Source organism: Rhipicephalus sanguineus, chromosome 1 (assembly GCF_013339695.2).
Source record: "Rhipicephalus sanguineus isolate Rsan-2018 chromosome 1, BIME_Rsan_1.4, whole genome shotgun sequence".
Taxonomy (NCBI): domain Eukaryota; kingdom Metazoa; phylum Arthropoda; class Arachnida; order Ixodida; family Ixodidae; genus Rhipicephalus; species Rhipicephalus sanguineus.
The window spans coordinates 200206484-200278572 of NC_051176.1; the positions used below are offsets into that span (position 1 = coordinate 200206484).

The window sequence follows — 72089 nt, forward strand, 5'->3', positions numbered from 1 at the left end:
AGAACGCGGTATGGTAACGTTCGCAAAGCATGTATTTGCTTTACAGATCCCACTAGGTGTTAGTAGCTGTATGATCGCGAACGCGGATTCCAGATCACATTGTGAAGTTTCCAACGTACTTATGTCGTAATCGGTGATGAAATTTGAACTGACATATGCACCCAGGGAGGCCGCACACACAAACGGAAATATAAGCACTGACGCAGCGAAAGAAAGAAAGAAAGAAAGAAAGAAAGAAAGAAAGAAAGAAAGAAAGAAAGAAAGAAAGAAAGAAAGAAAGAAAGAAAGAAAGAAAGAAAGAAAGAAAGAAAGAAAGAAAGAAAGAAAGAAAGAAAGAAAGAAAGACTGTTCGATTACGATAAGAACTAAGTGCCTGAAAAAGCCAATTTACCGCCAGAGGATTCATGGTCTGTAGCATAGTTCTGGAAGTACGCCGAAAGAACTGTGAAACGTAACAATGTATTTTCTATCCAACAATCACGTCTTCGACAATAGGGTTATGAGATTATAGGTATAGGCTTTCTTTTTTTTTCAGCTCGATATTCGCCTTTGGCATGAGTGAGCGTCAGCGCACGCGATAATGTTAAGCGATAGTTAAGCGATAATGTTAAACAAACAAAATGGTACAAAAATTTTATCAAGCACCGAGCACATGTGACAGCTCTAAACACGTGACGCGTGTGACATAACAGTGCCAGTTACATGCCGCTGTTATTTTTCTCGCAGTTTATTTGCTGTTAGACAGTCAAATGTGGATAAACGAAACGAATTTGGCACTTCAGGTGCTTTTTATATGGATGACGGCCCAGCTAGATTACGGTACTTGATTTGCGCGGGTGTGAGTGCGTATGTGTGTGTTCATGCCTACACGAATCTGTGTGCAGCGACGGGCTCCCTGATGCGTTCCAAGCATCTAGGCGTGTGGAGACCTGCTCAGGGTGCACGTGCGCCGGTATGCATTTCACAATTTAGTCGCCAAACAGAGAGAATCTGTAGGACGTTGTGTAGGAGGGAACGCGATAGCGTTTGTGACGAAAGTGTTGGAGCGTTGAAAATGCGAAGCGCCAAGCTCTTCGTCGGCCTCTGTACTGTTCCTTACTACTGTATTGCCACCCACCAGCTCATTCTTATTCGGTTTCCCTTCGAAGCGAGTCTAACAAGCGACCATAGTGTTTTGAGCCACGCGACATGCTGTTGACAGCGTGTGATTAAACTTCCTGTTCTTTTTTTCTACTTTCTTTAACGAACGCATTATTCATGCGGTTCTAAAATTTATTGTTTTGTCGACGAGATGCCTTCATAAAAAAGAAAGACAGAAAAGAACGGCCTCAGACTGCCCCCAATTTAGTTTTTCTGTTCAACGCCGCCATTCACGACCGGCTCCCACAGGCGACTCGATGGCGGCGACAGTGGTGCCGGTGAGAGGCCAGAGAAATCGGCTGCCATTGGTCATCAACGCCCTCGGATGGACCTCGTTTTTCAGGCGCGTCGTGGCTGGCCGGAAAGAAAACCTCGCAAAGGTTGACTTAATGAAGCACGCGCGGAGGACGGCATGGGAGCACCGTTCTCCGAGTGACCTTCAGGAGACCCCTGAACCTGGTTGCCACATCATGACCCGGGGATTACGGTAATAGACGAACAGCATCACCCCTTGCGGGCCTCGCGGCGGCGAAAGTACCGCACCTCCGCGCTGCCCGCGGCCCAAATAGCTGCAGGATCGCGAGCGCCCTGACGCACCCTATCACTCGAACGTCCCGCGCGGCTTCGGTGGACGCGTATCGCCGCTACCCCGCTTCCTTTGACCTGGCTCCTTCCGTACGCTGACCAGTGAGACAGCCCATTGTCGTGCGTCGTCGCCGCAGCAGTAGCTGCAGTTTTGCCTTCGTTATTTAACTATCCATAAATGACTGATCCCTCGAGCGACATGACGAAATGAGCCAAGTTACCCATCTGATGGAGTGAGCGAAAGGTTCGTCTGCTTCAGATACAAACGGCGCAACAAGCTTGAGGATAGCATGCATGCGCCTTATTGGAGTTAGAGACACCGACGTAAAAAACTATCTTTGGCGTATTCTCTCCCGCTGCGAGGATCGCAATAGGCCATATCGATGCAAACTTGGGCATTTTATTTCATTTCTCTTCCATTTCATAATGTAATATATTTCATAATGTAAGTGATCGCCGGTACCGGCCACCATTTGTGAAGCATCTATTTATCTGACGTTGGTAACGCTGTATTTTACAAAAGAGCGTTTTATATCAGCTTCTCCGAGAAAGGCAATCGGCTGGTTTAGAACCTTCTTCCTAGTCACTTTGGACCCTTCGGTAAGAATAACCTTAAGCAGAGACGGCACAGGAAAGTCGCATTAATTTCTTTAGGGAAGATGACGCGGCGTTCTTCTTCTTTTTATCGAAGAGAGACTTTTATTAGTCTTCTCATTTCTTAGTAGAATGAAAGACAAATTCACGTGTGACTCGTGCAGCCTTAAAGAGACATTGAACTCATATTGCTTTTTTTTGTCATCGTCACAATGCCAAACTAAGCATTCATTCACTTGTGTTAATAAGCCTAGATTGTACACAACGTTCAGAGGCAAGGATTATTGGAGAGCGGCTCCTTGCGTCGTAGGTTTAGAAAGAAACTAGTAAGGGTGAGCAACCAAAGAATCGCAGTCTTTATGCAAGTTTATGAAATCACCTGGCTTCAGTGAAAGATTGTAGGCGTGACAGGCGTGTTCGAATTGCTTAAGCCTCCCTTCTTCATTTTTTATCTCTTAAACTCCTTCCTCTTGGTTAGGTAGCGAATCGTACGGGCGTCATGATTGACCTGCCAACCTTTCCTCTTTCACTCTCTCCTTCATCCTGGCCAGGAAAACTGCGTCCAACAATCTCACACGACGACCATTCCTCTGGAGAGTGTGAAGCGGCCTCTTCCTTTCCTCTTCAAGCTGCAGGCACACGTAGAAGTGTTCCACATTATTCCTCTCACCATAGGAGGCAAAAGAGCGCCCCGTGTCAAATAATCATGTTCGCGCAGGCAAGGCCACCATACAACCCGATGCAAGAGGACAGCCTATTTGCGACTAATTAATTTATGCATATTGTACAGCTACAACTAAAACAACACGACTTCAAGACAAGCAGCCACACAATCATGAGGTTTCTTACGGGTGTATCCATGAACATGACAACCATAAATCTGTGCACGATGGGCCCAGAAGCTAAACTAAATCAAGGGTACTGACCCAAACAGGGGCAAATTCGTTGTTCGTGAACTGCCTCTCCACGACCAGAGATACTCGCCAAGCTTGGCTCTTCGGCGACAACACATGGCTATACATCAATGGCCAGAACTTCTCACTGCATGACAGAAAGGACTGTTACTGACGGTACTTGAACCGTAAATACTACAAATGAAAAAGAGAGCGAGAGAAAAAAAGATGCAGGCAAGGGAAAGCGCCATGATCGTGTGCTCTGTATGAAGCACCCTGCACAAAAACAAGTTACCGTTTCGTCTATTGGAAGCCTTACACTCGGAGAGTGTTTAGCGCGATTTGATATCTGGAATAAATAACAAAAAAGAAAGGAAGATAGTGATCTTGTGCGTAGAACCAGCCGCTCTAGAAGGGCATCGCCAGCGGAGAACTTGCATTGTGGCGCAGAAACTGAATCAACAAGGCTAGCAGGCACAGACAGGTTCACTATATACAGTGATGTGCTGGTTTGTAGCGACTTGATATGAGCTCTTCCCACGTCAACAGAATGGGGTACATTACGTTCACATTGTAGTACTTCAAACCATACGCATTTAGTGCCGGGAGGAGGGCAAAGAAAAGAAATGCCATTACAGGCCACACTTTGAAGTTAACATACACACGCAACGCGTGTGGACAACGTTAATGAATCTCAGACGGGGATATAATAAAACTTCCGTCATAACGTTGACTGCGAGAAAAAAGTACAAGAGAGTCTTTTCAGAGCTGTACTGCGTCCTCACGGCCGTAACTTTCCTTGAAGGACGTTTAAAAAATATCCATGCACCTTTCTTCCGCTTCAACGCATATAGCAAAAACTCCACCCTAGCTGCAATATGTTTGATGGCAGCCTGCTTTTTGCAGGAATGTTGCAGGAAGTGTCTTGACAGCGGGTCAGGTGTCTTTGGCATCGGGGCTTTCGTATCGTGCTTGGTCATAGAAATAGAAGGCAAGTTCGCAAGCAAATGGCGCCGACGACAAGCAGGAAGGGAATAGGCAAAAGCAGGTCAGATGCTATAACCGACTCGCCGCAGCGTTAATTAACTGCTGAAGGCATGCAATTTTCGGCAGTCCATTATATAATCTGAGTGATTAGAACTGCGCTGTGGGCACGTGATCCTCGTGTACATTCTGATTACGCTAGGGACAGCAGCGTGTATATTTTCATAATATTGATGCCAGGAGCAGTGAGGAATAGCGTGAGGAAGTCTACGCAGGACAAAATTTGACTAATAGGCGTAACAGTTTGTCTCGGTTGCATCCCCTTCTTCTACAAAAAGGAAATAATAAAACAGAGGATACAGCGAACCGTCACAACTCCGGAAAACTTTCATATCGCGGTCCTGCGTAGTGCTTATCTTCCGGGAAAATTAGCTGCTGTTTACATCTAAGGTGGCGTCACTTATCTAATCGCCGTTTCTCAGGGGTAGATCCAAAGTCACTCAAAAGTAACCATTTGAGGCTTCTACTTACTGGTTTGGGACTTGTGACGCAGCAATGTGGGCTTAACTTCGTTACCAATATTTCTCAATAAATTTTCAATGCACAACTTCAGTCCTCTTGGGCAAGCAGAGTGTTTGAGGTCGCTGGTAATGGTAAATTACGTTCCATACAATGTGAACGGCTTGTTCAGCCTCTGTCGAGCTACTAGAGTAACTTAGTTCCACTGATGCTTCGACCGTGCAGTTGTAACTACACAGCGGGACGATATTTCAAACTGAAAGTTGCTTTTGTCTCCTATATATACCTTGTTTCAGGCCGCTACACCGTTGAAGTTTTCTTTTACTATAAGCAAACTGAGCGAGTCAACCGGACATGAAAATCGGGAATACTGCTAACGCAATACAATAGAAGCTGTTAATGGCTTATCCACTTAAAGAATTAAGAAAATGAAGAAAACTGTATCGGTAGTATATTGCTGAGCCGTGACAATGTGAGTTGTTTACGCGAAGTATGATAAGTCAACAATATCTAGTACATCACCACACCACAAAATAAGCAAATTATATTCTCACCACCGCATGAAAAGAGCTAAAGATGCAGCCCTGCTCCAAAGGATTCTTAGTGGTATGTACAATGTTTTTTGTTTGTCTGTTTTTTTCTTAGCGAGATATCTGTCTCAAGCGCCGTCTGATGGATCATCCTTGAGAAAGCCACTTTCGCAGGCGCAGCATCTGTGAAGCTTGCAGAGCTACACGCTAATTACTTCATCCGATGGCAGCACGACCTCATTTCCAGCACACTAATTCTGCTTAGACCGTGACAGTTCCATATCATGAGCTGGATCCTAAATCACGAACTGGAACTTCGTGATTAATTGATATGCAATACTTCGAACGTCCTCCTGCCATATCCAAAGTAAAAAGACCAAGAACATTTTGCTGCATGACTCTGTATAATTGCGCGTGACTAATGGCGTTTCAGTGCTCGGGGCTTCTATCTTTGCCTATAGTCGTCTAACGGCATGCCGTCGATCAAGCTCCTTCCTGGCGTTCATAAAGAAAAAGCTCGGACGCGACGTATGTCTTCGCTCATCGGTAGTCATTTTTGTCTCGAAATAGTTAACGAATGATTTCTCATGCAGAACCAAAGCGTTTAAATTTTATCAAGAGCTGCGCTCTTGCCACAATATCTCATGACGACCTTTGGTGCCAGAACGCACGTAGAACAACTAAAGTAGTATATTGAAACTTGGTCAGTACAAAATTCATCCAATCGTGTTATCTTGTGGCCTTGTCTGGAGTACAATAAAAATATGAGGGCGCCGTAAGTTTCTCGAGTACCATGCGTCTATTCTGCCGCTAAATATAGCTGCCGCTGCAGCGCAGGGACACCACTTTTGAGCGAATACAGCGAAGTAGAGAAGTTTAATTAATTTTTAATCATCAGTGAAAAAATGCCCACTCTTAGGCAATATGTAGGTTTATTGCGATGTATTATTTGGCCAGTCTCACCGTACTTGCGTCACTTTAAGTAAAGCACGCTGCAACACCACCACATAACATTGCAGATGTTAACATGCTGCTCCGTTGCTTCATTACTCTCATTCACACGGTATCCAAAATATATAAAACCAGCAATCATATATTTAAGCCTTTAAGTTGTCCGGATGTCTAATTGTTAATGTTATTACAGGCATTTGGGTGAAATTTACAAGCCTGATTTCTTCTTTTATTTTTTACCAAGCTCGGCGTCAACTTTGTAGTCCACGTGGTGAAATTATTCCGCATTTGATTAAATATTGTTTTTCTCGAATATTCTTGTTCGTTGAGAAAACTTCGCTATTCGCAAGTCGACTTCATACTCAATAAAAAACAGGAAACAGGAAAAGTAAAAAAAATGAGATTCTTGAATTACCTCTCATTTGGGAAGCGTCACATCGACTGTTAGTTATCGGCAGCATCCAGCTATTTGAACTCCTATTGTGAACGCAGAGTGCGAAACGTACAGTTTACGTCAAGGCGGGTTGACCATAATTCCACTGCCTGACGCTTCATAGTGCACACTCGGAAAGGCGAGAGATTTCAAGGTAAGAAAGACTTGCGCGATTTCAATATACTTAGACAAAAAAAAGGGGGGGGGGGGAGGGGGGTCTCAACGGAAGTACAACCTCTATTTAAGTTACGCAAATATAAAAAAATAAAGTCAACTAAACAGAGAATGACGAAGCCGTTGAGAAGTATGATGAAGCACCGTCGTGTGTTTCTAATCCAGTAGCCTTGCCGGCAAAGAGCAACCAGTTCAGCCGCGAGTGGGGATTCATCGGTAACTTACGGCGGGGAAAAAAAAGATGATGAAATCACAAGCAAAAACACACACACATCCGCGCCGTGTACAAACGCGCCAAAAAACACGAGCTCATCGTTAATATCGTGTTCGAACGGCTTATTTCTCGAGGACCAAGTGCGGCCACCAACGCGAAGGCAAGGTCGTTTACGTGATTGATAACACCATACGCGAAAAGAGCTTGGCTGTCTGCGCTGTCGACTCGTGTAGGTTTCCCGAAAGGACCACATGCGGAACGCGGTAAACCCGAGGCAGTATGTTTTGCATCTGCGCTCTCTCTAATCTAACTGCATCTACATAAAATGTTAATGAAAGAGGAGAGCGGAGAAGGGATACCTTGGTGATACGAGCTTACAACGCGGGTGCGTGAATGTTGTCGAACGCACTCTCTCGGCAGTTACTTACAGAACAAGAAAAGTAAACAGGATTTGACAGCTTCGGCCGTAATTCCGCAAATGCACAATATGCGCAGCAATATGCAAGTTATGCATATATGCGCGGAGCGTGTATACGCATGGTCCCCATGTGACAGCAATGTTTTGCTAGCGCGCCCGTGCGAACCTGATAAGTAGGATTCGTGAGCATTAAAATTTATGAACCACTAGGTGCCGAGACGACCGTTTGTGGTATACAATACACGTGCATTTTGCACGTCCCCCATGACATGCATATTTTAGACATCTTCAGTTGTGTTGACGTTTACAACAAAAAAGTGAAGTCTAATGTCCCGAAAGTAGAGCTGTGGGTTTTTAGGGGCGCTATAGTGGAATTTGTCGTCGTTGTAACTGAAACAAAGGAGCCTTAGTCAGATACAGGTTGTCCCATGTAACTTGAGCCAAGACTTTAAAAATGAAGGCGCGTCGCAAGCGAATTGAACTATACGCATGCAGCAACAATTCCAAAATACGGTTCACTGACCAAAGCAGTGCATGCAAGGATGCGATGGCAGTTTGGAAATTACATAGAGAACCATACACGCGCTTAAAATTTTGAATTTCGCTGGCTTGTTTCTCCTAACTTTTTAAAAGTTACCTTGAAGATGGTTATCAGTTTCTACAACTGAATAACACTACTTCTACAAAGATAAAATTAAACCAAGGAGTCCCCCAAGGGTCTGTTCTGGGGCCATTATTGTTCCTTGCCTAAAAAATTGATATTGTCGATATACCTCATTCTCCTGAACTTATTATGTATGCTGACGATACGAATGCTTTCTTTTCATCAGACAATTTACTATCACTTGAGGTCAGTTTAAATAATTATCTAAGCCATCTTTCAAATTGGTTAAGGCAAAATGAACTGCGCTTGAATGTGAAAAAAAAAAAAACCTATATCATATTCCGACCTATAAACAAAGCTATCAGTAACATAACTGTAAAATTTGAAGGAAATTGCATCACAAACGTTAAGGAACAAAAGTTTCTTGGTGTGTGGTTTCAGGAGGAAATAAACTGGAAAACACATGTGAGTCATCTGATTACCGCATTAGCGCGAATAGTTGGTTGTTTTTTCTGAACAATGCACTTAATCCCATTGAGGTTAAAAATAAGTATGTACTGTGCACTCTTCCATTCTCAAGTAACTTATGGGATGTTAGTCTGGGGAACGACATCGCAAAAGAATTACCATAAGCTAATAACTACACAAAAGAAAATATTGCGCTGTTTCGAAAAATTCAGGGGAAACCTACAAGACTTGCGCACTGCTCCACTATTCATTACACATTCCATACTCAGAATGGATCAATTATATCATCTTAAATTGCTTCAGTTAATTCAAAAGGACAAAAGGATAAGCTATATGAAGAAAGTTGCACCGAAAGACCACACTACCGTTTGCGAGAACAAAAGAAACGAGCTCCTAGAGCAAGAACCACGTATGGAAAACAAAGTGTTGCGTACCAGGTACCTCATGTTTTAAACACCCTTGCAGATCAATTGAACTTTAGGGCTAGTAGAGCGGCCTTTAAGAAACAAATAAAGAACTTATTAATAACCACCGGTATACATTATCAAAACCACTTAGCGGAGTTTCATACCTCGGCTAATGCTTAAATTGCTCATGAATTTGTATTTCGATTACACTAATGTACAGTGTCATTCGGTGCATCCGCATGCATTTTGCGTCTCTCAGTTTTGAAGTTTTTGATCGATTTCGTTTAGTTGTGTATTTCTACGAGAGCGACCTCTAATTCTTGAAATGTGCTATGTAAACTTCTTATTTTGTTTGTGTGTGAATTTTATGTGTACACCTGCAAGTTGCTTGTTGTCCATTTCTCTGAAACCTATGTATTGAATATATATATATATATATATATATATATATATATATATATATATATATATATATATATATATATATATATATATATATATATACTACTACTACTACTACTACTACTACTACTACTACTACCACTACTACTGCTACTACTACTACTACAAATTCTCCATTTATCGTAATGATTCCACGATTTGTGGAATCTATCACTCGTTCGTCTTGAACCTGAATGCCATGTTTCTTTTTTCTTGTAACTATTATTGTTCTCTGGCATCGACGGCAACGAACAAGCCGATAATTCTGCAAGGAATGCTCAAGAAAGTGACGTTAAGGATGCCATTCCGCTATCAAGAACCAATGCAGCATCCGATATTCGCTCGCTCGCACGTGATGTAACACATTCCATGTGGAATACGTCCGGTTTTCTGTATGACCGCCTTCACCGTCTGGATCATCACTTCAACTTCAAATTCCATGCGGATTATCCCGATCCGAAACGACCGTCCTCTGCCGCCTGTCTGTGGCTTGGAGTGTCATTCATGAGCAGCTTTGCTTACCGAATCGGAAGTGCGGACAGTGAGGCCTGTTATGACTGTGGCAGCGAGGAAACTATTGCACACGTCTTTTGCGGTTGTCCTCACTACAGCTCGTTAGCACGCCTCGATGAACAGCCGCTTTCCGAGCAATCAATGTTAGAGTGCCGGAACTTTCGAGCTTCCAACTATAAAACGACGAAGGCGCTGCTGAAATTTCTGCAGTCAACCGGCCTCGCTGAAGGACTATGACACTCCCATTCTTGAGTGTGTATGCGTTTTTTAAAATATTTTTTAACCCTTTCGTTTTTCTCCTTCCTTACCTTTCGGTCCCCTCTCACCCCTTCCCCAGCGCAGGGTAGCAAATAGGATAATTTTCTTCTCGTAAACTTCCCTGCCTTTCGCTTAACCTTCCTCTCTTTCTCTCTCTCTTGTTCTGCAGCACCATATATATATTTTTATAGTGTCCATGTTGCCTGTAGTTCTTGTATTTGCCTGTAGTTCGTTTGCTTGTAGTTTGTTCATTAACGCCCACGTGAGCGCCGATTCATATTACTACATTATTCATTCATACTATTTATCTTACGCCCCAAGAAGTATAGCCGTTTCCAGGTGTCACAAGGTGATGAAGGAACTCTCGTGCTTCTTGAGGGCGTCTGGCCTGTGCGAACGCCTTTGTCTAAATGCTACAGTGCCGCACGCGTACTAGAATTCAGTGCACATTTCCTTCCTTCACGCAGTCTCTATCATCTCTCTACTCTCCTTAGGCCACCATCTTTGCGTTTAACGCCGCCTTCGCTTATAGCTCTGAGTGGGCGATGAAATGTGAGACGGGCCATTTCATTAGCCTGCTTATCTAGACGGTGAAATAATGAAGAGGGAGAACGAGGCCTTTAGGTGAGCGTTTCCCGGCTCCTTCTCTGGAGGCTGTCTTGATTAATGATGCTGCAGAGATACTCTTGTTACATGCGCGGTCGCCAACGCTGAAGGAACTTGCTTGTAGTACCTCTTCGAAACCACTGTTGGAAAGTTTAGGTGTATGGTAAACCTCGTAAATTATGCCTGTCCGCATGGAATAAGGCTCACTGCTTCTGTGCGTGCAACCGTAAGCCCGTAAGCTATAGATATATATATTTACTGTGCTGTATCCCCTCACACACACACACACGCGCACACACACACACACACACACACACACACGCACACACACGCACACACACGCACACACACACACACACACACACACACACACACACACACACACACACACACACACACACACACGCACGCACGCATGCACACGCACGCACGCACGCATACACACACGCACGCACGCACACACACGCACACACACGCACGCACGCACGCACACATACACCTTAGCAGCAGCGTCAGTATCGGCAAAAGTTTTCGCTCCCAGTTTTTTAGATTCGAGCGTTAAACTGGGGTCGCATGTCAACGGGTACTGATACGCTGAAGCAAAATCGTGAGTTGTGCTAGTTGATGGATGTTCATCGTGAAATAATTAACAGCGCAACAGGGTTAGAGCCCCGCCACGGTGGTCTAGTGGTTATGGCGCTCGACTGCTGACCCAAAGGTCGCGGGATCCAATCCCGACCACGGCGGCTGCATTTTCGATGGAGGCGAAAATGTCTGAGGCCCGTGTACTTAGATTTAGGTGCACGTTAAAGAACCCCAGCTGGTTCAGAACGGAAAAAATTAACTCAGAACGGAAAAAACTCTACCACACGTGCTTAACACAAACAATCATAGACAACGAACATACCTGCAAGGCCTCTTGGGCTGTTCGCGGGGTTTATTTTGGTCCTACTATTGTAAAAATTTAAACAAGGTTATTACAGAACGAGCGAATGCTTTTTGCAGTTAAGGACGACTTGATCGTTACAGACCGTTGCGATAAAGTAGCCCGTAGCTATTCTTTCGACAAGATATCCCAGTCACAAGAACTATTGCAACGATAAAATATCATTCCCATGTTCCTTAAACATATCGTTACGAAACGTGTGCGCGCGTATGTTTGCGTGCGTCCGTGCAATACACACACTCACACATGGCAACAAAAACCGGAGTAACGTTTACTTCGACTTTATATACCAACAATAAAACCTTAGACTTAGCTCCTGCTGTTCATATAATTTTTTTTGTAGAAAAACTGCTCAGAAAATGTTCTCAAATTTTCAGTAATGACGTGACAATTTCCGGTCCTACATTTTTAGCTTCAATAACTGGTATTTAGTAATATTTAATGTAATAGAAGGTCGAGGCAATGGTAAAACGACAGGAAAGATGTAAACTGAGGAAATCATGAAGCGAACGGGGAGAGGAGATTATGGATAATAGATTTATTGTACAAGTAACAACCAAACGGCATCTGTGATAGCCTTCTGTGTTCGTTCTGTACATTTAACGGTGTGAAAGGACGCGACACAGAAAATGCGTGCTTTTGCGCTGGCAGCATCAGTGCTGCAATGTGGACACTACAGTTACGTACCACCGTCAAATACATGGTATAAGAAGCACTGAAAAGAATCAAGCGCGCACACATGACGCCTCACTCGAAAGCAAAGCGGAGAATCGGAACACCGAAATATATATATCATCTGTCTACGCACCGCCGAGTGGCCGCACGACGTTTTTCAAGAGCGCCTGCATGATTGTGGGGCCTGGAGTGCAACTTGGCCAGCATAGCGACGGAAAGAGAAAGTGACACTCTCCCGACCCGTCACTTACCGAGCGTGAGGGGAGGGGGGTGTTGCCCGCAGCTTTCGCTCGCTCTCTTTAAAGAGATCCCCGTAGGGAAGGACGGACTGGCAACGCCCAGTGTTTCATCCGAGACATCTGTGACCTAGATTCTACCGCGAATGCCTGAGCAGATGATATGGCGTCGATCGCGCTATCGAGCCGTCCATCGGCCAAACCAAAATCCGGATAAAACAGTCGGCGTTGTAGCTGCCGCAACCGCTCAATAAGTCAGCCGCGTTGACCCTGCAGTGACCCGTCACGGCGCACCTTGGGGCTGCCGGACTTCCGATAATCTTACGGCTGCCACTTTATAATATGTCAACAGGGGCAGACTGTCGATGAATTTTCGCTGACTGGTTGTCGGGGAATAAGACGTTCTGCAGCATCTTCTATATCTCGAGAAGCAACGTGAGGGAGATATAGAAGTAATAAAAAAAATGTTAAATAAGTTCGCCCACCGCGCGCCAACCTACGCGCCTCAGCGATAAAAAAGAATGATTTTTTTTCCCTCATCATTGGCCTGGGAGAAGCTGAGACGAAAAAGGAAAGCGGATGGAGAGTCGGCAGGAGTGCAAACAGTATTAATCACTAGCAGTGAGCGAGGCCGCCCAGCCGCATCGTTTGTCACGATCGGGCCTGCAGTGCTTGCTCCCTTTGTGTCTGGATGCTTTATTTGCCAGGCAGCGGATCGAGTCGGCGTACAGTCGAGCGGGGAGGCAGCGTGCAAGGTCGCCACATCCGGAATGTCACGATGGCCCACACGGCTCGGACGCCTACGGAGAAGGGATGCTGACGAATCCTGCCGGGCAGCCGCCGTGCGGTGTCTGCCGCATTTCTCGTAGAGGTCGGATCGCGCTCACTGAAACTGTTTCGCATCCACGTCGCGGACCGCTCTCGGGCCGAATCACTTGTGCTGCTGCTAACGCGCGCCAGGCACGATCTCGCGCCGCTTATGCGGGTACCTCCTCCTCCGAGATGAAAATTAACTGCTGCATGCGGTCTCGGTCGCCGCCTCATTCATGCGTACAAGGCGTTGCGCTGACGCCCGTGAACTGCGTGCAATGCATGCCACGAACAAGTGCATACTACGCATGCGGTGGCGGATGAGGTCGGTTTCCTATTCCCTGCGGCTGGAAAAGACAAATATTAAATGTTTATTCATTCATCAGCCGCAGTACTGCATTGCGCATCTTGTGTATCGCAGTATCGCATCATGGATTAAAATAAGGAAGAGCACTTTCTCAACTTTGTCGTGTTGCTATCCTTAAAAAAATGCGGATCAACAGCTAGCCAGGGGTCCTCTCTAGGGCGTCACTGGATGGCTCCTCAGGACCTTAATAATGTTCCTTGTCTGTCTGTTTGTCGGTCTTGCTAGAGCTTTCACCATGGAATTAACAAAGGACTTCTTATTTCCATTCCAAAGGACTACGAAGAAAGAAAGAAAGAAAGAAAGAAAGAAAGAAAGAAAGAAAGAAAGAAAGAAAGAAAGAAAGAAAGAAAGAAAGAAAGAAAGAAAGAAAGAAAGAAAGAAAGAAAGAAAGAAAGAAAGAAAGAAAGAAAGAAAGAAAGAAAGAAAGAAAGAAAGAAACCGATTATACTTAGCGATGGGGTTTGAATTTCTTCTCGTAAACTGCACATACATCCAAGTACAGTGCTCATAGACTGGAATGCATCAATTTAGAGCTCAGTAATGCGTTTACTTTCGGCTCCACCATCCTCAGCTTGTGTCCTATCGGCGTAATTTCGATTTGAACACTTGCATAAGATCCAACATTACCTTTAGCCCTTTGAGACGTTATGTACACAATTGTGTACACCACTTGCTTTTGCTATTTGTATCGACCAGGGAGTATAAGAGCGAGATACATTGGGCTTTGGATGAATTGAACCTCCTGCATAAAATAACTTTGTCTTCATTTAACTTCATTTTGCAGTGTACTGTTGCATATGATCACTTCGCTGAAGGCACTACCATATTCGAAGAGTCGTTCGACATGCCGCTTCCCGCGACCCACTTCAAAAGTGTAATTTTTCTTTGCTCAATATGAACATAACCGAAAACGAATTTGCACTGTATTTCTAGCCTGAGATTTCATTCTGTTTATGCAAAAACAGAGCATGAAAGGCCTAAAAAAATAAATATTTATTTGCAAAGTAATGAGGAATTATGACTGTAACACACATAAGTTAACTTTATACGGCATTATTTTTGTTGTTATGTGATATCGAGCGCCTTGAAATAAGATTGCATCGATTTGACGCATTTACAGACAGTTCTTCATAGGTGGCGTCTGATACGGTTAGCGTCCAGATTTGTAGCTGCAGGACGCGGTTATCTCGAGCAATAACGCTCGCCAGTCGTTATGCTAAAAAGTTCTGACGTCACGGTTTCAATACGTGAGCACTACTTGCCATACAGCACAACCATTATTATTATTATTATTATTATTATTATTATTATTATTATTATTATTATTATCATCATCATCATCATCATCATCATCATCATCATCATCATCATTATAATCGTGGTTGTACCGCATGGCATGTACGTACACTGCTGACGGATTGAAACGCTTGCTGTCGTCTTCGGCTCCTTTTCCCTTTTCGCCTGGTATCCGCTCCGTTGCACTAACTGACCACAGGTTGTCTGTCCGACTCATTACGTTGCCCGCCCAGGACCACCTCTTTCGCTTAATATCAACCAGAACATCAGCTACGCCTGTTTGTCCACTGTCTTCCGATCTCTTAATGTAACGCCTACTGTTTAGCGCTCCACTGCTTCGCTGCGTTGTCCTTACCTTTTTCTCGAGTTTCGTTGTTATGCCCCAAGTCTAAGCCCTGTATGTTAGAACTGGAAGTATGCAGTGATTGTACACTTTTCGTTTTAGCGATAGCGGGAGTTTGTCTGCTGTGATTTAATCATGCCTGCCGTATGCGCTCTAGCCCATCTTTATCCTTCGGTAAATTTCCTTTTCACGAGTAGCCTCCCCGGTTAGTAGCTGACGTAGGTCTGCATACTCTTGAACAGCCTCTAAGGGTTGGTCGCCAACCACAAATTTTCTATTGCCAAACCATTAATCATTACCTTTGTCTAAAGCATATTAATTTTTAGCCCTACTTTGATCATTTCTCGGTTTAAGTCATCATTTTTCGCATTTTGCGCAATTCGTCGCCATCTTTTCCGAAGAGCTCTATGGCATCTGCAAATATTAGATTGATGAGATACTGATAGATATTTAGGGGCATTCCAGGCGAATTTCTGGCGTCGCCGTCGCCGTGTTGTTTCGTACAAAGCTGATGTTCGACAAGGTCCTATCGTGCTTCGTGCGACAAACTCTGTGAGTGCGAGGGAAAGCGTGCAAAGAAGGCTTGATGCGGGTTGTGTTTCCGTGCACATGTACTCCGTTTCATACATCAGGTGCAACGCTATGGAAGCCAGCGAGACCTCCCGCAGTAGATGCGTTCACACCAACAAATAGTTCAATGACTTTAGCACCCGTAATGTGATTTCTTTTTTTCGTTTTTAGACTGAGTAACAAATAAAGATGCTTAGAAATAAACCCCGTAATTTATACGGCTGTTAATAGGTTGGTCTGGATCGCTTAGCGTCTCTTTATTTTCGTATCGTGGCCTTGGCGATTAGTTCCTGTAGAGCGCTAACCGGAGCCAGCCGTAGCAGCCTCATTACCGGCCGTAGCAGCCTCATTCCAACGTGGAAAAAATGTTAAAATTAAGCCAGCACTCTACACGCTAACTTGCTATGATTATTGTGATGTCTCTAACGTTACTAGCGTCTCGGGTTACTTTCATACCTCAAGTTTTGAGCATCCAATCAGGGAAGTTATTAGCAGCACAGTGCCATAACCGCTTAACCACTGCGAAGGATCAAAAGTTGAGATCCTTCCTAGATGTATCCAAGACTTTAATACCAAAATATTTTCATGTGACTACGCGCATGGGCTTTATTACAAGCATAACAGTGAAAAGGTCACAAAGAGTACAAACTTATTGGAGTTCTCGCAAAATACACCTGGAATCAGACTGTCAGAAGGTCGCATCATGGCTAACATTGTAGAGAAAAGATGCACATTTCATTCTGTCGCTGTGGCCGGACATGGGTGCCTGGACACCCTATCCTGATATTTTATGAATGGTTACCATTCGGTACATCACAAACTTCTAACGTGCTAAGGTTCCAGTGAGTGATTCGAGAGAACGAGAGAGGGAAAGGGGGACCTTTATTACTGAACGATTTCACTCTGAGTCAACAAGGTCAGAATGCAGCTGGGACCTCGGTCTTGTTGCCGAGTTCAGTTGTCTGGGCCCATTAGCGCGTGTGTTATGTGCACCACCAGGTGCGGCAACAGCCTAAGGCATAGCTGTTTGGGTGGAGCGATAGAGCTCAACCAGCTGTAGGGATGGGGACGCGAGGTGTTTGTGCGAGCTAAAAAGTGTGCGAAGCACAGTGCACTGCAGCATTTCCATTAACTGTATATGGAGAGGGTTGAAGCATTTGCCTCATATTTGACACGCAGGTTTGCCAATTCTGTTCTAAGCCCCGCCACAGTGGTCTAGTTGTTATGGCGCTCGACCGCTGACCCGGAGGTCGCGGGATCGAATCCTGGCCGCGACGGCTACATTTTCGATGGAGGCGAGAATGTTTGAGACCCGTGAACTTAGCTTTAGGTGCACGTTAAAGAACCCCAGGTGGTCGAAATTTCCGGAGCCCTACACTACGGCGTCCCTAATAATCATATCATAGTTTTGGGACGTTAAACCAGATATTATTAAGTGTGTTCTAAGTAAGATATTGGATAGTATTTTTGGGTATCGTGAAGTGTATCCGTTTGTTCGCCACCTTTTCTGATTTTTACCTCCACCTTCTATCTCTTTTTCTTTTCTCTCTCTTGCAAACAGGGTATCAGACTGAAGAAGCCCGCCGTTATTCAACATCAGTTTCACTACGTCAACATTCATGGATGAATGTTGAATGGATGGATGGATGGTGCTGTGTCATGTGCTATCTTTCTTTCTCTCTCTCTCTCTTTCCTCTCCATCTTTAAATCTCCCCCACCCTGTCCCCATGTGTAGGGTAGCAAACAGGTTGTCCTATACTGGTTAACCTCCCTGCCTTTCCTTCTCTACTATTTCTCTCTCTTCATGGATGAATACACGTAGGTGTTTATTCACGAAGCTGTTGATTTCGCTAGAAGTGCGTACGTTTCTCGTCCCCATGATTTTACGTTTGGCAGCGACTAAATACGATCAAACAATCGTCAATGGGGCACGTTATTACGTGCACTATGCGTTGTTTATGAATGCATGCTGAATTTTAAAAAATTATTAGTTTAACAGTGCGCAGTCGCTGATGTTGTTCGATGGTCTAACACCGTGGTCTAGGCTGCTTGGTGGACGGCGTGTGCTGTAGCACTGGCTTACCTTTTCTTGCTCCTTCCACGGCTTCTGTGGTGTTTGCACACGCGTTTAGGCAATGGTGCCGAAACTCACAACAGCTCCAGAAAAAACGAATTTATTGAGGTGTAATTGTCTTCACATATACAAAAAAATCAACGTGACAACATTGGTATACTGAAGGAACCTCTATTCCTTATCGGTGGCTCTTGTTAACACAGCGTATCTGGAATCTTTTTTTTTTAATTCTAAAGAATATCGACATTACTAGGGCGGCCGAGAACAAGTAATTCACTTCTAATAATAATATCTGGGGTTTAACGTCCCAAAACAAGTAATTTACTAATGGTATAAAATAATTCATTATTACGTGATCCAGAACAATGAATTAATTTCGTAACCGGGGTTTTAATCAAGTACGAAGTGCGTCGAGAAATATGCACGACACTTCTGGCATGCGGTTCGTGACAGCTTCTGTACACTTTCACGAATTTTTTCACTTTGAGTCTCTCAAGTTAATGATATACTGCTGCTCCTGACAGTTGCGAGAGCGGCACACTGACCAAGAGACCACAAGCTGAAGCAAAGCACCACAGTCATCCCTGGCACACGTCGTGATTTAAGCGATGCCGTAAGGAAGATGGAAAAACGACCAAGACAAGGCGTCTGTCTGGCTATACTGTCACTTCAACAGGACAGGAAAGAAATGTGGAGCGAAGAGACAAGAGGAGGGCCAATATCTTTGCGGACACTCCGGGCCGACGATACACTCGGAAACATGAAGCTATGTTAGCGTGAGGGGAACGTACGATGAAAGTGAGAGAGAGGACGTCGAAGCTGCTGCCCCTACTCCTCCTTGAGTGTCGTGCTCGGCGCTGGCGCCGTTGTGGTCGGCGGTGCTGTGACCGTTACTTCCTGGACTTCGGACGCAGCCGCACCGCGCCCCAGACCCCTGGCAGGTGTCCTACCCTGGGGCCCAGCAGGAGGCGCTCTAAGGGGACCGCTCTGACCTGGAGCAAGAGGCGCCCTGAGGGTACCGCTCGGACCAGTAGCAGGAGGCCCCCTGAGGGGACCGCTCGGACCAGGAGTAGGAGGCGCCCTGAGGGGACCGCTCGGACCAGGAGCAGGACCGGCCGGTCCTTGGGCGGGACCGGCCGTCAGGGCAGCAGCCGCCGCATGCGCCTGGAGCGTCGGCACCAGCGGCACTGCGCGCTGGATGTCGTTGTCGCTCAAGAACTCTGCGGTGGGGTCACCGATGTTGGCGTTCAGGTAGTAGAAGTCCTTGGCGTTCTGACAGGGTACCGAGTCCTCCTCGTATGCGCAGGTCAGGCTCAGTTGGTTGAACACGGTCTGGTTGCCACACAGGAAGCTGAAGTGCTGCATCTCATGACCAACGGCACCCTCCGGGCCCAGAACGTCGTGGCAGACGTGAAACACCTTGCAGTCGTTGTCCATGTCCGCGTAGTAGCCATCGCCGGGGCACTTGAACGTCGTCTTGACGCTGCCTACCAGGATCTCCGCGCCATCGGGCAGCAAGTACGCCTCACGGCGACGCTGCACACGTCCAGAACTCGATGAAAAAACGCTTGCTCTGCCAGTACCTTCTCAAACGACGTGCGAAAGACAATCACAGCAAACGACCACAGTGCAGTTTAAATTTTATATAAAAGAAAGATTCGAGTGGCGTTGAATGTTTTGACATCTAATGTGATGTTAAAGGGGCCCTGCAACACTTTTTCAAGTAGCCGTGGGATGGCTTCACTAAAGGAGCAGTTTTCATCACGAATCGGCCATCGCAAAAATTTTTAAAATCCGTCCAGTACGAGCGGAGTTACAAAGATTTGTCGGATGCTGCAGTTGCTTTCTCTCTCCTCTCATCCTGACGAAAACGCTGGAAGCTAAGCAGGGAGGAGTGGCACGAGGAAAGAAGGTACGTCACGCGCACCTCGTGACATTGAGCACTTTTTCTTCTCTTTTTTTGTTTTGTTTTGTTTTTAGAACGCGCGGCGTACTTTCAGTGCGATCGCGTGCGCGCGCGGGCAAGTGAAGGCCTCCCACGGCGGCCGCAATAACTACCAAGCACGCCATGTTCAAATCAGCCAATGGCGTGGAAGTTTTGTCAGTGACGCAGTGATTTTGAGTCTATAGCATCACTTGTCGAGAGAAAAGGAAGCGATTTTTAGCTGCCTTTGAGAATTTATTGTAAATCCCAGGCCGCGTGCCGCGCTATAATGTTTGGCTCGCGTGTTCTCGGGAGCCTCGATCACCGATCGGCAGCGTTTTCTGACCATGATGAAAAAGTGTTGCAGGGCCCCTTTAACACCAGAATGTATAAATAATGAAGACATGTCTGGAACGTACTCATTCGTTGTAGTAGTTGGATAAATATTTAGAGCAATGCTACTCCAAATGCTAAAACCAAGCTCCTTTTGATACTCTACTCTCTTGAAATTCTCACTAAAAGCTTATTTAGGTCTTATTAGAGCAAGAATTTCATGGCAAGCACTGCTACTGTTTGTATGCGGCACTCTTTTATATTCGCGCGAATACCGTTAAGCCGTTGATGTAAGTGTCAACAACACTAAGTCTATATTTTCGCTTATTTTATTGCTTTGCTTTTTTCTGCTGGTATTTTGCTCCTACTTGGTCCTGTTTTCCCTCAACTATCTTTCTTTTCTCTAGACAAAAACATACATAGCCTCTATAAGGCAATGCCGCAATCCCCTAAACAGATAATAATAATAATAATAATAATAATAATAATAATAATAATAATAATAATAATAATAATAATAATAATAATAATAATAATAATAATAATAATAATAATAATAATAATAAATGTTGAGGTTTTACGTCACAAAACCACGAAATGATTATGAGGTACGCCGTAGTAGAGGGCTCCGGAAATTTTGACCATCTGGTATTCTTTAACATGTGCCTAAATCTAAGCACACTGGCCTCTAGCATTTCGCCTCCATCGAAATGAGGCCGCCGCGGCCGGGAACCCCCAAAACAGATTAGAAGCCGTCCTCTGCAGTTCATATTATGTAAACCAAGCTTCCACTTTCTTTCTCTAAAATTCAGCTGTTCGCTCTACGGATGAGCTAATATTTTCGGTAGGCTTTAATATGCAGATTTTGCTTTTTTTCTTTCCTTTTTTTTAAAGTTCGGCCAAATGAGTTATAAGGAACACAAGAATAATAAGGTAGGACGCTACGGTTTGCGATACGCTATATGGCATCGAAAAACAGCAAAGACATTGAATATCGATAAAAGCCCAAGAAAAATAAAATATATAAGTACACGTATACCCCACACGTTGAAATGGTAGATAAACTCTCAATACGATGAAAACCTTCACACTTATTAGGAAGAAACCCCGAACAAGCATCTTGAAACTTGAGAACGCCAAACGTTTGAGTACGAACAGCAAATAAAACTTTTGTTGACTCCTCCGCAATCACTGCTTACGGGAGGTTTCATATTGCGCGGTCTAAACATTACGAAGCGCTGTAAAGTTGCTTACCCTCACGCCAGGGTGCGCCGAGGCAACGCCGAGTAGCGCTGCAAAAGATCAACAAAAATAAAAAGTGAGTTGTGTGCTACGGGAAAAAGGGGGTACTGTTTTTTTTTTTTTCCTACTCAGTACAAAATATCAAACACGATTAAATGTATTTCGGCTGTAGCTTCAGCACGCCCATTTCGCAGTGCGTCATGTTTTATTGCATTTGAAGTCAAAACGTGTTACACATAGTGTTTTCGGCATACGACGCTGATGCCGAGCTGTAGTATTCTCAAGAGAGACAAACCAAATGTCCCACATACAATTTTTTTTTTTTTAACTGCTAGTGGCATGTAGCACAAATATGCTTCATCGGCAAGAGGTAACTCTCAGAAGCGCAAGCTATTTGCAGAAGAAATGAAAATGAACGTTCTACTAATAAACGAAGTTTCGCTAAGTTTCACCCAAGCATGCATGCAGACTGTCGTGCAGATTTCCTGCCAGTTTTGTTAGTAGTGAATGCGCTTGCAAACGTTCTAGAGGCAAGTGAGCAATTCGTATCCATAACTCAGGTCGATCAAAGCTTGCCATAGCTTGTCCGATCAAAGAATTGCGCTCAACGGGAGTTGTGCGTTCTTCTGTCCCTTGCCTGATCCCTAGTATACCTTTATCCGCCATCTCCGAAACGTTGCGACTGCGTGAACACATGTGAAATTATCATCAGCGCATCTCAGATCACGTGTATTTTCACTGCGATCTGATAATAAAATGGTTGATCGTCTGGTAGTTTGTATTGCTTTTGTCCCGTTACTTTGGGCCGCAATGAAAGCCGACCGCCACGTTTCAATAATTGAAGTATTTAATCTGAACCCCTGCTTTATTAAAGTTGCATTCATACCTCTCCCCCGATTCTCGCTGCTCTTCCCTCACTGCAACGTGCTATGCATTGCAGTAAAGCGTGAGGGCATGCAAGCGCTTTTTTTTTTTTTTTAAGATGACACAGTTTAGAATGCATGGGAGAATCTCCCTGTGCGGCTGAAATAACTCGGCTCGCGTAAAGACAGAGAGAGAGAGAATGTAAGAAACGCAGGGGCGTTAACCAGATTATAATCAGTTTGTTACCCTAGATGTGTGGAGAGGAATGAGGGGATTAAAGTGAGAGAGAAAGAGAGAGCGCATGCGTCCTCGCAATTTCACAATACAAATGCACAGTCCAGCGTATCTACGGGCGTATCTACAGTACACCATGGAAAACGGAACTGTTAAGAGGCATAAATGTTATACAAAATGAAGCAGTATATCACTTACCAATGACCAGAAGAAATTTCATGATGCCTCTTGCTTTTGTAATGTAGTTTTTGTCTGTAAAGGAAGCAAGGAAATTGAAAGCAATTTTTTTTAGCCCTGGTGAGAGTGAACGCTAATAGGATCGTAATATTGCTTCTAGTCCTTCAGATAGAAGCAACAGAAGCAACAAATAGAAGCAACAGAAGCAAATAGTCCTTCAAATAGAAGCAATTTCTATTTGAATAGAATTCAAATAGAAATTGCTGTATTAGAATATTTCAGTTTTCGCAATATTACTTTTCGAAGTATTTGGCTGCAGAACTTCTGCAGCCATGGTGATGTCGTCATTGGAAGATCCCAGCATCGCTGCTTCCAGACAATTCCAAGGACATGAAGAATTTCTTTAGGGCCTCGTTCAATGGACTGAGGTCAAAAACTTAACAAAAAACTAATGTAGTGGAGTTGGAATAGCGAATCTAAGTGGCGGGACACAGGCGTCGAAGCACTAACCGCAAGAACATTGAGAGAGCCGTGGACAAAGTGGTGTGTATAACTTGAAAGTGGTGTGTCTAACTTTTTTTTTTCATTGTTCTAATTACGCAGACGAGATAGAATTATAAAAATAGTGAGGTCATTGGATGTTTGTACTTCGAAAATGACACCGATAAGCTAGTCGCACTTCATTTATCGCGTCGTGCATTGTTAATTTGTATATATTTCAACTGTTTTCCTCGTGTTCACGCCTTTCGCATCAACTCATATATTTCTATCAGCATTTTCTTGCTCCTTTCTCGAGCCCATGCTGTTTTAGCTTCCAAAGAATTTGTCAAATTCTTATATGTTTTTACTACGCTATGTGGCCCGCGCCCTATCGTCGCGGAAAACAGGATGCCCCTTGGACGACGGCTCTGAAAAGTGCGCCACTCGTCAGTCCGTTTTACTTGTCGGCGGCTTCCTGCTCGCGTTGCGCCGGCACACGGCTGCCCAAGAAGGGCTTCCACGCATGTGCCCGAACCGACACCTGTCGGCCGCAACGTGAATGCTGCGCGGCCGCTCTTCTCCGGTTGCAAACGCGACGCTTTCGAAGGCGCCGCCGGCAAACGGACACGTCTTCGAAATGCTCGCTCATTCTTCATGATCGATCGCGCGTTGAGAACGCCGAGGACGCGCGTAAGACTCCGACTACTTTTGCTCGAGGTAGCCTGATCTGCAGACGGAAGCTGACGTAAGAGGCACGCGCGCACCGCCGGTCGAGTCGAAAAGCCGCCGAGGCTTCCACCTCCGGAGGCAACAATGAAACAAGATGTCATTACGTCACTGCGACCTGCCGGAAATCCCCTTTGCCTAAGGGGGCCGCACCGTACACGACGAGCGAAAATTGCGCCCGTCTCTTGTCAACGCCCCGGAATGCAACCACGCGGAGCTCTGGAGTCCAGCGCGATTTTTTTGTAGTTTTGTTATTTTATTTGTCTTCGGTATTTAACTTGAACAGCTCCTAGCGACAACGCATTGTGTCGCGACCGCAGATTTCATCCGTCTATCCACCTCTCTTATCGCTGAGTTTGGGTGCCGCCTGCACGATAAGGTTAATTGTCTATGAGGTTTTACGCCTTAAAAATAGAACTTTCTTCTCTCTCCTTCTCTCTGTCCGTCTCGGTGATGAATGAGGATTAACATTGACGACATAGTATGATGAAGAAAATTACATTCAGTTGTTTTTTTTTTTTTGTCTGCCTGTCTGTCTGTGTCTGGCCACTACCGGAATGCGGCCGCATAAGTTTGGACTGGAGCCAGCTCAGCACATCCACGCCCCATCTGTAGAGCTACCGCGTCGCATGAAGAACGTGACCCCTGTTGCACTCGAACCATTCTCCCGGCATGTTTGTTAAAGACGATAGTCTTTCTTGGGGAACTTAAACGCAGAAATTTTGGTCTGTCTTTCTGTCTGTCTGTCTGTCTGTCTTTCTGTTTGTCGGCACGTCCCTCGATTCAGCCACTCGGCCAAAGTTGAACCACTTGCCCAAGGGCCAGCCGTCTTGAACTGGTACGGCTGTTCATACTTGTGAACGTTGTCGATCAAAAAGTAAATATCATGCATATCTGAGGTGCAACATCACTAGGTAAGTATTAGGTGGCGTGTTCCTTTAATAGAAAATGCATACATACGTAATTTTAAGGACCCTAGTTTCTTAAGCTGCGCTGAAAATGCATAAGAATGGAAGCTTGAGCGAGTTGGTATGCGTTCATCTTTGTTGAAACAGCGCTCACTAGACGACGACGAAGTAAAAGAAGGCACAGGGCAGGCAGCGCCTGTCCTGTGCCTTCTTTTACTTCGTCGTCGTCTAGTTAGCGCTGTTTCAACAAAGCTGAAAATGCGACTGCGCTGAAATTTGCCTTCCTCCGTGCCCTTCGCACGAGCTCATTGTTGTGTTTCGGTTTCGGTTCTGTATTTTTTTTGTACGTTGTGGTGCACACTTTCGAAGCCTCATTAAGCGTATTTGCCTTCAAGACTGCACAGGGTGTCTTCCTTTTTTCATCCTTGGAGTTGTATTGCAAGGGAACACCACACCGAACATCATTATGCCTAGCATATTTTTTAAAAGAAAACTGAAAGAACAATTATTGTCGCGAATCATTTTCAGCTTCAACAAAACTGTCACGGGCCATGCTAGCTTTGCAACCACGGTATCGCGCTGCTGAGTGTCTTTCGACGGGGGCGAAATGCAAATGTGTTCGTGTACTTAGATTTGTGTGCACTGTAAAGAGCCCCACGTGGTCAAAATTAATGCGGAGTTCCTCCGTGGCGTGCCCGGTAATTATATATTTGTTTGTTTTGGCACGTAAAATCCCAGAATTTATGTTAAACCAGAAGTTAAGTTGAACATATGTTACTTTTCTTTTTTTCGTTGCTCTCTTACGTCACCATAAGCTGTGAAGCCTTGTAAGCGCTATCCAAGTTAGGCGCTCTACATTTGGCTTGCTGTCTCCGTCCGTTCGGCCTGTTACGTCCTCATTGTGTTGTAAGGCCATCTCCATCTTCAGCACTTCTCTCATCATATGACGAATCAAAGCAAAAAATACTAAACTGACAAACAAAGACGACACCGCAGAAGTAGAAAACAATTTTTTTTTTTTTGTAAACGCCACTACATGGGCACTTTATGGAAGTGCTGCTGTCGCAATAAATGGCTTCAGAGCAGGCGAAAATTCTGAAATATGCCTATTTCTGTCTCTCTAAAAAATGTCTTTCGGACACATCTGCATAAGTGTTGTTACATTATCTGAAAATTCTGCATAGTATTCCGCAGGAACCACGATGCCGCCAGTGATCGGCAAGCGTCAAAATGAACGGCAAGGCCTGTATATTTATCATGTCTCGTATATTCTACGGCTAAGTACTCTACATATCGGTGCAGTCCTCCTTCACGGGCATGCAAGGAAAGGCAGGGAGGTTAACCAGACGCACACCCGGCTTGCTACCCTGCACTGGGGAAGTGGATGATGCGGCGAAAAGAGAGACAGAAGAAAAGGGAAAGACGGACAGAATCACGCGCGCACCTGGGGGAGCGCATCAAGTCTACAAGCGGTTCCCCTGACTTGTTGACTTTAAGTACTTCAGTAACGTTTTCGTTGCCTTCTGTGCCTTCGAGACACACGTCCACGGTCCTAGAATCTTAGCTGTATTCGCAAAGGCGCATTCGTTTCGCATCATATTGATGGTTACACCTGTACATGCGACTCCTACGGAACCGAAGGGACAATTGAACACGTCCTGTGCAGCTGCGCTCGCTGTGACAATCAGCGATGCCCGCGCCCTGGATGCTTCTGAACCGAGTGAACTCAAACAATCCTCAGAAACCGGAAAATTCTTAGGCCATAACAAGCGGATTGTGTGTTATCGTGCAGGTAGCACTGTCTTTCTTTTTCCCTTTTTTTTTTTTGCGTTGGACTATCTTTAAATCGTTGCCCCTTAAGGAGAGCAAGTAGTAATTTGAAGCTGGGCTTGCATTAGGGTGCACTTAAAATAGCTTGAAAGACGAGTATGAAAAGAACACAAGCTAAAGTATATACGAGCGCTGCATTCGCATTGTCCATCCGGACTTCCCATTGTATTCTCGTCATAACGTCGTTGCCATCCGGTCAACCACTCATCGTAAGCTTTACCTTTACAATATAGGTCAACGAAAGCGGCGACCTCGTACTTCATTCAAGCGCATGCCACTGAGACAACGTGGTCTTCGGGGACATGGACACTGCGCGATATACCAACCATGCAGCTTTGACACCCTGTTGACAATTCTACCGCACTCATAGATACTAGGAAGTGGGAATAAATTGAAACTTTTTTTATTTGCCACAAGTACATTTCTCATACATCTGCTTAAATTTCCTAGCAACGAAACGAGTGCCATTTCTCGCTACAAATGAACATGAGCAAATCTTAATACCGAACGTACGTTTGTCTTCTTGATCGCGCTTTGTGGGCATTTATACTTTCTCGTTCTCTTTTTTTTCTTCTTTTTTTTCTTCACACTCCTAACCTTTCTAGTTTCGTAAACGGCCGCACCGATCATTCTCCATATTAACCACCAAATCACCGGCCAATCAGTGGGTCCATTAGGAACGTAAATGCGCCGAACAGCGTTTCCGACGCACCCTCGCCACGTCCCGCCCACTGAAAAGTGTGTCACCAGTCCCTACTCGACGGTACACACAACACTGCTAGCGCTCGGTAATTCGCGATCAGTGTACATACGCTCCCTACTCGTACTGCGCTTCATTAGCGTTCACTTTTTAAGGCCCCGCGCGGCCCTGGATTGAACGTAGCTGAACAAGTGCTACAGGCGAAACAAATGATCGCGCCGCGAAAGAGCCTGTTTCCCTGCTCCTTGCGCGAAGGCAAACGAGGCAGGCCCGGCTGTGGAAGCAAGGGGGAGAGAGAGAGAGCGCGGCAACTTTCTCGAGGGCGCCGTTCAATTAGGCCCAGCTTTAACCTCTGCCGCGTTGACCCCACGGTCCCCGACTCGGGGTCGCCCGCTGCCCGTAGTCTCCTCCACCTGTTTCTCTCGCCCCTCGGCTTTGCAACTGACGAGGCATGGATGCCGCCCGGCGCTGGGGCACCCGAATCGAGGACGTGACATGATTGGTCAGCGTCGCCGACATCCGGACGACGCGTGGTGCTGCGGGCCCCACTTTTGTTCTTTCTTTCGGGATTTCTTTTTTTATTTCTCTAATCGTTATACGAAGCGCCAGGCTGAGGGGACAACGAAACGGGGGACGCCTCAACCACGACGCCGCTGTCGGTTGAAGTCGCTCCGATCGTTGACAGGTATGTGCACTTGCATCGCGCAACGCGTGTGCGTTTCGGATGGCCGCGTGGCAGCTCTTCTAATTAATACTTCGCTCCTGTCAGTGGGAACACAGGTGCCCTCTCATCCCTCGATGTTTGCGGAATGAATACTCACTTTGTTCCGTTCTTCAACTCCTCCGTCATCGCGATGGAAGGGATTAGGATGTGAACGCTTGCGCATGTATCCACAGGGGTTATATGCCAGCGCTATGACATACGCGCTCCGTCTTTTTTTTTTTTTTTTTAAGAATGACCACGGCTGTCATTCGTCAATTATAAGCGCGCTGTGGCAGAGCAAACCCTAAATGTTCAGAAAGACGCCAATGGGATTGGCACTGGTTATTTCTTAGTGGCAGCCCTGTCTAGAAGAAATAAAATGTTTTTTTTCTTTTTTTAAAGAAAGGAATTGAACGGAATGAAGAAGACGGGAAAGGTACCAAAGAAAAAAAGAAAACAAACATGTCCACGTTTTGGCCCAAATAGGAGAAATAGCTGAACATTCCTTTCTGTGGTTGCATATGTCAGTCGTAATGTGGAGCATTCACCGTAAAAATCAAGTAACCAAAATAAACGCTGTCTACCTAACTGCAAAGCAAGGACGCAGAAAATTCTATTGTAAAATACCTCAACAACAACCTGATGTTTTATTGATGTTCTAATGTCAACGCCTTGTGATATTAAAAACCAACACAACTTAAAAGAAAGGTAAAAAGTAGCGCAAATCTACGAGAAAATGTATTCACCAAATAAGTAAAAAATGCTCTACATTTTCACTCATTCTGAGCCGAAACACTATTCCATTGCTACTTAAAATGCCTTAACAAATGTGCTGACAGGGGTCTACGTGCATAATGCATTCGAACGGTGCCATACCTATGCCACCATTCCGAAAGTACCGTTTGATTATCAGATAGAGAGCGGGAACCTGTAATCACACATACGTTTGCCTAAACAATCCGCTTGCTATTTCAGTGCTTAAGCTAGTTCGTTGCCCACTACAGTACACTGACAAAAAAAAAATCCTGCGCTCCAAAATACTCGTCCCAGTGAAGAGCTGCAGCCAAGAGTGGTGCAATTATTTCATGATATTTCAGGGCTCTCGTAGCCAGCCCCTCAGGTAATTAATGTTACGTTTGAAACGTTCAGGATATACTCTCTGTAGTCACGATGTTCATTCTTATGTGTACACCTTCTTTGTTCGCTTCCTCTCAATTTCCTTCTAAACACCCCCTTCCTCCAACCTTGTGTGCAAACTGAGGTCTGGTAGGCCATCATATGCCTCTCCTCTATTTAATTTCACCCTCGTCTGTTTCTGTATGTGACAACTATTTATGGTATACGACGTCCGCAGTACACAATCACAATGCAAGAAAAATCACGTCTTGATTTTTCTTGCACACTTGCTTGGTCCTTGCCATTCGGTTTCGTCATCTCGCATAAGTTATGGTAAGTTTATTTCGTGCTGAAAGGACAACATTTACAATAAAATGCGGTGCTTTCTTTTTCAATTGTAAAACAGTTGATGCGTACTATACGCAAAATATCACAGCCCTTCTTTTTTTTGCTATTGTCAAAATTCGGAGGGTTAAATTTGGTTATTGCTGTCTCTCATAAGGACACCTCCAAATACAAAGACCAGCGAATTATTGCCGCACAGTGCCCCAGGAAACCGTCCGTATCTTTAGCAGAAACGAAATATATTATGAAGTGATCGTAATGCTTGCGAAGATGGTTTGAACCGTATTCCACAAAGTGGTGGAAACACTTATGAAACACTTTGAAGAACAGCGTATTGAAGAACAGGTTCGCATTTTCGCTTGAACAGCAGATAATTTGAGCCGAAATAGGAAGAAGTTGTTTGTTTGTCTGAGGGTCGTACAGCACGTGTAAGTCAACAAACATTATTTCCTTTCAAACAGCTACTCGGCGTACACCACCAGAAGCGTAGCAAGACGCTCTTTGGCAGTTCTGCGTACATGCTGAGCGTTTAGATTGAATACATCCGCCCGCCGCAGTAGCAGCATCGCTCAGTGACTATAAACAGCGCTGCGCTGCTGAGCTCGTCGACCGGGTTCGATCAATGCGGTCGCATTCCGATTAGGGTTGAATCCAAAGGCTCTCATTGGGTGAACGTCAAGGAAGCCCCGGTGCTCAAAATTCACTTGAAGTCTCCCACAACGGCGTGTGTGCCTCAAAATAGGGTAGAAGTTTTGAAACGTAAAGCTCTAGAATTAAGGAAGGAAGGAAGGAAGGAAGGAAGGAAGGAAGGAAGGAAGGAAGGAAGGAAGGAAGGAAGGAAGGAAGGAAGGAAGGAAGGAAGGAAGGAAGGGGAGAGAGAGGAATAGCAGGAATGTTAACCAGTCTAGAAAAACTGGTATGCTACCCTACACACGGGAAAGGGATGGGGGAGTCTTAAAGATAGAGGTAGAGAAAAAGAGGTGAGGGGGGTGTGGGAGGGGGGAGCCCGCACGCACAAAGTCATACGCCTCACACTCACGATATCGCCATTGGTCTATAACCGCCGGTGCAAGTCTGATGTCTTCAGGAATTTGAGCATGACCTCTCGCAACGACATTCCAAAATGGTTTGTGCCGTCAGCGGCCTGTAGTCTATGCAAGCTAAAGCGACCGCGAGTGATCGCCTCTGCACATTGTATCGAGGGAAGTCGCAGAAGATGTGCTGTAATGTCTCCTCGCTACCACAGTTGTCACAAAACGAGTTGTCAGCCATTTCGATGAGAAGGGATAAATCCTTCGTGAAGGCCACTCTTAGCCATAAACGGCGAAGCAGAGTGGCATCTTTTCGGCGGAGTCCAGTAGGTGTGTGAACACGTAAAGTGTTCAGGTAGCGGTGGTGCTGGTTGTTCAGTCTACTTGCTGTATGGCAAGTGGAGAGAGTGATTTCTTGTGCGGCCGCTCGAAGTTGGCTAGCAGCATCAGTCTTTCATAGGGTATTACTTAATAATTAGGCGCCCCAGCTGTATAGTCAATAACGAATAAGACAGCAACAAGGAACATAAATGATTAGTTTACTTTTCCTTCATTAAAGCCTAAGAAATTTGGTTTTCTAACTTAAAAAGATAAATCACACGACACGTGCGCGAAGAACCAATGCGTACACCACCCTTATGAAATTTTTCTTTCAATCCACTTGCCAAAGGTTAAGTACGGAATAAATTCCTGCCTATAGCATACGTTCCGTTGTTGCGGATCTCACGTAGCGAACTATGCAGATCAAGCACTGTTTAGTCCCGCTTTTTTGTCCCCGTCAGCGCGCCAAGCTGAAGCAGTGCATTTTGTAGACAGCAATTCTAGCTTGCAGTTTCGTCGTTGCGGTGCCACCGGGCTTAGGCAGTCGGGCTAAGCATTCTAAATAAGTACACAATGTCTTCTCGTTAACTCGGCGTCTAAAAAGCACAGGCACCATGCTTCCTTCCAGCAGCAGTCATGCATAAAGTGTCAGAGGCTAGGATGCGACAGCCATTGCAAAATGTTTCTGAATTTTATTATTCAGAATACCAAATCTGGGCATAAAAACTTGTGTGTTATCCGAAAACTAAACTTAAGCTCCTGGCTTGAATTACAAGGTGTGAGACCGGAATAGATGGTATTCCATTTTGACGCGACCAGCGTAAAAAACACACACAAAGAACAAAAGGAGCGACAAGGATTAGTGCTATAGTACTTGTCGCTCGTTGTGTGTACTGCGTCTATTTCTTGTACAGGTCGCCTCAAAACTGAATTATAAACCTGTTTACTTGTAGCATCGCAGCCTCAGTAGCCTCTCCATTTTCCACAGAGCTCAACCCGGAGCTGCGGACCTGCGGGCTAACTCTCATAGCGGCGGTGAGAGATGCGCCCTTGGACGAGATGTGTGTGCCATACTGGGCGACTCTGCATTCCCGCTTTCAGCAGTCCGTACGCCGGGTTACGCCGGTCGTCGATGGCTGTGCGCCTCTCCTTGACCTAACCAATGTGGGTCGCGCCGAGGACGGCAAGGCGACAAAGGCACGAAGGGGACGTGCCAACGCTTCATGCCTCCTCCTTTGCGCCTATCCGCCGAGGCGAAGCTGCCATTCTGCTAGCATTAAGTCCCGCATATTTCAGTTCAGACCCCGATACAAAGGGCAAACGGCCGAGCGACGCGGCTTCGCAAGATCAAGTACCGATCGTCAGCAAAAAGCGTGAAACGATCGGGACAATGGAATAGGAAGCCAGGTCGCCAACGAGGCGCGCGTGCGGTGGGCGAGGTCACGCTCAAGGCGTGTCGGGATGCCATTCACGACGCCACGCTACGTCGTCCGAGGGGCAGCCGCTTCGCCGGACGTCTCGAAGTGTTGTTTTGGGGCATGGCTCTTCCCTGCCTGTCACTCGCACTGTTCTTCACTGCGACAACTTCTTTGTCTACGGGAGTACGAATGAGGCAAGACGAAAGGACAGAAAAAGCGCCTTCTCGGAACCGCGCGATTGCACTGCAAAGAGCCAAGGAGAAGCCAGGAGCGCGTTTCATATACAATGATATGCCGATATACTCTACTTGAAGTTATGCGAGCCCGAAAAGTGTCTCTTAATTCGTTTTCCCCACTACAAAAGAGGAATGCAACGATCAGTAGCAGAGAGGCTACGTCCAACTGTCGAACACGCTTCCTTGATTTTGTGATTCAGAAATGGCGGAGCAATTTCATCTCTGAAGGACGAATTGGAAAAATAAACCGGTGCAGTGCCCAGTCATATCAAATGGAAACTCTCCGAACCATAGGTCCCTCCTAGACTTCATGGAGGAAACACAGCTGCACCATTTTGTGTAATGTGTATTGATGCCGCAGGGCAAACTAACGCGAATAAAAAAAAATGGAAACTGCACCTGTTTGATCTTTCAGAAAAATTTGAATGGTCAGTGATGCGTTGGAACTTTCTGGAACTTGTGTTCCGCAAAGTTCCCCGCATGCTTCGCTTTTATGTCAAAGAGGTTTTGAAAACCCCGTATGCTTCGTTTTTGTGTCAATGGAATCATATGCTCACAGCGTCACAACTTGCAGCATGCTCCAAGTACGTACTTACATCATCATAACACGTTTTAAGTTGGCATCTCCGTATTGAATTATTGTATGTCAAGAAATTGCTAAGGACGCTAGAGGTACCTCCCTAACCTCGCATTTTAGTATTTCTTACTTCCGCACTAGACTGGCTTGCACGTCGTTCAAAACTAGCGGGAGAAGGAGACCGCGGTACCTTTGCGGAATATGAAAATCGCGAGAAACATTCATTTCACGACTTCTCCCCTCATTCATCAATACAGGCTACAGCTTCGGTACTCGTACGATGAAATAATCGCTGAAGTTTACGCATTGTCTCCAAGAGACAGTTTTAGTTTCTTGAATTATGTGTTGTGAAACATGTTTTCAGGTTGAGGAAGGAAAGAAACAAAAAAGCGGAGGTTAACCAGAAAAGCTTCCGGTTGGCTACCCTACACTGGGGGATCGGGAAAGGGGAATAGAAAGATAAGAGAGAAAGGAGGGAAGGAAAGAAGAAAATGAGCAGTGAATTCCCTGGCGCGTGTGGGACTGCACCACAAGTCAAAGGCGTTCGCACAAGGCCGTCGTCCTCAAGAAGCACAAAAATTGCCTTTGCTGCCTTGTGAGCGGACGAGCAATGTGGACGGCATTCTAGTAGCACCTGCACGGAAAGTGGCCTATCGTCCAATCGTCGCAGCGCGTTAGAAGGTACGTAGTAAAATATGGTCAAAGCAGCGAGAGGGTTTCTCGACAAATAACATAACATTGTGATGTCGAGGGAATTGCAGTCTCACGCAGTTATCACGTAATGCACTACATGCGAAGCAAATTTATGCGCATCCCTTGGCTACAGTCACACCTTAGCGTTGCGAAGAGCTCAACATCACTGTACAAATAAAAATAGCTCGCGAACGCGTTTAACAGACGCATCCTCAGTTGCCGCAATTACGCGTAGACGAAGAGAAGCAACGGGGCGGTCTTCGGCCTCTGTGGCGGTCCGCGGTCTCCACGTAGATTCAAGGTGACCTTGACCACAGAGCATTGGAAGACTTCCTGCACCATGTGTGGTTGCATTAATATATATTTATAAACAACACCTACGATAAGGTACAGTTGCTTCGCTCAAGGACGCGTGCCGTTAAGAGTGATTCATCCTCCAGTTATCCGCAGAAGCACAATAAAGATGGAGGGAGTTGTTCGCCCGCATTAGTCCAATATACAAGCGTGACGATTTTGCGGAATGACATCATCACCGGGTCAGCTTAGCGCCGCGCGAACTTGTTTGGTGTCGGCACGAGCGTAAAACTTAAATTGCGGAACGCATAATTGCGATGCGCACAAGGAGGAAATTGGGACGCGTTAATTGCGGGACTGCTCCAAGCGGAATACTTGGCACGTCCGTTAGTAGATGCTGGCAGAAGCGGCTGTGCTGCTTTTTCCCTATATAGCGCGCTCAGACTATATCGTTAAGGCATTCCAGCAATGATTTCATAAATGACAACCCATAACAGAAGTCTGTTTCTTTCTTCTCTATTTCCGTGTCTTTACCACAACATTCACCTGCCTGAGGGCGCTAAATGTGTGCACATGCGTATACTTAGAGTCGAGTCCGTTCGACCTGTTGACGGTGGACGCAGCATTCTTACGAAAACTCCCTTGACCTTATCGATAACGCGGGAATGTGCGTTGCAGAAATCAACAATAATAACATACAACGCCAACCAAACGACACATTTCAGCACGCTCCAAAAATAACAGACTTGAAAATGTGAACGATAATGAATAGTTAAATAGGTAGGCAATTACGACATTTCTATATGAGGTTGAGGCTATATGTAACGTCAAGGATTCAACTGCTGTTCTGGCCAAGAAATATCGCATCGAACCTCAGCGTGCCGTTCGGTACTTTAGTTGCCACCTCAATCTTACTACCCCTGTATATTCTTTTTGACTGCATTCAGGATAGTTCATATATTCGGTGTTCAGCGCAGAAGCTTATAAAGACGTGGACCAGAGGGGACACACACAAATCCTAACCTTCAATGGTCCTTTGCTTCAAGCCGGAGCTCAAATTTGTACATGAAGTGAAACAACTCAAGGATGCGCAGTGCATCAAAGAAGCGTCCTATATGTTGGACACTGGGCATATATGGGTTAATGATAACAAGAGGAATGGTAGTTCCGTACTTGTTAATGATAACAAAAGCTTGGCCTGGCTTATGAGTACTTGCCGATTCAATTATCAATCTGCAGTCGGATACAGCTTAAGAAGGCAGGAGAAGCCCCGCCCAGATGACCCCGCCCAGCCGAGTGCCTCCGCGACAAAAGAAATAGTCCCGCTCATGTACTCGGCGATGTTCTCCGACAGCGGGATCACCGGCCGTCCGGTGCACATATGTCTAGAGCGCGCACTTCTTGAAGCAGGCTTATGTGCATCCGCCTTAGAAGCGTAAATAAATGCCGCTGCCTTCTCAAGTTGTATCCAACTGTAGTGGTCTTGTCTTTGTGCTGGCGCACAACGAAACACACTTTGAAAAGCGGCCAACAACTACGCGGGCAGCAATGTGCGGCTGACCAGCTGTCACTACATTTCTTTACACTGTTGCAGTGCTCCCTGAGACTATCAGTGAGGCACCGTCCCGTTTGCCCTACGTAGTGTTTACCACACGATAGGGGTACTGGTATACGAAGCCTTCTTTGCAGGACACGTATAACGTTATACGGCAATGGAGAACTTCAACGAGGAAGCTGCCGTATAACCAAATGGGAAGATGGCCGCCAATGGGGAACTTCGCAAAATTATTTTCTTCCTTAAAACAAAAATTGTAATGATAAAACTTGCCATATAAGAAGAACTATTTATTTGATTTCGATTGAAGTATAAAGCTGATTTCTAATTGGAGCACCACGTGGTTTAAATTGCCTCTCAATGTGGACCAAAATGATGATTTTCTCAAGTTTGATTTTTTTCTCGTAAAATTTAGAAACATCAGTGGTCTGAAAATATTTTTAACGCCAAATATACCTTTTGTAGAGTAAGTATTCATCAGTCAAATATTCATATATAGCGCAATATTATAAGGGGGAAAATGCAAACATGGAACATTTTGGCGAATTTTCTGGAGGCGTATATGGCACAAAAAGTTACAGTAATATTATTGAGCTTCAAGCACCTTACACAAACGCCTTTACTTAGTACCTAAACCAAATTTGGTATTGAAACCCACAAACGATACTCTCAGAATAATTTTTCAGACGAACATCACTCAGACGACATTCTGCGAAATTCGGAGAGCTCCCACATGACCAAAATTTTCTTTCTCCGAATTATTCTAGCAATTCACTGTTTTCAATGCAAGAAATCAGCAAGATTTTTTTTCGAGTACATTTGAGATGGTCGTCAAAATGGCTGGGACGTTTGGCGTGGAATGACCCAGGTGTGAGTGACGGAGAGAGTAAATTTTTATCAGATAAAGGCGAAAGCGGGGGAGGGCGGGTAAAATCTTTTTAGATAAGAGTGATGGTGAGAGAGGAAGAGAATATTTTTTAAAGTGTGGTTGCCGGAGGGTGGTTGTATATTTTATAGTTGAGGTCGAACACGTGAAAGTGCGGGCTAGATTTTAATAAATGACGGCGAGGACGAGGGAAGGCGAATAGATTTTTGAACGCGAAAATGAGGCAGATGGAGTAAAATTTTCATAGGTGTGTGCGAGGGCGAGGGAGCGTAGGAATGTTTTCACTTGAGCGTGAGGATAAGGTGAGGACGCAACTCTTGTCATGAGTGCGAGGGAGGAAACTAGGAAAATAAGGGCACTTTTTTTTCCTCCTTTCCTCCCTTCACTTATCTTTCGCGAACACGTCTAATCCCGTTGGCAACTGTCTCCTCTAGTTGAAACGCAGCCAACGGTGTTAGGCCTCGTTGACCCTACATGCCTTTTTATTGTGATAGCAATTATATGGACAGTCTCGGCTGATTTGTGCCGTCGCCGTCGCCGCCGTCATGCACCGTATATATATATATATATATATATATATATATATATATATATATATATATATATATATATATATATAAAAGCCACAAAGAAAAATAATTTAGAAAAACCTCTCGCTTTCCAACGCGCGGCGTTAGACGGTTACGCCACCAACAGTACCGTCTTTCAGCCTGCTAACGGCGAGCTATTTATATACACCATTTCCTTCAGCATGCTTTCCAGGTCACCACATAGATGGCGCGTTGCGCGCTTTAAAGATCGTCGCCCCGCTTCTGCGAACGCCGTTGCTCTTCGCCCTACAGGGCGTGGTCGCCTTCGTGCGCCTATCTCGAGGAAAGAAGGGGGCGGCCGGGGGGGGGGGGGATGGAGCGGGCGGTTGTATGTCTTGTGCTTTCCCTGCGATGTCGGCGCTGAAGTCACAGATAGTACGAAGGTCGCTTCGCTCGCTGCAGCGGCCGCGTTTGCGTAAGGTGCGCGCTGTTCAAACAGAAATAAGTAACAACTGTGACAGTTCGCGCTCGTCCTGTGTGCACCTGTTCGTTTCGTGCGTCCTGCTTTATGTTTGAGCAGTGCGCTTCAAGTGTGAGATAGTTCGCCCTCGTCCTGTGTGCGTTCTTTTCGTGCGTCCTTTGGGCTCGAGTGACGCGCTGGCAATTTCGAGCTGCTTTCCGTTCTTCGCGTTACATTCCAATTGATTGCTATCGCATTGCTATCGCATTGCGGCGAAACTGTGACATTTTTACTACTTCTGTCTTTTTCTCTCGAGCGCACACTCTCAGTGAACGTTGGGCCACTTAAATGGCTGCGCTCTTAAGTTTGTTCTTTTGCTTATTCGGGAACTGGGAGTTCGCTTCCTGGTCGTAGTCCTTCAAACAATTCAAACTATGTGTTATTTCACTGAATCACCCAGCACCTTATTTGGACACGTGTGCTCACTTAACATGAGCGCTAAAATACTCGAGATCTTTCTCATTTTATTTAACAAAAGAGTCTAAAGGTTACCCACGCCTGCATGGCAACATATTTTGATTCACCCATCGTTCATTATTTTTTTACCGCGACACCGGAGGTCCTTAACGTACAATGCTATGTGTTAGTTGATTATTAGAAAACATTTTAGGTTGCTAACACCAAACGTGAATGGGTTAGTGTACTTGATATACGGTGTCAAATAATGGACATCCCTTGCTCGTTAAAGTAGCGTATTAGAGCGAGAAATTGCCTGTTGAAGGTACGTGTGTAGTAGTCCATAGTATCTCCTCGTGCTGCTCCTGGGTATGCGCGCAGAGAGGATCACTGTTTTCACGAGAGGACTGCTGTTTTTGTCCAGTCGTAGCGGTTAAATGACGCTGAATGTGACGGCTTCGTGTGGGCTCTGGGCACAGATGTATTGCGATAGTAAATGCATGGACACTCCACGCGCATTTTTGCCGTCGCCGTGATGACATTGTCCCGCGCGTTCTATGTGCGAGTGAAAGCGTGCGAGGGCAACCGATGATCGCGGCTCAAGCGAAGAGGAATGGCGCCGGCCGTCTCCGTCGCGCGAAAAGCGCGTGGAGGGATCCCAGATGTGGGGCTGCGTGCTTTAACGCAGCCCCACATTCGGGATCCTAGTTCCGGCTGGAACTGCGTACTTCCATCAGCCGGGCGTGGTGGCCTGCGGCCGCACGTGCTGTATCTTTACAGGTGCCAGCAGACGGCTCACACTTTCGTATGCGTTGTGTACTCACCGCAAAGTTTGTGTTGAAGGAATAGACAGCACGAAGGTCGCTTCGCTCGCTTCACCGGCCGCATTTCCTTACGCAAGCATTTTATGAAGCTACGCCAGGTCGTATACTAAAGGAGTGAGCTGCTAGCCCTACTTCGTATAACATTCCAATTTTTTGATACACCACATTCACTGGTTCACTCATGTGGCGAAACTGTGCCTTTTTTGATAATAGCGCAGCTTCTTGAAAGACGGAAATATCAAAAAGTCACTCATTTGACTGTGGTACCTCTCACCTCTTTCCTCTTATTGTTATTTCTCGTACTTCTTGTTTTTGTTTGTTTGTTTGTTTGTTGCGTGTGTGTGTGTGTGTGTGTGTGTGCGTGCGTGCGTGCGTGCGTGTGTGCGTGCGTGCGTGCGTGCGTGCGTGTGTGTGTGTGTGTGTGTGTGTGTGTGTGTGTGTGTGTGTGTGTGTGTGTGTGTGTGTGTGTGTGTGTGTGTGTGTGTGTGTGTGTGTGTGTGTGTGTGTGTGTGTGTGTGTGTGTGTTGGAATTGCACGCATACCTGCTTACGCGTTCTTTGTGTTCTCCTATTTCAGTAGCGCTAGTGTGCGTATTCGCGAGCGTTGTGTTTGCAATGCGGCACACAGCAGAGATCTTATTTGCATCCGCCCAAGAACCATTATATTTCGTGGACTCCCAGGAACATGTGTGTTGTAAGTGCACCTTAGAAATGATGTAAGTGTGTTCTTTTAATGGTTGATTCTCCTTTCACCACTGTTGTGAGCTACAATTTCATAATAGAGAAGGGAGTAGGCGGCGCCCCCTAGAGACACTAACACCTTCTTAAGTACCGTTACACTTGAAAAAATTTAGGCAGATCCACGTATTGTGGGAATCGATCTCATGCGAAGCAATCAGCGAATAGCTGCCTATGCCGCAGTTTTTTTTTTCTTTTGCTTTAAGACCAGCGTTACAAGAATGATTGATGTCTTACTGTGAATTGAATGGTTGCCATATCGCAGGCTTACCAGCGACGCCGACTTCAGTGGCACCTAAAGGGTCTGATGTAAGATCGGTAATCAGGTTAGATCACATACGTCAGTTTCATGGAAACGAAGTGCACGCTACGGTTAGATGACCTGTGTATCCTAAGTAGAGGTCGTTGGCGTATTCCTCCGGGGTCGAGCAATGATTAACTATAGCTTGCTGAGTCATAGGAGTACACATGTAATGCTTATTGTTAAATTGTTATCCGCGCGTTTAGCGAACACTGCAGCTACAATTGACGTCGTCCCGACATGACGCCTAGGGTCTTTTTCCGAAGCAGTTTCAACCAGTGGTGTGGCTCTGTGGTAGGATACTTGACTGCCACGCAGAATACCTGGATTCGATTCCGGATGGAGCCGCGAGTTTTATTCTTCGCGTCTATCGGGACTTTCTGCGGCATGGGCTCCTTAACGCTATTGTACGAATATTCCCCAAGTCTATTCTCACCGTTGCTGGGTTGATATTGCCACAGGCGTTTCCTATTATCACTTTTGCTTTATTCGGTTTTCGCCCACAAAGACTGTCAGCAACGCTCAGCGCGAACCGCGCCTCATTGTTCGAGAAGCTTCCCGATCATTGTAGATCGTTTTTGTTAAGATTGCGCGCAAGACACGCACACTCGAGCTCATTCTAGAATTTGCGCGACAGCCAGCGATAACGCTGGAATATTCGACGGCACATGTTTAAATGCCGACGCGCTTCACCGCTTGTCAGTTGATCGACGGACGACGCCCTGTTCGCCGCTATCATTGTACCAGCGTGTATTGCTGTAGTTATAGTTCTCAGTTTCTCGGCCACAAGTTCGGCCAAATAAACAGTTTCATCTCGGACGTGCTGACTGTTGTCTTCGTCGACGTCACGACCACGTGACATCTGGTGGAGGTGCTGCTTCTTCCATGATCCGGACGCCCCCGCGAAGCGCTGACCGAAGCCCAAGCCGCGAGGAGGACGACGGCAAAGAAAACCCGGATCGTCGAGCAAGCCACAGGCAACAAGGTCTACCGCCAGAGCACGGGCCTCTACCTGAAAAGACCCGGCAAACAAAGATCCTGACCTCGACCACAGCGACGATGACAGACGCTGTGCCGCCCGCACCAATCCTTCTCCGGGCACCCAAGGAGCCGCCAACCTTCCGCGGATCGTCGTTCGAAGACCCGGAAAGCTGGCTCGAGACCTACGACCGAGTCGCCGTTTTTAATGCCTGGACCAGCGAAGACAAGCTCTATTTCGCTTTGGAAGACGCCGCTCGGACCTGGTTCGAGAACCAAGAGCGAAGCCTCACAACGTGGGATATCTTTCGCACCAGGTTCCTTGCGACATTCACGAGCGTCGTCAGGAAAGAGCGTGCTGAGGCTCTGCTCGAGACCCGCGTGCAGATGCCGAACGAAAACGTGGCGCTCTTCACGGAAGAGATGACAAGGCTGTTCCGTCATGCAGACCCTGTCATGCCCGAGTACAAGAAGGTCCACCTTCTTATGCGAGGAGTCAAACAGGAGCTCTTCGCCGGGCTGATGCGGAACCCCCCATCGACAGTTCAAGAATTCGTTTCGGAAGCAACGACCATAGAGAAGACGCTCGAGATGCGCACCCGGCAGTACAATCGCCGCGCATTTCAAGACAGCGCAGCTGTTCATGGCCTCGGCTCCGACGACTTCCGCGAAACGATCCGAGCCATCGTGCGAGAGGAGCTGCGAAAGCTTGCGCCGTTTGCACAGCCGGAAGTTACGTCGATTGCTGACGTTGTACGCGAGGAAATCACACAGTCACTGGGTGTTCCTCAGCCGACACCGCCGCAGCTGCAAGCCATGAGCTATGCTGCTGCAGCCCGACGCAACGCCCCCCCTCCTCGCCCACGTCAAGACGCCCCGCCACCCCAGCAGTTCCGCCGCCAGGCACCACCGCCGCCACCACCGACGCCACCACCGACATCATACCGCCCGCCAGCCGGCCAGCGATGCACGCCGAGGAAGACCGACGTCTGGCACGCCCCTGACAATCGCCCGCTCTGCTACCACTGCGGGGAGGCCGGCCACACGTACCGCCTCTGTCAGTACCGACAGATGGGGCTACGAGGATTCGCCGTCAACGCGCCGCGCCCGCAGCCAGGTGAACGGCCTCGCGACATCGACGACTATCTCACCGGAACACAGTGGCAAGAACGACGAGCTTCCCGCTCGCCGTCGCCGGGCCGCTACATGTCACCGCACCGCCGGCAGAACACTGGCCCAAGCCGGGGCCGGTCGCCTAGCCCGTATCCGGGAAACTAAGGGCAGCAACCGATGGAGGTGCGGTTGCTGTACGACGAAATGCCGAAGATCCTCCGCCGTCGACGACGACGCCGCGACGAAGTTCCGAGCCCCCGCCGCACGCCGAACGACGTCCTGAAGACGAAGCTTTGCGACCGGAAGCAGACCTGACGACGCAACGCGGAAGCAGCGGTGCAAACCGACGCAGCCGTGACCCGACGCCGCGACGTAACCGCAACGCAAGACGGCGGACTAGCGACCTCGACGTTCAGATCGACGGCCACAACGTCACCGCTCTCGTCGATACTGGAGCTGACTATTCCGTCATCAGTGGGCCGATCGCAGCAAAGTTGAAGAAAGTGAGGACTGCTTGGGAAGGCCCCGAGATCCGGACCGCTGGAGGCCATCTCATAACGCCGATTGGTGTCTGCACGGCGAGAGTCACCATCAACAACCGGACTTATCCTGCGAGCTTAGTAATCCTACAAAACTGCTCCAGGGATGTGATACTTGGAATGGACTTTCTAAGTGACCACGGCGCCGTCATCGACTTAAGAACCAAGTCGATAACCCTATCGTCGGAGACAGCGACACCGCCGGATACGAACCCATGCCAATATGCCCTGAACGTGCTCGAGGATCAAGTCACCATTCCACCTAGATCCAGCATCATAATTCCCGTCGGCACCGAAACGGCTGAATGCATCGAAGGTGTCATCGAGAGCGATCAGCGTTTGCTGCTACACCGCGACATTTGCGTCGCAAGAGGCATTGCTCGGCTGTATGAAGGGAAAAGAAGCGTGATGCTAACGAATTTCAGCCAAGAATACAGACACCTGAGCAGGGGCACGACGATTGCGTACATCGAAGAAATCTTGGCTGTCAGCGATGCGTTTGCCTTTTCAGATTCTGACGAAGCTACAACGACAACCGCAATGCCTGAGCCATCCTTCGACGTAAACCCAAGCCTTCCCGTCCGCCAACAACAACAGCTCCGATGCCTTCTGAAGAAATACAAGGACTGTTTTTCGTCGTCATCACGGGTCCGGCAAACGCCCCTTGCTAAACACCGTATCATAACGGAAGAAAATGCTCGACCACTCCGTCAGAGTCCCTACCGGGTTTCGACGCGAGAAAAGGACGCCGTTAAGAAGCAAGTCGACGAAATGCTACGCGACGACATCATCCAGCCGTCCAAGAGTCCGTGGGCGTCTCCCGTAGTGTTAGTGAGGAAGAAGGATGGAACCCTACGTTTCTGCGTCGATTATCGTCGCCTGAACAAAATCACGAAGAAGGACGTGTACCCTCTTCCACGGATAGACGACGCCCTGGATCGACTCCACAACGCGAAGTACTTTTCGTCGATGGATCTCAAGGCCGGCTACTGGCAAATCGAAGTCGACGAGAGAGACCGAGAAAAGACGGCCTTTATAACACCAGACGGCCTCTTCGAGTTCAAGGTCATGCCCTTCGGTCTTTGTTCGGCACCTGCGACATTTCAACGAGTTATGGACACAGTGCTGGCTGGCTTGAAGTGGCAGACGTGCCTCGTATACTTGGACGACGTCGTTGTGTTTGCCTCAAGCTTCGACGAACACCTCCGGCGCCTTGAAGCCGTACTTGAAGCAATCAAGACCTCCGGCCTCACCTTGAAGCCTGAAAAGTGCCGCTTCGCGTACGAGGAGCTCTTGTTTTTGGGTCACGTTATCAGCAGGGATGGTGTTCGCCCAGACCCGCGGAAAACAGCTGCCATCGCTGGCTTCCCGCCACCCACCAACACCAAAGCCGTGCGCCGTTTTCTAGGCTTGTGCGCCTACTACAGGCGCTTCGTCAAGGAATTTTCACGAATCACCGAGCCGCTAACTCACCTTACGAAGACCGACGTGCAATTCAAGTGGGAAACGGCGCAAATCGAAGCATTTGACGAACTGAAACGACGCCTTCAGATGCCTCCGATACTAGCGCATTTCGATGAATACGCCGATACAGAAATCGACACCGACGCAAGCAGCGTGGGACTCGGCGCCGTCCTTGTGCAGAAGACTGCCGGGCAGGAAAGGGTCATCAGTTATGCTAGCCGGTTGCTATCAAAGGCAGAAACGAACTATTCCACAACGGAAAAGGAGTGCCTAGCGATCATCTGGGCTACATCTAAGTTTCGCCCCTACCTCTACGGCAGGCCCTTCAAAGTTGTGAGCGACCACCACGCATTGTGTTGGCTAGCTAACTTGAAGGACCCTTCAGGTCGGCTCGCACGGTGGAGCCTACGACTTCAAGAATTCGACATTACCGTCGTTTACAAGTCCGGAAGAAAACATTCCGACGCTGACTGCCTGTCTCGCGCCCCCGTCGACCCAGCGCCGCAGGACGACAAGGAGGACGACTGCTTCTTAGGAACCATAAGTGCCGACGACTTCGCCGAACGACAGCGAGCGGACCCAGAACTCAGGGGCCTTGTGGAATACCTCGAGGGCAGGACCACCATTGTTCCGAAGGTATTCACGCGCGGACTGACGTCGTTTTTCTTGCGCAATGGTGTTCTCCTAAAGAAGAACTCCTCACCGCTTCGAGCCGATTGCCTTCTTGTGGTACCCTCGACATTGCGGCCAGAGATCCTCCAGGCTCTGCACGACGACCCGATGTCTGGACACCTGGGTGTTTCTCGCACGCTCGCAAGAATACAGGAAAAGTACTACTGGCCGCGCCTTGTCGCCGACGTAACTCGCTACGTCAAGACCTGCCTGGACTGTCAGCGACGCAAGACACTGCCCACTAGGCCAGCCGGACTTCTGCAGCCTATCGAGCCGCCACGGCGGCCGTTCCAGCAAATCGGGATGGACTTACTGGGGCCGTTCCCGACGTCCAATACCGGAAACAAGTGGATCGTCGTGGCAACTGACTACCTCACCCGCTACGCCGAGACAAAGGCCTTGCCCAAAGGCAGTGCCGCCGAGGTAGCCAAGTTCTTCGTGGAGCACATCGTTTTGCGTCATGGCGCCCCAGAGGTTCTCATCACCGACAGAGGTACGGCGTTTACGGCTGTCCTAACTCAAGCGATCTTGGAATACAGCCACACAAGCCACCGCCGGACCACCGCGTACCACCCACAGACCAACGGCCTGACCGAGCGTCTCAATAAGACCATCGCCGACATGCTGGCTATGTACGTCGACGTCGAACACAAGACGTGGGACGCCATCCTTCCATATGTGACGTTCGCGTACAACACGGCCGTACAAGAAACGACGCAGATGACTCCATACAAGTTGGTCTACGGACGGAGCCCGGCAACAACGCTCGACGCCATGTTACCAAACGTGACCGACGAGGAAAATATCGACGTGACCACCTACCTACAGCGCGCCGAAGAAGCACGGCAGCTGGCCCGCCTGCGAATCAAAAGCCAGCAGCACACCGACAGCCGTCGCTACAATCTTCGACGACGCTTCATCGAGTACCAGCCCGGCGACCGTGTCTGGGTCTGGACGCCAATACGACGACGCGGACTGAGCGAGAAGCTTCTTCGCCGATACTTCGGACCGTACAGGGTACTTCGGCGCCTGGGCGCACTCGACTACGATGTTGTCCCTGACGGCATTACGAACTCTCAGCGGCGCCGTGCACGACCTGAAGTCGTCCATGTCGTGCGCCTCAAACCATATTACGCGCGTTAGCGAATCTGAGGACTGTCATTTTGCTTTATTATTGTACTTTCTTGCTTGTGCTTATTGTTTATTGTACTTTGTTGCTTTATTCTTGTTATTTACTGTGGCATGCATTGGCCTGTTCTGTTTTAAGCATCGGGACGATGCTTTTTCAGAGGAGGGCATTGCCACGGGCGTTTCCTATTATCACTTTTGCTTTATTCGGTTTTCGCCCACAAAGACTGTCAGCAACGCTCAGCGCGAACCGCGCCTCATTGTTCGAGAAGCTTCCCGATCATTGTAGATCGTTTTTGTTAAGATTGCGCGCAAGACACGCACACTCGAGCTCATTCTAGAATTTGCGCGACAGCCAGCGATAACGCTGGAATATTCGACGGCACATGTTTAAATGCCGACGCGCTTCACCGCTTGTCAGTTGATCGACGGACGACGCCCTGGTCGCCGCTATCATTGTACAGCGTGTATTGCTGTAGTTATAGTTCTCAGTTTCTCGGCCACAAGTTCGGCCAAATAAACAGTTTCATCTCGGACGTGCTGACTGTTGTCTTCGTCGACGTCATGACCACGTGACAATATATGCACTGTGAACCTCGTGTGGCGCATACCCGCATTCCAAGGACCGTGTTAGGCGGGTATGTGTCACCTGTGACTGAAAGAAAGGATATCATAACGTACACGACAAGCATACCATGATATTCATGTCACGATCTGTTAATTGTGTTCGTCATACACACATGTCCTCCTGTACTAATTTTGGTTTACTCAAAGTTAAGGAGACGATCAGGAGAGCGTCCAGACGTAGGCGGATAGATAGATAGATAGATAGATAGATAGATAGATAGATAGATAGATAGATAGATAGATAGATAGATAGATAGATAGATAGATAGATAGATAGATAGATAGATAGATAGATAGATAGATAGATAGATAGATAGATAGATAGATAGATAGATAGATAGATAGATAGATAGATAGATAGATAGATAGATAGATAGATAGATAGATAGATAGATAGATAGAAATACCGGCCATGTTACAGGTCATAGATACAAATACAGGTCATGTTGCGGAGACTCGGTGATGTTTGAATATGATGGCTCTACAGAAAGTTTTATAACGCACTGACCAAAGAGCTGATTAGGTAGAGAACAATCGGCGATGTAAACCTCGCAACAAAATAAAAAAATAACAGAGGACGCAGAAGTAATGCTCTCTGTGCCAGATAATTGCTGAAGAAGGTAACAGTATGGTACGGAGCGAGTTCGGGGCCACAGGTAAAGAGGTCCCCTTATATGCATTAATTGATATTGTTACTTCTGTATAAGCAATGTCTCACGATGCCGGCTCTATGCGTGGGTTCATAGTAGCTCACACTGTGGTAGGTGAACAAACATAACACCCCGCGGTTATTATCTGCTATGCCACACCTGCACGTGGCATGCCTGCCTCCTTCAGAGTAGTCTATAGGCGCGGTGCACAGCACAGACTACGGGTCAAAATATTTAAAAGCACAACAGACGCACTGCTCTGTCGTATGTGCTCCGCAAGGTGTGTGACCGGGCTCGTTGGTATTCCACAGTGACGTGAACAGCGCGTGTAATACACAAGGAGGAAGAACCGACGAGGAACCGTCCCTTGCCTATCCCATGTCTTGTCGCCTGGTCTTTTAGTAATGATAAGCCAACTAACCTAGCTTAAAACTCTATAGCGGCCTTGAGATCCAGGCTTTGTAAGCACTTTATTGCATCCATCCTCGCGTTCTTCTATAGGCAAGTGCTAAACTGGTGAAGTTGGCGACAAAGCTCTCCGCCCCTGTCATACAGAGGTAATGAATATTAAAGTAAATTAAAAGTCTTGAACGACTAACAACAAGCACGTCAGCCGAACTGTACGCGATAAAGGAAGCCATTCTTTACATCCAGCGGCAACCTCCTGGACGATGGGTCATTTTAACAGATTCGAAAGCAGCCCTACAGAGCATGAGCAACATCAACGCCACTCGTCAACAACATCCGGTGACCCGAGACATTGGTTACATCCACCACATGGCCACTGTGTCTGGTCACACTGTCATGTTCCAGTGGATTCCCGGACACTGCGGCATATACGGAAATGAAAAAGCGGATCTAGCTGCACGTAGAGGTATATGCTTAAGGAAAATTCGACGGACACACTTCACTAAGTCAGATGCATCAGCAATGGCAAAGAAGAACGCCCACCGAGAGAGGGATCAGTTATGGAATCTTTCGCCTCAAGACCTCTTTCTCCGCTCCATAGACCCTGACTTAAAAACAAGACTTCCGCATCACCTTCCTCGTCACCTTGAGACACTCTATCATCGTCTTCGCCTCAACGCAGCATTCACCAATAGCTACATGTGCCGCCTTGGTTTGACCACTGACCCATACTGTGACAACTGTGGTGCTCTAGAAACAATAGAACATATTTTATTAGATTGCCAGGCATACAGAGAAGAAAGAACTTGTCTCGAAAGTAGTATATGCTCAACTTCCCAAGCACCGCTAGATCTCAGGAATATACTCGGACCTACGTCTTCTCCTTCTCAGCAACGTAAAATTTTAAAATTTCTGTTCCGATTCCTCGAGGACATTCACCGAATTGATAAACTGTAAATTAACTTACATCAGCATCATTACGTTGTGACATGTACATACCACGATCATATTATCTTCTTTTTTTTTCTCCTTCTCCTTTTCTGCCCTCCTCCTCCTAGGGCCTTTCTGTCCTCACTCCCCTCCCCTATACAGAGTAGCATGTAGGCGCCTTTAGGTACGCCGGCAGAATTCTCTGTTTGTCATTAAAGAGCTTTCTCTCTCTCTCTAAAAGTAACGAGGAAGATGCGCGTCAAAACTATACAGTTGAAAAAGCCTATAATTTCTACTGGCCACCAACGCCATATCAGGCCTATTTAATGTACCACGGTTGCATTAAGTACCATGCGCTCACTAACATTGCTTGCGAGGAAAGCAGAACGAGAGCTGCCGTGTAGTACATTAGTAGGCTTTCTTGTCGGGGATTCTGTGCAGATGGGCCGCTTCTCCTGGCTTGGTTTGGTTTGGTCTGGTCTGGTTTTTTTTGTGTTTGGCCGCATTTTCGATGGAGGCGAAATGTTAGAGGCCCGCGTGCTTATTTTTAGGTGCACATTAAATGAGTACTGACACGAAATTTACATATTTATGGGTTGTTCCACTAAATAAAAACAATTGTGCCGAGAACCCTAAAAAGAGTACTGTGGTAAAAAAAAACAACTTCGGTTTCGATATCAAGGGGGCGGCTTCTCAGTGACGTGTCATTGCAGTGTGACGTCACGGGGAGACAGCAACTGGCGACGTAATAGCGACAGATCTGTCATCTGCTCGTGGTGCACGTAAACAACGGTCAGTGATTCATTCTGAAAAGACAGGGCGTGCAAACACGGACACAAGAAAGAAGTCAGGACACCACAAACGCCGACTAACAACAGAAGAGACCGGCATAGAAATGAAGAAACGCGCCTGATGATTGAAGCATGGCATATCGAGAATAGTGGTAGCGCATGCGTGAGCCAACCGTCGATTAACTTGCATAAAGATGAAATCAAATGCCTTAACAGTTATCTTTCACGTAGACCGCCACGCGTGCCGGATTGATAGGTTCGCATGTTGCATGGGCATGCGCAGATAAGTTTTCGTGCCTTCTTTCTTTTCAGCCGTTGTGCGTCTCTTCAGTTGTTTAGTCGGCGTTTGTGGTGTCCTGACTTCTTTCTTGTGTCCGTGTTTGCACGCCCTGTCTTTTCAGAATGAATACTTACCAACTAGCTCAGCTCTCTGTTATTCTAAGGTCAGTGATTGTCGTTCAGCGACCCCGACAGAGATTTCTGCGATTTAGGCTGCATGCAGGACGTGGAATTCGCAAACTCACTGGAACTGTGTTGGCTCGTCGGGATAATGTCCATTGCGGTGGGGCTGGCTTGCAGATGCTAAGCGACGAAGACTTTAAAATCAAAGTAAAATACTTCATTCGGTGTTGTCTGACTCCGGCGTGTGGAGACCGTTAACACTGCACACCAAGGAAACGTAATATGTCCCTTTTGCGACGTCTCAAGATCGTGTCAGCACTCCTTTAAGGAACCCCAGGCGGTCTAAATTTCCGGAGCCCTTCATTACGGCGTCTCTCATAATCATATCGGGCTTTTGGGACGTTAGACCCCGACACTTACTTACTTCTTTTGTTTGTATTTATTTTTGTAGACCGTTTGTTTGTTTGTTTGTTTGTTTGTTTGTTTGTTTGTTTGTTTGTTTGTTTGTTTGTTTGTTTGATAGTTCGTTTATTTTGTTTGTTACATACGTATGAGCATGGAAATATGTATGGGTATCACAGGGCAGGATCTTCATGCGGAAAGCAGACAGGACAGCTGTTTTAAATGTAACTTCTGAGGCGGATCTGGCTAAAGTAGTCTAGCTTAATAGTAGACTTATATTTCTGCTGTGAGCAATGGCAATGTATTCCAGCGTTTCTGAATTGAACTCGTATGTAAGTGGCTGTCATAGGCAGCCCTTGACATTCCTTCACATTAATATGCAGTCAGCTCGTTCGAAAGAAGGAAACCTTCTTTTGTTTCTTGATGAGTTCAATTTCTTATTTTCCGTTATTATGATGACTGAAGCTTGGTACCGTAGTGAAACAGACGTGTTTAGTATTGACGGATATAATGTTGTGTACCAAAATGTAAAATCGAGAATTGGTGGTGGTGTATGCTTGTATGTCAAAGCTGAAATAACGTATGAGTATCGTGAAGATCTGTCTCTGTGCACCGATGACCTTGAGGCGTTAACCTTACAGTATCACAACTACATTTTTGTTGCAATTTACAGGCCACCAAGTGGCAATTTCGATTCATTTATTAAATATTTAGAAAACCTATTTTCCGTTGTAAACCAATTTAATTACACACTAGTGCTGGGAGGTGATCTTAACATAGATATGTTGAGCGACACACATAAACAGATGAGACTTTCAGACCTTCTTGCTTCCTTTTTCTTAACAAACGTAATTACCATTCCAACACGTATTACTGATACCACTTCTACTCTATTAGACTTGTTTCTCACAAGTAGTACAAACAGTACGTTACAGGCAGGCGTCCTGCGTGCCCCAATAAGTGATCATTTGCCCATATATATCAAGTCATAGAAAACATAACCAGTGTAAGGAGTCAAATCCTTCCTGCCGTTCACTTTCAACAAATTAATCCGCGAACGCTATCTTCTTTTACAGAGGAAATTAGAACTCTAAATTGGAACAACGTTCCATCTAGTTCTTCTGCTGATCATGCTTATGATTGTTTTATTGATACTCTATGTTCTGTGTATAAAAAACATTTTACTTACTAAGCTTTAGAGACCAAAACGGGCGCGCAAACCTTGGATTTCTTCCGCAATACTCAATATGATAAAAGAAAAAAATAGGTTGTATCAAGAGTTTCTGATAAAGCGAGACCCGGATAAATTTAAAGCTTTTAAGGTATACAGAAATAAACTCACTAAACTACAAAAACAAGCTAAACGCGATTATCACTTCAAGATGTTTGACGGTGTCACTGATTCTAAGCAATTATGGAACAAACTTAATGCTACTATATCTACCAAACAAGTGACTAATGATATTAGTGAGCTGGTGATCAAAAATAAAATATACAAGGGCGCAGTACTAGCAAACAAATTTAACGAGTACTTTACCTCACTAGTTGACAGTATTCATAATTGTGATTCATCAGGTTATTTGCCTCCTGCTTTAAATGATTCTGTGCATGCTAATCCTATAGACGCGCAAGAGGTAATCAGCGTTTTTCAACATTTCAAATTGAGTAAAAGCGAGGACATAGATGGCTTTAAATTAGAACCTATATTATACATTTTAGATCTCATATGCGCCTGCTTAGTACATATTTATAATCTCGTGTTCACCACTGGGCTGTTTCCTCAGAGAATGAAAAACGCTAAAGTAACGGCTATATATAAGGGTGGAAACAAAAGCAATTTAGGAAACTACAGACCAATTTCGATTTTGCCAGTTTTCTCTAAGGGGTGTGAAAAACTTATTTTCAATCGGTTATCTAATTTCTTTAATAAACACAACATTATTACGCCGTCACAGTTCGGTTTTCGGTCAGGCCTCTCAACCGAAAGTGCCTTACTATACCAAAAGGAATTGATTCTAAGAAATATAGAAGCAAAAAAACTTACCTTAGGAATATTTCTAGATTTCTCGAAAAGCATTCGATAGAATAAACCATGATATTATGCTAGAAAAACTTGACTGTTATGGAGTTCGCGGTACCGTTTTAGCTTTAATAAGAAGCTACTTATCTAATAGGAAACAATGTGTATCAATCAATCGAGAGCTATCATCATCCATGAACGTTAAGAATGGTGTACCTCAAGGTAGCATTCTGGGACCCCTATTATTTAATATTTTTATCAACGATACTGTACGTATTGACAGCTCTGTAGAATATGTAATCTACGCGGACGATACCAGTATATTTTTTTCTGGGGAAACGGCTGATGACCTCATTGTTTCTGCTAATGAAATACTAAATAAAATATATGCCTGGACTGTGGCAAATTCTCTACACATTAATTGTTCTAAAAGCAAGGCTGTACTGTTCCGTGCGAAAGCCAGGTCATTTGAAACGTCTCACAAACTAATACTTAATAACGTTGAAATTAAACTTTGTCAAACAGTTAAAACTCTTGGTGTCCATTTTCACGAACACATGGCATGGAATTACCATGCCGAACACATTAGTCACAAACTTTGTAAAGTTAGAGCTGTGTTGCGTCGATGCCAGAAGATACTACCTGGGAAACAAAAAATATTAGTGTACAATGCTCTTTTTTCTTCACATTTACACTACTGTCATCTGGTCTGGTCTAGAGGCTCTAAAGCATCTTTAAAGAACCAGGTCGTGTTACAAAAAAATGCCTTGCGGTGCATTGAAGGTGTATCCTATAACGCACACACTGCTTCAATATTTGCAAAATATAGAATTTTAAGAATTATCTGTTATTACGAATACCAGCTTCTGTCAGCTTTTAAATCAGAAATACGCAGAGGAAGTATCTTTTTACGCCCCTTGGCCACCTTGCAACCAAATCCTGCCAGTCTTGTTACTCGGTATACGGAGACTTGGCATGTACCTTGTCCTCGCACAAACTATGGATTTGAAACACTACGTTACCGCCTTCCAAGTTTGATGAACAAATGGAAACTAACAATTGATAATCTGCGTATATTGTCTAAAACTGAAATGTTAAATCGGATGTGCTGATTGTGTTGTAAATGAATGTTGGCTGACTTCTGTAATGGTTATTCAGTTTTATTCTTTCATACATTGCTTTGTTATGAATATTTTTGTATGTATTTTAGAGTTGTCATTCCGTTGTTTGCTGTCATGGGCCACATGCGTGTTTCTTTTTGTATTGTCACTTTCCGCTGCCTGTAATTTTTGTATATTTGTAGTTTAGATTTTTTTCTGGGTGAAGGGGCCAGTCAAGCTGTGAAATGCAGCTTTTTTTCCCTTCGCACCAAACCACGTATACAGTGTATTTTCGTGTACTTGTCACGTGGTTGAATAAACTCAAACTGAAACTCAATAATGCGGAAAATGGGTAGTCAGAATTTCTCAACTGTATATCGCGACAGCCGGTTCTAATGTAGCCTACCTTCCCATCCAGTGAAGTTATTAACAATAACAACAAAGTATTACACGACAACCATCCTCATGATATTGGTCGCTGTCATCTCCCTCTAAAGCAGTGAGCTAGGGCAGCAAGATAAAATACATACTGGTATATCTCACGACGGTATTGTAGCACTATAGCGCTATACGGTATGCAAAAGGCGCCTTAACTTTCCTCGACAGCACTACAGAATTCCTAATTAATTGAATAATTAATTAATTTCAGCAACAGCGCGCTTCTTCGCGTCTTCGGACTTCCAAATCAAGCTTTAAACGATCCATAAAGGAAGAGGAGGACATTTTGAGGGTCGGTATTTAACCTTGGGAGATTTGCTAGCAGTTCTTCCGTCCGGGTGCATCCTTTAGTGCGAGCTTTGAAAAGGCAAAATATGTAAGCAAGTTGCTGAGGGCACCGTTATTTAGAAAACCGACATGGAATTCAAGTGCAGTTTTTCAGGTAAAGATTACGGGCAATATTCCTAAGCTTTTCGTTCGCAAGTGCTGTTTGCCACTCGCAGACCAATAGTATTCAATCGTCACTTAGACAACGCGGCAATGCTCTTTGATCCCGTTCGGGCACTCTCATTTTTTTTAAACAATCAGTACATAAGCTCAGTGGACTGCGATGACAGACCCCTTTCTGAACGGACCATATCAGCATGCCTACCTCTCGAGCAGTCGAAGAAGAGGCTGACAGAGACGTAGATAACTCATATAATCGGCTTTGATACTGACTGGTGTTTTCTCATCGGCGTTTGTTATCGTGTTTATGTACGCGGCCTCTGGACATTTCCTTCTTTATGCTATTCTTCCTTTGCCCAATCAAAAGTAATCAGAGAGTCCAGAGGCCGCGGCCCTGCAGACAGTACGCCGCACGCCTCCTTGCCATTCCCCCTGCGAGCACTCAAAGCACAGCGCAAAGAGCGTAAAGCGTTGCTGAAGAAATGGGATGTTCTGGACATCACCATGCCAACAGCTCCCGCTCAACGCGAAATGAGCTCAGTATATCGTCGTCCTCGAACTCACTCTCTCCCCGCACCGCACATACAACACCCCAGTTAAAGGAGATTTTTCCTCTATGCATGCAACCACTGCGGGCGTTTCCTCGACAATATGCATGCCACGAGGGTTCGTGAGCAAGTTCAACCCACAATTCACTCTATTAACACTGACACCTCTCGTAAGAATTAAGGTATGCTGGAAAGCGTGCAACCATTCTACTTTTCCAGTAGCGGCAGAAAGTTGGAGAATAACAAGGAAACTTGAGAAGTTAACTCGTGGAACTTCTCGAGAAACTCCAGAAGTTCCACGCAGCGTGAGATGCAGAAAATGATAGGTGCAGCATTAAGAGATAGGAAGAGAGCTGAGTGGATCACAGAACAAACAGGGGTAACCTATGTCCTTGACGTGAAAAAAAAATTTTTTTTTAACCTTGGCAGGTGGTGTAATACTTAGGACAGACAACCGATGGTCAGTGAGAGTGACGGCATGGATACCGAGGGATGGAAAACGCAGCCGAGGAGCGCAACGTTAAGAGGGTGGATGAAATTAAGAAGTTCGCAGGAATAAAATGAAATCAGCCCGCGTAGAGCAGGGTAAATTGGAGGTCATTGGGAAAGGACTTGTTAAGCAGTGAATATAAAACAGGCTGATAATGATGATGAAATAGCACCAGGACAAACGTAATGGCCATTGCCAAGACTGGGTCCGTACAAGGATTTTGACGGTCAGGACTCTACAGACGTAAATCATGTTACCAGCCGTTAGATCGTCGACACACCCTGACCACGGGACTAATTAACGAAGCAGTTTGTTGTAGTGATTTTTTTTATTTATCAGCTGCCTTCGCAAATGGTATACGCCAAACATCAGGATTGGCTGAAAATTTCTCTTCCGTACAATTCTAGGGTAAGACAAGTTTACGAATAGGAGTCCAGGTCATCGCCGCCAGCCCCATCATGTTAGAGAAGGGCGTAAAGAAGTCACTCTCGTCCAACGTTCCCACATGATCATATCGTTCGTTATGACCCTCCTACACACCGACTCTCTAGAAACGTAGCCTTGAAGCGAGGGCCTTAGTAAAAGTTTTTGCTCACTGCTGAGGTTTTTTAAGAGAGACGAACTTGGAATGTCGCGTACCACTCAAGAGTGACGGACGGTGACTGACTGTGTATGTGCTGTGTTATGTACTGTCTTTCTCTTTTTTCTTTCCTCTCCGTCTTTAAATATCCCCCACCCTGTTCCCGTGTGTAGGGTAGCAAACCGGTTTTCCTAAACGGTTAACCTCCCTGCCTTTCCTTCTCTAATATTTCTTCTCTCTCTTCTTCTCCCTCTTCTTTATACCTCCTTTGCGTAATGCAAGACCGTAATGCAGGAGCGTAACGTGCGTAATGCAGGACCGTAACGCACAGCCACGCCTCTGCTTGGAGCTGCACTGAAAGTAACTTTGATGCTTCCCAAAAATACGCGTCCTGTATATAGGTGTCACAGTACGAGATGTAATATGGCAGTAATATTGCGTGGTACAAGCGTACATTGCCATCGGGCGTCACACCACGTCAATATCATAACGACTTGGTGGTTTAAAGACAGCCACCCATTACAAAAGGCACACACATTACTCTGCGTATTCCCTTAAGACCACGTAGTGGGTGCATCGCAGCCTCGAAAAAGGTTCTCGCGCATAATTGCTCCTGGTTTAAAGCATGCTACCCATTACATAAGGCACACACCTCATTGCGCGCATTCTGTTAAACACTCGTAGTCTTCGAAGTGCGCACTAGGGGCAGGATATTGCTATCGCGTTCAAATCTTAAAGGCGAAGCTTGAGCGTCCCGCAATTTTTCTATTGCGATTAGGCGCATCACACTCCCGGTTTAAAAGTCGGTCGCCCTAATTTGCATACTTACTGGTCTAATTGTTATCTCACCTCGTTTTCAAATTTTGCATTTGTGGCAACAGCTATACTAAAGAAGTTGTTTAGTTGTCTCACCTTTTCTATATTTAAATGAATTTCTAACGCATTTCAATTAAAAATTCGCGAGTTAAATATTGTCTCCTCAAATATTTATTTAGTTATTTGCTCTATATTGCTAACTTTCAAAAAGTAGTTACACATGCCGTTATGACACTTACGCTGCCTTCACGTACCTTCAAGTAGTCTTGGTGGTATAGCATGAACAGTGTCGTTGTAAGTACCGTGGTAGGCAAAGAGTGAGCATGAGCTCGTTGGTCTCAGGCTCAAGCTTTTCCTCACAGACGGTCATGTTAGATTCAAGCGATATCATCTGTCATTTGCTGAATTAAGTTTATCGCATTACAGCGGGATACAATAGGCCGTGTTCCGATTTAAGAAAAAAAAAACACGGATAGGGAGCGATAATTGAGCAAGCAGCCAAACAGAGACAGGGTGAGCCATATCCAACTCGTTTCTAGCCTTCTCCGTTCATTCGATGCTCCAGGCTGAACAGCCTGACCCTGGTGACTCGTTTCCGGTAACGAAAAGATGGAGCGAACGCACTCACGGTCCGTTGTCACACCCAGGTGGTCCGTATGTGTGAGGGCTTCCGTTACAAGGTGGGGACAGCAGCCAAGATTTTCCGATCCACGAGCGAATGCCAACGAAGACGTGTCTGCGTGGGCTCTTATATAGTGACCGCACGGCTCTTTCCGTGCACCGTTACGGCGCTGACGCAAGCAATTTGCGGCTCTGGCTTCTCATTTAGGCGAGAGGCCACACCGCTTCTTGTGGACATAGGAAAAGAGGCAAAGCAACTGCTTGCCCTATGCGTTCATGTTTAAATCGCGCTAGAGCGTAAATAATCTCTTTTAAAAAATAAAAATAAAAAAAAAAGATTCCGGGAGGGTGGTGTGTACGATGATTTCGCTTCTAATGATATTCCCGATTGCCGCATCGAGTGGAGGCGAAAGCAGACGCTCTCGAAATATAGAGTCGTTCGTTTTTCGTGCCCACGACACTATACGAAAAAAAAAAAGTAGTGGCGCAGTAATCTTATTTTCCCTTAAGAAATCGGGTAAGCACAGAACAACGAGACCGCAACAATATTTTCACTCTCTCGGCTTTAAGCCAGCAGAAAAATGCAGCGGCTCTGCATCGGCTCTGCATTTTAAACAAGTGCTGTGGAAACGATGAGAGTGGCGACAAAGTGGATGGCCGCTAAACAGAAACGCTTGTTTATGTGGTAGAATTCGAATCAAGCATGTAACAACAATTCAGCTCCCAAGTAAAGGCTGCCTACAACAGCCTTGAACTTGTCGTAGAGAGTCAATCACCGCCACGTTCAGTACTGCGTCTTCTTACACATAGCGTCTCTTCAATCTCTTTATAGTGCTTCACGCCACATAATCTTTATCGCTATGATTGAATATAAATCCTGGTGATGTTACTTTCAGAATCAGAATCAGAATCGGAATTTATTATTAAAAGATCGGTCATACTACAAGCATTCAGCAAACAGAAAGAAACCCAATAGTCAAAGACTATATGACGACCTCCTATACAAGAACAATTAGGACATTTTATAAATCAAAGCGACTGTGGCGCACAATAATGTACTACGCAAGCCAAAAGAAAATGACGTTGACAGAACAAAATACAAAATTGGTTACAAAGAATAACAAGGTCGTGACGTATCTCATGGTACCAAGTAGAGACTCTCTTTGTAAAACAAAGGTAAATAATTTGACGTGTTCGGAACATAAAAATAGATTAGAAACGAATTTGGGTGCGTTATATTCTATATCGTGATGTTTAATTATACTTTGAGGCGTAACAGTGCTTAATATCGCACAAAACATGTGCGACAAACTTTTTGCTGTGAAACAGCATACTGGTGTCCGGAGGTGTGTGTCGCTTGATTGAAGGAATTATTAACGAGAAATTCCGCCGTCGGCGTCGGCACCGTTGGTTGTGAGCGAAAAATCATCATCTTGTCCGTGACCGAAAAATCGAAAAAGCTGCAAATAAAATAAATAATAAAAATGTTGGGTCCGAGTGAGAATCGAACCCAGGCCGTCTGCGCGGCAAGCAGGTGTTCTACCACACAGCCACGCCTCTGCTTGGAGTTGCACTGAAACTAACTTTCATGCTTCCCAAAAATACGCGTCCTGTATACAGGTGTCACAGTACGAGATGTAATATCGCAGTAATATTGCGTGGTACAACCGTACATTGCCATCGGGCGTCACACCACGTCAATATCATAGCGACTTGGTGGCTTAAAGACAGCCACCCATTACAAAAGGCACACACATTACTGCGCGTATTCCCTTAAGACCACGTAGTGGGTGCATCGCAGCTTCGAAAAAGGTTCTCGCGCATAATTGCTCCTGGTTTAAAGCATGCTACCCATTACATACGGCACACACCTTATTGCTCGCATTCTGTTAAACACTCCTAGTGTTCGAAATGCGCACTAGGGGCAGGATATCGGTATCGCGTTCAACTCTTAAAGGCGAAGCTTAAGCATCCCGCAATTTTGTTCGCACTTTACGTAAATGACCAGTAGCGATTGCATTTCTTATTCAGCTAAGCTGCACAATATTCCAAGGTGTTTGGGGTGTAATAGAAAATAGTTTCTTCCGTACCTCCGGCGGCTCACAAGAACATTGCATGCATATGTCCTTGTGTGTTAACATCTTGACGTTCAGAGTTTTACGGACAATGTACCAAGACGGGCTGGCTTGGAAAGATAGTTGTTTCGCACACCACCCTCATTAATATACTGCAGGAGTTTAACTACTTTACTTCAGTAGACCTGGATACCTAGTTCGCTGCGCAATTGCAGCGGACCCAAGTCAGATGGAAGTCGACGATGGAAACCGGCTGTGGTCAAGTTAAAACTCGGGAATAATAACGTAACGATGCCAAGCTCACCTAATGAGTGATGCTTCTATTCACAGACTTGTTCTTGTCAGCTCACATCTCAACCACGAATCGTGCAAGGCGCCTCGAGGCGCAGTACAGACAATACAGCGACTCATAATCTTCGGCAGCGTGGAAGGAACCGCGACAGAAAGAGCCGGCACTTGTGACAGGCTCAGTGATTAAAAGAGCGACCCCTCATAAGACTTGAGCGGTCGGGAAGGCTGTGAACGCGACTGCAACCTTGACCGAGCGAAGCGAACGATGCATATGCTACGTTCGCACAACTAACAATACAATGGTAACGATCGGTGAGGTTCTCCACACACGTAAAGCAGCAGTGCTTTCTCCTGAAGACACTCGTGACCTCTGGAGATGCTGCTGAGGTAGCTGAGCTGAAGCCTAAGCGAATCAGCGCTGTATAACGTCGCTAGTTCGGTGAGAAAGGAGGTTTGGTTGGCTGGTTGTTTCTGGCTGCTGCATCTTTCTGTATGGCGCATCTACCGTGTCATTCTGGGTGTATCGACTATCTTTTTCTACAAACATTTATTATATCCTGCACTATTCAAATACTGCGCTGTTCTATGAGTGCGCTTTTCCGGTGTACTTCTACAGCCGTGCATTTTCCGTGCCCACCTCGTGTGCTTTTCACGCTGCTATGCGAACACGTTGTCAATCGTGAGCCTCTCGGCGTCCATTTCTCTTCGCATAAATGAGTTTCTTGTCAATTGCGAATTTCTTTTTATCACGCGTTACCACGAAGTCGCAGGCCCGTTCTGCCTTGTCTGGGTTGACTATCGTGCGCGATCAACTGATTTCATTGGCGTGGCAAGGGGGTGGGGGGTCCAATCTCCCTCTCCGAAATGCACACATGAACGTACATACGTACTATCGCGCTCAGTATGAGCTACATCACGCGAGCACGTGGCCGAGTGCTCTGCAAGGTTGTACAGTGGCACCGATCATGGCATATCTTGACGTTATCGGGAGAGAGTTTGGCTGTCCCTGCGAGCGCGCATCGCCTCCACTTGCTTTCACCCTCGCCCTCGTTTAGCCCTGCGGTGATATCAGGTTCGAAAATGATAACTCCGAGGATGAAAGCAAGCAAGTGGGGGCGATGCGCGGTCTCAGGGACAGCCAAAACCTCTCCCGATAACGACAAAATATGCCATGATCGGCGCCACTGTACAACCTTGCAGAGCGCTCGGCCACGCGCTCGCGTGATGTAGCTCATACTGAGCGCGATAGTACATGAAGTAGTAAGCCTCCCCGCCAGAAAAAGTTTCTGGCTACGCTCCTGACTGATAGCGCTTTCTACTGCGCAAGCGGAGATAATAGCGTGTAGCCGAAAAGCGTGAAATCCTTATAGGCTCAGAGTTTAACACTGATATTGTACTCGTGCTTTCCAAATAAACAATTGGCAAGAAGGCGATAACGTCTGTAGGAATGGCTACGATACGAGATAGAAACCGCTCTCTCGTCTTTCAACGCGGAGTGGTTTAGGGGCCATTTGAGATATTGCAAATATTCAGTTTTCTTGTTCAGCTCCTAAACTGGTATTGGACCTGTACTGACGCCACTCTAACTGGTTCCGCCAATGTCATTCAATTATCTCCCGTTTTTTGTACGACTGTGGATTCACGATCATTTTGAGATCAAGTTTGTCTTTAGGTATTGCCTATTGTCTTCTGTTTTACAGCGAAAGCTGTTATGAGATCATTTCACCGGCCGTTTTTGGCTCCGTAGTTGTCCGCCGCCGCCGCAGCCGCCGCCGGTGTCCGTAACCAGTATCGCTCGAAATAAGAAAAAAAAACGAAATAAGAAAAAATTCCAGGATGGAACGAGGTTCCAACCTGGGCCCTCTGCGTGTGAGCCCAGTATTCAACCTCTGAGCCATCAGTGCACTTAGTTGGGCCAGTTGGTTCTGCATGTCGATGAAGTGGATGCGCTTGAAAGACGAGGACGAAGAAGAGACGGGACACACAGTGCGCAACTTACAACTTGTTTATTGGAAAAAAGGGGGTAGCGTCACTTATATACACTTAAGCACGTGACACAGGGCCTGCGCGTTACACGTTACTGAGCACTCAAAAATGCTATCTCTTTCTCTGATAATGTCAATGAAGCTATGCTGACACACGATTCTGCGTATTCTAAAATATATTTTGCTTCAACTACGAGCCTCGCCGATTGATTACGGTTGCGAGATAGGACTGTGCACTGCTCAAATTTCGGGGTGCAGGAGCACTTTTGGCAGTGAGTTGCGAGATGACCGTTGTTACCGTTCCTGACATTATTGCTGTGTTCTCTTAGACGCTCGTTTAGGCAGCGCCCAGTTTGTCCTATATATACCTTTCCACATGAAAGTGGAATGTTGTACACAACACCCTTCTGGCACTGAACGAATTTAACCCTGTGTTTAACGTCGCAGATGAGAGGCGCACTGGAACAGGGCTCTGTCAATCTGCACAGTCTTGATAATTTCTGCGGAGCGGAAAATGCTACCTCAACACCCGCCTTCTGAGCAGCTTTCTTGAGATTGTGTGATATGCGATGAATGTATGGGATGACCGCTACTTTTTTGTTCCTGTTAGACTTACCACTATTCTGTTCACAACCAGATTGCTTAACTAATCTTTTCACTAGCACCTCGGATACCGACACTAGCACGTGGTCCGGGTAGCTTGACGCCTTTAGACGATTTACTTGTTCTAACAAAGATTGCTGCACACGACATAGGTCGGCACTGTAAGAGAATACTCACTCACACTCACTCACCCCAATATTTTCAGCCTTCGCACTCACTCACGTTCATACTCACGCCTACTCACACTCATATGCACTCACTCACGTTCATACTCACGCCTACTCATACTCATAGGCACTCACTCACGTTCATACTCACGCCCACTCACACTCATAAGCATTCACTCACGTTCGTACTCACGCCTACTCACACTCATAAACACTCACTCACGTTCATACTCACGCCTACTCACACTCATAGGCTCTCACTCACGTTCATACTCACGCTTACTCACACTCATAGGCTCTCACTCACGTTCATACTCACGCCTACTCACACTCATAGACACTCACTCACGTTCATACTCACGCTTACTCACACTCATAGGCTCTCACTCACGTTCATACTCACGCCCACTCACACTCATAAGCATTCACTCAGGTCCATACTCACGCCTACTCACACTCATAGGCACTCACTCACGTTCATACTCACGCCCACTCACACTCATAGGCACTCACTCACGTTCATACTCACGCCCACTCACACTTATAAGCATTCACTCACGTTCATACTCACGCCGACTCACACTCATAGACACTCACTCACGTTCATACTCACGCCTACTCACACTCATAGGCTCTCACTCACGTTCATACTCACACCCACTCAGACTCATAGGCACTCACTCACGTTCATACTCACGCCTACTCACACTCATAGGCATTCACTCACGTTCATACTCACACCTACTCACACTCATAAGCATTCACTCACGTTCATACTGACACCTATTCACACTCATAGGCATTCGCTCACGTTCATACTCACACCTACTCACACTCATAGACACTCACTCACTTTCATACTCACGTCTACTCACACTCATAGGCACTCACTCACGTTCATACTCACGCCTACTCACACTCATGAGTGCTCACTCACGTTCACACTCACGTCCACTCACACTCATGAGTACTCACTCATACTCACACTCACAACGTTCAAATGAGTGTGAGTGAGTGTGAGTGAGTGCACTCATGAGTGAGTGTGCCGAGCTATGGTCGTTGATCTTTTTTGTAGTCGTTGAGTGAGACCGTTTGGGACGAACTGGTGACGTTGAGACCCAGCGAGCCTGGCAGTTCTCAATATTGTTAGGGCGGAGTCCGCGTGCGTTCACTTGGAGAAAAATATGATGCTTCTGAGTCCACGTGAATTCGGCTGAGGAAACCTCTCTTTAGCCTGAATGTGAGTGAGCTTGGCTGAATAGTGTTTTAGCGAGTTTGAGACCAAGTGAGCCCATAAGAAGCAGCATATTTTTTGAGTGAACGAGTGAGTGTGTGCCATAAACTTTGCCGACCCCTGACACACATTCCTTGGTGCTTTTAACTTACCTTCATACTAACCTCAACTCTCACTCCTGAGTACTTACATTCAAAGTCATGCCGACTACCACTCAAAGGCACACACTATGGTTCCTCAATCACTCAGTTTTATTTACCTACCCACACTAACCGATACGTCCATAATAAGGTCTACTCCCACTAATGGCCTAACTCATGTTGATACAGTTATACTCACAGTCATACATTCGCACTTATATCTATATCTACTCACGCTCACAGGTCGTGTTCACATTCAATTATCACTCTCCCAGAACTCATGTTCACACTCGCGTATACTCACACACATCGGTAATCACTCACCTTCATACTCTCGTCTACTCTCATTCATCGGCTCTCACTTTCATACTCACACTACTCGCACATTTAGGTACACACTCACTTTCATACTCACTCCACTCACCCTCAATGGTGCTCACCCACTTGCATACTCTTATATTCACAATCATCGGGGCTCACTTACGTTCATTCTCATTTCCACTCACAGCCGTCGATACACACATTCACCGGCACTCACTCAGGTTCATACTCATGTATACTCACACTCATCAGCACTCACTCACGTTCGTACTCACTTCTACTCACACTCATGAGTACCCACTCACGTTCATACTATGCCTACTCACACAAATCAGTACTCACTCACGTTCACTATCGCCTACTCGCACTCACTGGTACTCACTAACGTTCATAGGTCTACTCACGCTCACGAGCACTCAGTCACTGTTATACTCACGCCAACTCACACTCATAGGCAGTCACTCACGTTCATAGTCGCGTCCTCTTACCTTCGTCGATACTCACATTCATACTCACGTCTATTCACTTTCATGAGAGCTCACCCACGTTCACACTGGCGTCTACTCACAGTCATCGGAAATTTATACTCATGGCAACATACAGTCGATACTCACGCTCATTCTCAGGTCCACTCACTCTCGTCAATACTTACTCACATACAGCTCCTTTCTACTCACACTCAAGAGTACTCACTCACGCTCATACTCACGCCTACTCACACTACTCGCACTCATTGGTACTCACTCCCGTTCATACTCACGTCTACTCACACTCATGAGTACTCACTCACGTTCACACTCACGCCTACTCACACTCATGAGTGCTTACTCACGTTCACGTCCACTCACACTCACGAGTACTCACTTTCATACGCCTACTCACACTCATGAGCACTCACTCACGTTCATACTTATACCTACTCACACTCATGAGTGCTCACTCACGTTCATACTCATGACTACTCAATCTCATGAGCACTCACTCATGTTCATACCTACTCACACTAATGAGTGCTCACTCACGTTCAAGCTCACGACTACTCACACTCATGAGCACTCACTCACGTACATACTCACGCCCACTCACCCTCATGAGCACTCACTGACGTTAACACTCACGTCCACTCACACTCATGAGCACTCACTCACGTTCATACTCATTCCTACTCGCACTCATGAGTACTCACTCACGTCCACTCACACTCATGAGCACTCACTCACGTTCATACTCATACCTACTCACACTCATGAGTAATCACACACGTTCATACTCACATCTACTCACCCTCGTGAGTGCTCACTCACGTTCACACTCACGTCCACTGACACTCATGAGTCCTCACTCACGTTCATACTCACATCTACTCACACTCATGAGTACTCACTCACGTTCACACTCACGCCAACTCACCCTCATGAATGCTCACTCACGTACACACTCACGTCCTCTCACACTCATGAGCACTCACTCACGTTCATACTCACGACTACTCACACTCATGAGTGCTCACTCACGTTCACACTCATGTCCACTCACACTCATGAGTCCTCACTCACGTTCATACTAACATCTACTCACACTCATGAGTACTCACTCACGTTCACACTCACGCCAACTCACCTCATGAATGCTCACTCACGTTCACACTCACGTCCACTCACACTCATGAGCACTCACTCACGTTCACACTCACATCTACTCACACTCATGAGTACTCACTCACGTTCACACTCACGCCTACTCACACTCATGAGTGCTCACTCACGTTCACACTCACGTCCACTCACACTCATGAGCACTCACTCATACTCACACTCACAACGTTCAAATGAGTGTGAGTGAGTGTGAGTGAGTGCACTCATGAGTGAGTGTGCCGAGCTATGGCACACGATGAGGGCATGATTTCTTAAGTGCGTTATTTAGACACATGTTGGCGATGCTTCGTTTCACGAGTTTAGAATGAGCCGATCCATAGGGTAAAATTGGTTTGTTACTTCTTGGCTGATAACCCCAGCATGCATGGTTACTGCGAAAGGTGATATGCAGGTCTAAAAACTTAATGGACCCGTTTAACGGAAGTTCATTCGTCACTTGTAAAGGCGCTAACGTCTGCCTAAAGGCGGTCAAGGTTCCTTCTACATCAAAGTGAGCCCCAGTAGAGCTCTTGTCAAAAATTACTAAAAAATCATCTACAAACCTAAAGATTTTACATACGTTGGAATGTGCGAACTTATTGTTCAGATGCTCGTCTATCTGACCTAAGAATAGTTCACTTAAAACGGGTGCCAAACTAGACCCTATGCAAATGCCACTTCGCTGCAGGTAAAGGCTTCCCTCCCAGCGAACGTACGTAGAGCACAGGTAAAAAGTTACCAGTTCCAGAAAGCTTGCGACAGGAATTCCTACTCTATTCTGGAAGCCAATTGCACCATACCTGTCAATGCTTGCCTCAATGCACCTGAGCAGGGCATCTTGAGGTATCGAATAGTACAGGTCTTTTACGTCTACTGACAGAGCATCAAGGTCCATGCCTTCATGGTTGGCAAAGAATTCAACTACTTCCATAGAATTTTTTACCCTGAAGGGATCTTCGCCCACAAGAAGGTTCAGTATGTCTTGCAGGAACATTGCTATTTCCTTTTGCCAAGTGTTTTTCTCAGGTACAATAACCCTGATGGGGCACTCTGGCTTGTGGGTTTTTGCGCTATAGAATACCTCTAATGCATCATTTTTACAACCGCTAATGCTCTTGACAAGTTTCGAGAGGTGACAGCTTTCACATAGCTTTTTCACCTTCCTTTTTAATTCTCTCAATGAAACACCATCATAGCTGTCAAAAACGGACTTCAGAGCTTCCCTGGCTTTTTCTTTATACAGGTTAACCGGCAGAACGGCAAAGCCATCCTCTTTGTCAGAGTTTAACACGCACAGTGAGTTCGCTTTCAAATAGGACGCAACCCAAGGTATGGGCTGACGAAAAGAATCAATTTTACACTTGGTTACGACATCAACACCGCTGCTGATGAAATGTTCGGTTTCACTTGAAGCGGTGAGGTTCGAAAAAAGTCTCTGACGAAGTTTCCAGGATCCTCCGCTTGGAACCGAAGTACGCCGTCCAGCCAACGCAGAGTAGACCGGACCTCCTTTCCATGGTGAGAGACATTTCGAACCTCACCGCTTCAAGTGAAACCGAACATTTCATCAGCAGCGGTGTTGATGTCGTAACCAAGTGTAAAATTGATTCTTTTCGTCAGCCCATACCTTGGGTTGCGTCCTATTTGAAAGCGAACTCACTGTGCGTGTTAAACTCTGACAAAGAGGGTGGCTTTGCCGTTCTGCCGGTTAACCTGTATAAAGAAAAAGCCAGGGAAGCTCTGAAGTCCGTTTTTGACAGCTATGATGGTGTTTCATTGAGAGAATTAAAAAGGAAGGTGAAAAAGCTATGTGAAAGCTGTCACCTCTCGAAACTTGTCAAGAGCATTAGCGGTTGTAAAAATGATGCATTAGAGGTATTCTATAGCGCAAAAACCCACAAGCCAGAGTGCCCCATCAGGGTTATTGTATCTGAGAAAAACACTTGGCAAAAGGAAATAGCAATGTTCCTGCAAGACAAACTGAACCTTCTTGTGGGCGAAGATTCCTTCAGGGTAAAAAATTCTATGGAAGTAGTTGAATTCTTTGCCAACCATGAAGGCATGGACCTTGATGCTCTGTCAGTAGACGTAAAAGACCTGTACTATTCGATACCTCAAGATGCCCTGCTCAGGTGCATTGAGGCAAGCATTGACAGGTATGGTGCAATTGGCTTCCAGAATAGAGTAGGAATTCCTGTCGCAAGCTTTCTGGAACTGGTAACTTTTTACCTGTGCTCTACGTACGTTCGCTGGGAGGGAAGCCTTTACCTGCAGCGAAGTGGCATTTGCATAGGGTCTAGTTTGGCACCCGTTTTAAGTGAACTATTCTTAGGTCAGATAGACGAGCATCTGAACAATAAGTTCGCACATTCCAATGTATGTAAAATCTTTAGGTTTGTAGATGATTTTTTAGTAATTTTTGACAAGAGCTCTACTGGGGCTCACTTTGATGTAGAAGGAACCTTGACCGCCTTTAGGCAAACGTCAGCGCCTTTACAAGTGACGAATGAACTTCCGTTACACGGGTCCATTAAGTTTTTAGACCTGCATATCACCTTTCGCAGTAACCATGCATGCTGGGGTTATCAGCCAAGAAGTAACAAACCAATTTTACCCTATGGATCGGCTCATTCTAAACACGTGAAACGAAGCATCGCCAACACGTGTCTAAATAACGCACTTAAGAAATCATGCCCTCATCGTGTGCAGCAATCTTTGTTAGAACAAGTAAATCGTCTAAAGGCGTCAAGCTACCCGGACCACGTGCTAGTGTCGGTATCCGAGGCGCTGGTGAAAAGATTAGTTAAGCAATCTGGTTGTGAACAGAATAGTGGTAAGTCTAACAGGAACAAAAAAGTAGCGGTCATCCCATACATTCATCGCATATCACACAATCTCAAGAAAGCTGCTCAGAAGGCGGGTGTTGAGGTAGCATTTTCCGCTCCGCAGAAATTATCAAGACTGTGCAGATTGACAGAGCCCTGTTCCAGTGCGCCTCTCATTTGCGACGTTAAACACAGGGTTAAATTCGTTCAGTGCCAGAAGGGTGTTGTGTACAACATTCCACTTTCGTGTGGAAAGGTATATATAGGACAAACTGGGCGCTGCCTAAACGAGCGTCTAAGAGAACACAGCAATAATGTCAGGAACGGTAACAACGGTCATCTCGCAACTCACTGCCAAAAGTGCTCCTGCACCCCGAAATTTGAGCAGTGCACAGTCCTATCTCGCAACCGTAATCAATCGGCGAGGCTCGTAGTTGAAGCAAAATATATTTTAGAATGCGCAGAATCGTGTGTCAGCATAGCTTCATTGACATTATCTAAGAAAGAGATAGCATTTTTTAGTGCTCAGTAACGTGTAACGCGCAGGCCCTGTGTCACGTGCTTAAGTGTATATAAGTTACGCTGCCCCCTTTTTTCCAATAAACAAGTTGTAAGTTGCGCACTGTGTGTCCCGTCTCTTCTTCGTCCTCGTCTTTCAAGCGCATCCACTTCATCGACTCTGAGCCATGCCGGTGCTTGAACCTGCTTTGCAAAAAGGTCCTATACAGGCTTCATGTTGGGAAGGAACCACATTAGCCTATGCAATATAGTGTGGTAGAAGAGTAAAATAAGCACCAAGCGCCGCACAACGCGAATTCTGTAACCAGGCGTCACACAATGCGAATTGCGCAACGAGTAGGTTGTTGAATGCTTCCAACCCATTACAAAGGGCTCTGCCATAATTCTTCGTCGTCATCAGGCACAGCATCAAAAAAGTGCGCATAATGCCTTACATGCGTTTAGCAGGTACCACGGCTCTCCATAGAATGACGAAAAATGGCACAGTGCGTGCTGCCCTACTTCTCAAAAATTACGATAATTTATTGCGTAGTGGGTTCCTCGCAAGTGCACTTGTATTGGTTGCCAAGGAAGCCCATAAGCGCATGATCCATTCCCTCGGGGTCTCAGTAAAATTACAATGATTTATAGCGTAGTGGTTTCCTCGCAAGTGCACTTGTATTGGTTGCCAAGGAAGCCCATAAGCGCATGATCCATTTCCTCGGGGTCTCAGTAAAGTTCTTCGCCCCCCCCCCCCGTCTCTCTCCCACGTCAACGTATGTTATACAGCATGACGGGAGAGGGAAATAGCGACCGGGCGTCACCCAATGCAAATTATATAACTGGTGGGCCGTGTAAAGCTTCCAACCCATTACAAAGGGCTGAGCCATAATTCTTCATCGTCATGAGTCACAAGCTCCGGAATCGAAGCCCAACTATGGGCAGTCCAACGGGCCCGCGACGCAGCAGAGAGACTTGGTCTTTCTGTTCCGACGTGGGAGCGGCCCGCAACGTGCTAGGGCGCGTTCCGACGGACCGAAATAAAGTTTATTCATCCATCCATCCATCCATCCATCCATCAGAGATCACGTCAACAAAGTGCACATAATGCCTTACAGACGTCTAGCTGGTGCCTCGTTTCTCCGCAGAATGACGAATAATGGCTTAGTAGGTGCTTCCCAACTTCACAAAAATTGTGATTTATGGCGTAGTGGGTACCTTTCTAGTGCACTTGTATTGTAGCCCCAGGAGAGCTTACAACGGGCTCTAGAAACGCCGCTCTTCCAGCTTTCGCTGTGACTGTGCTGCAGTTTCAGCGCAGGCCTGGCGTTTTTCTTCTTTTTTTTTTTTGGCCGGCAATGTCGACTGCTCCAAAGACAGCATGAATTATTGATGTCCGTGAAGATTCATCCGAAACATAACACAACACTGTCGCTTGTCACTCCATTTAGGGACGAGGAACGCCGAAGTAGAAAATCCTACCCGGAATCGAACCCGTGAATTTCGAGTCAGCAGCCGATTACCGTAACCACTGTTCCGCCGAGGCTGACAATACCGAATGTTTACTAAATAACAGCCTATCAAAATGACTCAACGGTTAGAAGCTGGCTAAGGAGTTTGCGACAGTGACCATTCATACTTTTGTTCATTTGTTGTTTTACCATGTGACAGTCTGATGAAATGGTGCTTGATGTTCAGCCAAGAGACGCTCGACTGTTTGCATTCACATTGCATGTCACAGAAGCGCTACCGTAAAGCCATAATTGAGTATGTGTTATTAAGGTTTTCCACACCTCAAAGTCTGATACCTAATTTTGAGAGGGAATCAACTTCCACATGCAGCTACCATTATAACAATAAGAAGGCTTATCGTTTTGCTGCGTCGACACAGCCACAAAAAAATAATAAGTACACTGCAGTACAACAACGCACAAATAAGTAAATACTTCACGTCTTTAATTTACGTTACATGCATGCCGTTATTTGCGAATATGTTTTTTTTTTTTTTCACGGGTTCTCTGAGTAAGCTTCTGGCAACGGAGATAGCGTAGCAGCGAGCGAAAGTAAGAAGGAGAAAAAAAAAAAGAAGTTTAAAAAGAAGATTCACAGGTAAATGCGCGTCGGTAAACGCATTAGCGTGTAGGGAACGTTGACGGGACCTGTGTAATGTGCCGTGTGCATTCTACCTCACTTGCGTGATCGCTCACTGCGGATAACGCAACCCTCTACTGGCTCTCGATAATTGCGTAATCTCCCGTCTGCCCCGTCTCCGATTCGCGTTAGCCAGTGACACTACGAACCTTTCGCGTAATTTGAGGCGTGGCTAATTTCAAGACATTAGCTCCGCATCATTCCCATCGATGGTTGAAACGCTCGCATTGTGGTTACCTGAAACAATGCTTTCCCAACGTATACGCCTCCATCTTTTTTTTATTTTTTTTTTATCGCATACTTGCAACTCGATGCGCGCCGGATAGTCTGCTCTTACGTAAACAAACGTCAGCGCGAAATACTTTAAAGACAGAGAGAGAACCAGCTGCGTACATCTTGACTCCTCGCCGACACTGATCGATCACCTTAGGGGCCACGGGGGTCGAGGAAATCTGCACTACTGCTGTTCGTCCTTCCGGCCTTTAAGTTGCTCGTGATCATCCGTCCACTCTATGCCGTCTGGAATGGCACATTTCTCATCGCTGCAATGAGAGCTTCCGTCCGCCAGTTTGTTTCGCCCACTAAGTGGAACGCTTTATGCTGTTGGTATAGGCGAAGAAGTCAATAAAAATGGGCGCAGCGTAATGCTGCACAACTTTCCGAGTCTCGAGAGCTGCGCATGCGTATCATGTTTTATCGGATGGGTTTGAGACCAAAATGGAATGGGGAAGCAATTACGTCGCTACAATATCGTGTGCAGATACACACAAAAACACCGAACAAGAAATTCGCATGCATAAACTTTTATAACACTATGCAATGTTGCCAATTTTTAGCCATGCAAGCAAAAAGACTAGGAGATAAATGCGGTTACGAATTAAGAAACGGCCACCACTTTTTTGTAGTCGTGGCTCTTGTATCAACATCGAATCGTGACAGTCAAGAGAGAGAGATAGCAGACGTGAAGATTGCAACTGCCGTTCTCGAGGCTAAGACCTAAACTATTCTCTCTGTTGTCATATTTGCGCTGTTTTTGAAACATCATTTTCAT

General features: G+C 46.1%; 1 protein-coding gene across 1 annotated transcript; it reads right to left on the reverse strand.

The window, feature by feature from the left end:
• Window positions 1-18146: 18146 nt before the first annotated feature.
• LOC119405274 (MAPK-interacting and spindle-stabilizing protein-like) lies at window positions 18147-57216 on the reverse strand. Its single transcript, XM_037672090.2, has 4 exons — window positions 57122-57216; window positions 22845-22898; window positions 21561-21598; window positions 18147-19585 (listed from the first exon to the last, which is right to left on the reverse strand). Exons 2-4 carry the CDS (start codon window positions 22864-22866, stop codon window positions 18878-18880), a joined length of 768 nt encoding a protein of 255 aa, XP_037528018.1. The 5' UTR covers window positions 22867-22898; window positions 57122-57216; the 3' UTR covers window positions 18147-18877.
• Window positions 57217-72089: the final 14873 nt, after the last annotated feature.

Excerpts from the sequence above, each read along its gene's own strand:
- LOC119405274 (XM_037672090.2), bottom strand. The coding sequence starts at position 22,866 with ATGAAATTTCTTCTGGTCATTG. Across the intron at positions 21,599-22,844 it reads GAAATTTCTTCTGGTCATTG|CGCTACTCGGCGTTGCCTCG; the intron begins GTAAGTGATATA and ends GATCTTTTGCAG. Across the intron at positions 19,586-21,560 it reads CGGCGCACCCTGGCGTGAGG|CGTCGCCGTGAGGCGTACTT; the intron begins GTAAGCAACTTT and ends GGACGTGTGCAG.